This window comes from Galeopterus variegatus, unplaced genomic scaffold, assembly GCF_000696425.1.
Source record: "Galeopterus variegatus unplaced genomic scaffold, G_variegatus-3.0.2 Scaffold42, whole genome shotgun sequence".
Classification (NCBI taxonomy): Eukaryota; Metazoa; Chordata; class Mammalia; order Dermoptera; family Cynocephalidae; genus Galeopterus; species Galeopterus variegatus.
In genome coordinates this window covers 1236526-1308614 of record NW_007726153.1, presented here as the reverse complement: position 1 = coordinate 1308614, position 72089 = coordinate 1236526, and the positions used below count along the sequence as shown (strand labels likewise).

The 72089-nt window shown below is 36.8% G+C and overlaps 2 protein-coding genes across 2 annotated transcripts in view; one reads left to right on the top strand and one right to left on the bottom strand.

The window, feature by feature from the left end:
• Positions 1 to 28153: 28153 nt before the first annotated feature.
• On the bottom strand, positions 28154 to 56394 carry GPR180 (G protein-coupled receptor 180). The gene is made up of 9 exons (XM_008571542.1): positions 55925 to 56394; positions 53247 to 53405; positions 46419 to 46619; positions 39605 to 39785; positions 39413 to 39462; positions 36202 to 36359; positions 33560 to 33751; positions 31063 to 31140; positions 28154 to 30020 (listed from the first exon to the last, which is right to left on the bottom strand). Exons 1-9 carry the CDS (start codon positions 56067 to 56069, stop codon positions 29862 to 29864), a joined length of 1323 nt encoding a protein of 440 aa, XP_008569764.1. The 5' UTR covers positions 56070 to 56394; the 3' UTR covers positions 28154 to 29861.
• Positions 56395 to 59653: 3259 nt separating this feature from the next.
• The window catches only part of TGDS (TDP-glucose 4,6-dehydratase), a 22022-nt gene continuing 9586 nt past the window's right edge, over positions 59654 to 72089 (top strand). Inside the window, exons 1-4 of the mRNA XM_008571535.1 lie at positions 59654 to 59859; positions 62073 to 62139; positions 63769 to 63837; positions 65047 to 65137. Of these exons, the coding sequence (XP_008569757.1) occupies positions 59774 to 59859; positions 62073 to 62139; positions 63769 to 63837; positions 65047 to 65137 (313 nt within the window). The 5' untranslated portion in view covers positions 59654 to 59773. The remainder of the gene's footprint in view (positions 59860 to 62072; positions 62140 to 63768; positions 63838 to 65046; positions 65138 to 72089) is intronic.

Here is a 72089-nt window from a genome sequence, read left to right as displayed (position 1 = left end):
TGCAACAACAGGATGGATCTTAAAAACCTGACTGAAAAGATTACATTCATTATGACACCATGTATACAAAAGCTCAAAACCAGAAAAACAAACAATATGTTATGTAAGTGTATTATTATGTATATGTAAAATATTACATGATAAAAAGATTTTAAGTGCTTTCAGTCACAACTTCAGGAGTCCAAAAAGAAAAAAATGAAAAATAAAAATACATAAACTCTTGCATTTCCTGCAAATCTGTTTATGGATTATTTTCTTTGAAATAAAAAAACCCTCTCATTTTCTGTTAGCTATTTACTATATTTTTAAAAAGTGATTATGGAAAATTTGGAATATACAACAATAGACAGAATAGTATAGTAAATCCTCATGTACCTTCCACTCAACCCTAACAATCCTTAACCAATGGATGATCCTTCCCCATATACAGGTGAAGGTAGTAGATCCTTCCTCTATCTACCACCTTCATCTGTGTGTACTAAGTTGAAGCAACTATCCATGCATCATTATCATTTCACAGTGATATTGATAGGATTGATATCACAGTTATATTCATCCATTTATATAACAGTGTATACCTTTAAAAATGACTGTTAAGGAACCCACAATACCATTATTACACTTTTTAAAAGCCACAATTAATTCCTTAATATCATAAAATAGCTAGAATTCAAATTGCCAGTTGTCTCTTTTACATCAAAAGTTGTTTTTATAGTTCTTTAAAAGCAAGATTCAAATAAGGGCCACATCTTTTTGTCTGGTTGATATGTCTATTAAGACTGTTTTTGTGGGGGGGGTTTCTGTTGTTTTGTTTTTCTATAATCTTCTTCCATATCTTATTTCCTTTGCAATTTTTCATTGTTGAAGAAACTACAAAGGTAGTTTTCTCCTGTAGAGTTTCTCACATTCTGCATTTTGCTGATTGTGTCCTGTGCTAAGTTTATCCTGTTCCTCTGTCCTCTCTCTTTCTAGTAAATTGATCCTTCGATCTAGAGACTTGATCAAATTCAGGCTGTATTCTTTGACGAGCCCACTTTGCAGGTGGTTGTATTCTTCTGTCAGGAGGCATACAACCCTTTGTTCTTTTTGTGATGTTAGCAGGCATTGGTGCCCAATGCCTAGACCCATTTGTTCTTTGGAGTTGCAAAATGGTGACAGTCTATCATCCCATCCCTTCTTCATTCATTAGCTGCAATACCTGTAAAAGAGAAACATCCCCTCAACTAGTAGTACAGTTATATAGGGGAGGCAGGGTAAATGATTCCTTTTCCTCTTTATCAGTTTTCAAAATGATTTGGTTTCCATCAATGGCAACCAATTTTTTTGTATCATTATGAACCAATGTATTTAACCGCGTTGGATGCATTTCAATCCATTGCAGACACTATTCTTATTTTATTTTATTGTTTATTTATTTATTATGATTATTTTACATTCTAAGATGTTGTGTGGAGCAACTGTGGGGAAGATGAGAGGGGAAAGGAAGGGGTGAGGGTGGAAGGATGGGAAAGGAGGGAGGGGGGCACGGTCGAGGCCTGTGGCATCCCCCTCTTCCAACAGGTGAGCCCAGTGGGCTTCTGGTGGCAGTTTGGTCATGGCTAGGCTGGATGCAGACTTCAGGGAAGCATAGCCAAGGCCATTGGCCACCCCCTGGGAACCAGGGGCTCTTCCAGCAGCCACTTGGTGGTTGTCACTGGGCCAGGTGCAGATATCAGGTGGCATGGCTGAGGGCCTCTGCCCTCTCTCGAGAAGCTTGGGGGCTTCTGCTCCTTCTAGGTTTTATAGGTGTTCTTTGGTGGTGTTAGACCTTTACTGGTTAATATCAGATCTTTGTCTCTGATCTATGGGTATTTTGTTTTTGCTTTCAGTTCTGTGTTGGATTATTTGCTATTGCCACCACTTAAACTCTGCACTGGAACTAATTTGTTATCCTTTGGTTATTTCTAAAATGGAAGAACTTCCTGTGGCGACCAGCACTTGAGCCCTGTGGTTGAGCTAAATTGTTGCTTTGCTGCTGATTCCCTGGGGAAGGCTTTTTGTGCAGCACTGGTTTTAATTGTTGGCCTTGTAAGCACTTTGGGGTCTTGTGAGATCCAGTACACCTGGGTTGTGTGGAAATTCTGGTCTGGGCTTGAGTCTTTTCAGCAAACTGCACTCCCCGCAGTTCTATATTCCTGATCAGTCAACACTGAATGATTCTGTGCTGATTGGAGGGCAGATCAGCTGTCCATGTGTGCCCCAGTGTTCCCCCAGTGGGACAGTCTCCCCCACCCCCATACTCCAAACACTTCCCATGAGATGGGCCATGCACTTGTCCCTTGCAATGACTCACTGGCCTTTGAGTGGCTCCTTTTTTCTGTTATCTGTTGCCCCTCGCTCCTATGTGAATACAAGGGAACGCTGTTAGTGGTCTTGCTGGCCTGGGGTCCACCGAGGTCCTCTTTGCCCCTGCTGCCTCTAAGTAATTTCATAGGAAGGGCACAGCAGCAGCTTATGCCAGCTCTTGCTCCATGTGCTCACCAGAGCCAGCCTTGAAGTGGTCGGGGCTTAAAATGGTCAGAGCGGTCCCTTGTTTCTCTCATTGTGGCTTCTCCTGCCTTCATGAACACCCTAGTTCTCTCCTCATCTTCCCCTGAGCTCTAGCAGACCCAGCTAGGTAGTCGTTACTTTTTAATAGTTGTAAATTGGTTGATTGTGGGAGAGGGTGACACTGGGGACCATCTACCTGCCAATCTTGATAGGAAATCCAAGAAATATTTTTAAACTCAGCAAAATGTTTTCTTTGGGGATTTAGGGGTTTGTCTTGTTAAACAGCAGTAAAATTTCATAAGAACAAATGTTCCCCCCAAATTGCTCAGACTCCTAAGTAAATACTACCTTACATTCATAGAAGTGTCAAACTATTTTCACATGTTTTCATGCTTTATCGTTACAAACAATCCTTGTCTTAATAGGAAGGGGATTTTGGTTTCCTCCTAAGATAAAAGAATGTAATATTTGTTCTCTCTTTGCACCTACTTTTCTTACTCCAATTCAGCATTCCATTCAATCTCCGCGATGTCATATATCTCATAAAAGAGCCTGGTGATGGCTTGCAATGGCATCATCATATAAAAAGTTAGGCCCAACCTTTCAGTTCCTCATTGATAAGATAAAGATCTTCTCAACCCTACCTAGCAGGGTAGTAGGGAGTTAGTATTAAATGCTTGAAGGGTGCCTGCCTAAGTAGGCTCTTCTCACGTTTCCCTTCAGAAAAGATATAGGAATTTAAATAACTTGTCCAAAGTTACACCATTAATTGATAGAGCTGAAGTGATCCTTCAACTATAAAAGGCCAATGCCCATTCATATTCTTTCTACTAAGATAAAATGCTGTGATTTGAAAATATGTGAACCATACACATGCCTAGCTCTCTACATACTCATCCTTTATCTTATTTGTATATGTATACATGGGTCTACATGTATGAATGTATGTACATAAACATATATATACACATACATGCACATGCACATACACAAATAAGATAAAGGATGAGCATGCAGAGAGCTAGACAAATATATTATTCACAGTATATTATTATACTCAATACATATGTGTGGCTGACACAGTTTCTTCAGATAATGAGTTCTATGTATTTATTACAGGTTTTAACAACTTGTTTTTGAAATATATGCCTAACTTTGATCATAAATTTAAGGACCTAGTTTATCAGTCTTGAACATTGTTTAATTCTCAGCTTGTGCTCAAGAAATATTAAATTATGGCCATAATGTTACAGGAAACAAAGTGAATAATTCAAAATCAAAAGTCATATCAAAGGAAAAATGAAACTGGTTATTTATGGAAAATTAAGCCAACAGTCATTCTGATTTCAACTCTTCCAACCAAAACAGACTGTTGGAAAAAGAACAATGTTCTAAGTAGATTACACACCACAGGAAATGTACTGGTTTCCACAATCTTTACTTATATAGATGTCTAATAGAGCAAAATCTGGCCCCTGTGGTGTACATTCCTGAGGCAGGGTGTGGTAACTCAGTTCCAGCATTTTAACCATAACTTTAACTTTTTTACAATTCTAATGTCTACTGGGTACATTTTTAGGCAGACCTAATAGTTTTTGTAATACATTATATATACCTCACATGAGGACTTATTTGTCACAGTCTGGCAAAAAAAAAAAAATGGTGCTAAATTTTGTGTCTCTTGGTAGATGCAAGGAGAGTGAAGTAGACTGTATACTTTTGAGACAGCAGTCCACAAATGTGAAATCCAATGGGTGAATACAAAAGAAAATGAAATGACACATATCTGAAAAGTAGCTGCTGTACTTATGAGCTAATCACACCTCAAAGCATAACATTGTTTTTTTTTAAAAAAAAAAAAAAACAGAAGCAATAAAATCCTATTATGGATTAATCTTGTGCCAAATTTTGTTTTTTCATCAAATCTATTTTGAGCAAGAAAATACAAAAATGCAAATGAAGGGCCTGATCCCCCAGATCTTGTGAACATGTAAGGGCTGATACACTTCAAAGATTTTTTTTAACTCATAAATTAAAATCATCATACAACACAGCAAAACATACTTATTTGTAAACCTTTTAATTTTATATTCCATGTAAAGTTTCAGCCTAATAAAAGTCTTTGGGAGAGAGGGCTTTAAAAATCCTACAATTAGATGTTTACTAAATAAATACTGATCTAATTTGAGTTCTTATATATGCTCTGTATTCTTAGATGGCAAATGAGAATTCAGTTGTCTCACATGGCGAACAAAAACTAAACAGCAACAGTAAAACCCTGTTTGAAAAGAGTCAGTGCCAAAAATATGCAGCCCGGTCCTCTTCAGATATACACACCACTTGAACACAAAGGGTGAGCGAGTTCGTGGAAGGGTTGTTTGTGCAGTATTCCCCTGTGTGCTTTCTCCATCAGGGATGAAATATTCATTAGTAGACCTAAACAAACTCTTCAGAACATTTTTATCTCAAAGTGAGAAAATGCTATTTAAACAGGCTGCTAATGAAGCCATCCACCATCTTGTTTGATGTTGTTCTTGTAGTTAAAGAGTGCTCTAAAAGGCTTCAGGCAGCACCTACTCTCAGTTGGCAACTGTTTTAACCTTTGTGGGGTGATTGTGTAGTTGCAACACAGACTCTTCCTATAAAATACCAACCCACATGCTGTAAATGTAAAATAGGACAATATTCGCGGACATCAACTATCTAGTATCAGGTATCACATAAACTACATTTTATTGCATGAGGTCACACACTGTAGAAGTATATAATAACATATCATTATGAGGATGCTGCTTCTTAGAATTCAAAGCATAAGAAAGACTGCGTTTCTGTCCCAAAGCCAGAGAACCCAGAAAGTATTGGGAAATAAATGTATGCTGTTGATGAAATATGTAAAATAAGTAGTTTGTGCATATAACTTTCAGAGGAATATCTCACACTGCTTATAAGCAAATATACAATGGGAAATAATTTTATATTATTTCAATGTATGTGTGTGTATACATACATATTACACAAAACTATAAGTAAAGTTAAAGTACACAAAAGGGAATTTTTACATTAAGATTGTAATGATGCAAAGAAATTTTAAGATGCTCTTGTCATTTATGCAATACTATTTTTGTTCAATAGGATGAGTACAGTTATTGGGAAGATGATTTTCTAGTATTTGTGCTGACATGGAATGTGTGCCAAAGCCAGTAGGCACTATGTACAAAGTCACCAAATACAGTATTCTCTACCCAGGTGATACACAGGCATTTCAAACTCAATACCTTGAAAACAAAACTCAAATATCACCCCAATAAAATTGCCCCTCTTCATGTATTTTCTGTTTCAATTCATAATATACTATCTATGATAGGCAGAATTCTAAGATGCCTCTCAGTGATCCACACCCTTGAGTGTGATCAGGACCTATGAATATGATGGGATTGCACTCTGGTGATTATGTTACAAATGTGGCAAAGGTGAAAGGATTTTGCAGATGTAATTAAAGTCTCTAATTGGTTGACATTGAATTAATCAAAAGGGAGATGAACCTGGGTGGGCCTGATCTAATCAGGTGAGCCCTTTAAAGAGGGTTGGAGAGATTCTCCTGATGGCCTGAAGAAGTAGACTACTACATTGAGAGATAACCTGTGAGAGGGCCACCTGGGAGTAACTGGGAGCAGCCCCTGGGAGCTAAGAGCAGTGTGGCTACGGCTAGCAAAAGAATAGGGACCTCAATCTTAGAACTACGAGGAACTGAATTCTGCCAACACCCACATTCACTTGGAAGAAGACTTCGGGCTCCAGAAAGAAAGAAATATGGTCTAGCTGACACCTTTGTTGAAGCCTTGTAAGACCCTGGGCAGAGGACCCAGTTAAACTGTGCTTGGACTCGTGAGCCATGGAGATTGACATAATCAATATATGTTGTTTTAAGCTGCTAAATTTATGGAATTTTGTTAAACAGCATACAAAACTAATATATCATCTACTCAGTTTCTTAAAGCAAGGCAGAGATCTTGGAAGTCATCCTTACCCATTCTTTGACCATGACTATTCATGGTCAATTTCAATTCCTAAATATTGTTACTACTCCGCTTATTGTTTTCTGTCAGTTCTGCACTAATTCTCACCTGGATTGCTGTAGTAAGTTCTGTGACTGTAGACTCTCACTTCAACAACCCATACTTGAACCGGAGGCCAGTATTTGCTTACCACAAGACTAATCATGATACCCTCTTCCTAAGATACTTTATGATCAAATTTGTATTCCTTAGTCTGATATTCAAAGTGCCTTTTGATCTGGCCACTGCCCACCTTGCTCGCCTCATTTTCTGACACTCTCTAACTTGTACCCTGCTCCCCAGGCTTACCAAATGACTTATGTTTCCCCACACATTCTCACTGAAACCCCTGTGCTGTGCGCGGGCCATTGCTTTGCTTGGAATGCACTTCTTTCCTTGGACCATCTGGTGAACTTCCTCACTCATTCTTCAAGATTCTGATCTCTTCGCCTCACCCTTCCTCTCCCTGTCCACCATCTCCAAACCTGCAGTTGCTTTCCCCTGCAGTCTTTCCATCAAACCTTGTGCAGGATATCCTTGGTACTTTGATTCCACACCTATCCTTTATCTGCAAGGGCTTCCTGAGGACAGAGCCTCCATCTCTTTTCTCATTCCTGTATAGGCCCACCCCTAACACACTGCTTGGCACCTAGTCAGCAGTGAGTAAAACTTCACGAATAAGAGGAGACGTAGTAGGAACTCACTAACATAGTCAAATATTGTTTATGGGGCTGGCCAGTTAGCTCAGTTGGTTAGAGCTCAGTGTAAAAACACCAAGGTCGAGGGTTCAGATCCCCGTACCAGCCAGCACCCAAAAAAAAAAAAAAAAAAAAAATTTATTTATGAAATTTTTACATACGCTCAGCATTGTGCAACATGCTATGTAAAATTTAAAAGGCACAATGAATTAAGATCATAAACTAATACCACTGGCATAAGACAAACCATAAAAACACCATAGCAGGAAGGAAACTAAAACACAAACTAAAAGCAGGACTATCGTTAAATATGTACTATGAATAAATGAGTGCACTAGAAAGGAAGGAAATTAATTTGGGCATGAAATAGAAATCCAGAGCTCCTGGATAAGCACAGAACCTCACCCACAGAGGGGAGAGGCCTTTATCATGGAAACCTATCCTTTCTCTCTTCTTTTTGGTCATGTAAAACCCACTGAGTGCCTACCACATGCCAGATGGAGCGCTGATAAAGCAGGTTCACCCCAGTTTAGCAGAACTTTTAGTGAAGATGCATTTTTGTTATTTTACCTTCTCCTTTGATGAAAAAGGCTGCTTGTCTTTACAAAGCTTTAAGACATAATTGAGCATTGTTTATAACAATGAAAAATCAGGGAAAATCCAAATGGCTAATCCAAATGTCTAACTCAAATACTTAGGAATTCATTAAATAAGTTGTGGTATGTTTGCACATGGAATATTATTCAGGTATTTTAACTGGTCCTGAAAATTAATATATCCTGAACATAATAAAATAATATTATAGTATTATCCTGTTTAATGTGTGTGTGATATTTATGTTATATTTAACCGTAAAGGGAAAAAATGTGTAAGAATAGACACAAATTTATTAACAGTAGTGTCTGGCTGGTGGACGTAGGTTTTTTTGTGTCTGTTTTTGTTTTGGTAATATTCTTTTCTTGATTGTATTTTTAAATTTTCCTCCATTAAATTCTTCTAATTTTTCTATGTATTTGTTTTGCAATGGAATATATAAAAAAAGTAATTTCTAATTTTAAAAAAATGAATGTTTTTCTCCATAACTGTATGTGGCCATTAGGAGATCGTGTTCCTGTAGACAAACTTACTTAGATAAGTGGTTATCATTCAACAAATATTTATTGAGTGCCTATTATGTGCTAGGCCTGCTGCTAAATTGTAAGAATATATTGGTGATAAAATACAGCTCCTACCCTCAAGGAGCTCACAGTGTAGAGAGGAGGAAGAACATTGGAAATTTCATTGAACTATGGTAAAGCATGGATTGTAGAGAGCCTGGGAGAGGTGAGCCAGAGAGGCTTTCCAGAGGAGCCAACATTTAAGTTGAGCCCTGAAGATCAAAAGTCAGGGTATTCTTATTTAAAAAAACAAAAACAAAAAACCCCAAAGCAAACACCTTCCTTCCTCCCACAGTTGGTGAGAGCCAAGATGAATGAGGATATATATGTGCTGTAGGGTTTTCCTTTCACTGACGCCGTTAACTTTGCTCAGACATCCTGAGTTCACAGGCTCAGGGCTGTGAGGGCTGTCAGTTCTTTCCTGGGCTTCCAGTCAGCACTACCAACATCGAACCTGTAAGGCTTCTGTGACTAACATTTGGCAGGTGAGAGCATGTTCAATCACTAAATGCTTTTAAAAGTCTAACCTAAGTCACTCTTACTGTAGTTTTGAATTGTTGCCTATAATTCTGTCATCTGTGAAATATAAAAGAGCTATTTCCTCCATATAGTTCCACTTTTAATCACATTTTTTTTGTGTGTGTGTCTTTTTCCGTGTCCGGAAATGGATCGCAACCCCCAGTGTCGCCCCCGTACCGGACCGGGACCGGCAACGGGATCGCAACCCTCGGTGTTGCCCCCGCACCTCGCTCAGCCAGTGAGCGGGAACCGGTCTGTATGTGGGATCCGAACCCTCGGCGGGAGCGCCTCCGCGCTTCCCAAGTGGCACACTAGCACAGTGCGCCACCGGGCCGGCCCAATCACATTTTTGTTTTTAAGAAACCCCTTTGGCCTTTTCTTTAATTCTTGTAACTATCCCTCCTTTCACATTTCCTCAGTTTTAGCTAATTTCTTCAGCACTGTTCAATATATCCATAGTCCTCTCAAAATACTAACATCCAATTGAAATTAACTTTTCAATAGAGGTTTAGCCTAGCTACACTAAGTAAAACAAAATAATGCATTTCTAGCTCTTCCGTGTAATCTTTCCATTTAATATATTAGATATATATTATTTAATGTATTAGTCTTGTAGAATGAAATTTACTCTATTACTTAGTCATATTCAACTGCAGCCCAGTGTGCGTTTTGCCTCTATACCTTGTGTCTGGTTAGCTATGCCCCCTCTTACGTGAAACAACTTTGTTAGCTACCTTCATAGCTGTGATCACAATGGCAACTTCTAAAAATATTTTCAGGTAAAATTTACACAGAGTGAAATGCATGGATCTTGAGTGTATAATTTGGTGAATTTTGATAAATGTATACATCCATGCAACCACATTCAGTCAAGATAAGAACATTTTTAGTACCCCAGAAATTTCCCTTGTCTCCCCTTCTAATCAATTCTCACTATTCATATTTGTATCACCATAGATTAGTTTTGCCTCTTCTAAATTTCATATAAATGTAAGCATACACTTTCACATGGAATATGACTTTTTTTCTTCAAATGATGTCTTTGTGATTCATTCATGTTGTTTTATATATATATATATATATATATATCAGTAGTTCATACATTTTTGTTGCTGAGTAATATTCCATTATATTAATATACCACAGTTTTGTTTACTTATCCTCCTGTTTATGGATATTTAGGTTGCTCACAGGTTTTGACTATTATTAAAGTTGCTATAAACACTTATTCAAGACAAGAGTTTTCATGGATATGTGGGCTTTTTTCTCTTAGGTAAAGACATAGGAATGAAATTGCTACATCCTTGGATCCATGTATGTTTAACCCTATAAAAAATTGCCAGTACATTTTCCAAAGTGGTTGTATCATTCTACACTCTTGACAATAATGTATTTGACTTCATGTTGCCATTTGGAAACTGCCAGTTTTATTCAAGTCAGCCATACTAGTGGGAGTAAAGTGACATTTGGTTTTGATTTATATTTTCTTAGTAACTAATGATGTTGAATATCTTTTCATGTGCCTATTGGTCATTCATGTGTCTTTTTTTATGAAGCATCAGTTCAAGATTTCTGCCCCTTTTCATAAATTGGGTTGTGTTTTAAAATCCTTTTGTGGATATACGTATTGTGAATATTTTCTACTAGTCTGTGGCTTGCCATTCATTTTCTTCATGGTGTCTTTTGAAAGCAGAAGTTTTAAGTTTGATGAAGCCTATTTTGTCAACTATCTCTGATGCTTAGTGTTTTTTGTGCCTTAAATTATTTGCCTACCCCAAGGTCACAAGGTTTTCTTCTAGAAGCTTTGTAGTTTGAAATTTTATGTTGTATAGCTATTATTCTTCTCAAATTAAAATTTTTTTTTAAGTTGGGGGTCAAAGTTTTATCATTTTTCCATACAGTTGTCTAGTCATTCTAGTACCATTTGTTGCAAAGACTTTCCTTTTCCCATTTAATTGTCTTGGCTCCTTTGTTATCGAGCAATTGACTATATAAATGTTAACCAGTTTCGGGACTCTATATTCTGTTCCATTGATCTATTTGTCTATCCTTACACCAAATCCACATCATCTTCATGTGGTACCATAGCTTTAGAGTAAGTATTAAAATCAAGTCATGTGAGTCTAATTTTGTTCTCATTTTTCAATATTTTTTTGGCTACATCTTTCAAATTATATACTGTTTAATACTAATAAACATAATCTTTGAAAAAACTCAATTTATTAAACATATAATTTCAAGACAGTTGTTTTGGCCAACAATAACCAACATAATCCCTCTTTGTCTAAACGGTCTTGTCAAGTCTACTTAAACAGATTGGCAATCTTATATCCAATGTTGACATTTGTACATAAAATCAATCTTTCAGGGATGTGTGTGAATAAAATAACCTTTAACTCATATTTTAAAATCTCATTTCAAACATTTCTGAAGAAAAAAATTCTGATGATAGAGCTATATGCTATGCTACATACTATTCCTGAAGGGAGCGTTTTATAACCATCACTAATGACATACCTATTTTTGATCCCAAGATCAACACTGTTTTATGGAAACAGCGTTATATATTTGCAAAGGGATAAAAAATGCTAAAAAATTACACTTCTCATGAATGGGATAAATAAATACCCAACTTTAAAACATAGTAACAAAATGTAAGGCAAGAGTCTTATTGTCTTTAACAAACCTCAGGCAGAGTATAATATTTAATGAAAATGAGTAATAATGTGCTTTTTGAGAAAGAAGTTATGCCACCAATAAAAATCAGCCATAGAGTGATCTAGGAAACTTGATTGCCCTTCCTCCCCCCTCTCCACAAGTGCAGCACAAACAGAGAGTAAGATTCCCCTCTACTCCTCTTCCAAAGGGTCCTTGAATGTTCTGGCAAGTATCTTCTGCAAACATGAGAGGCTCAGGATGTCTATCTTCTATGCCGTACAAAATATTTCACTAGAAGTCTGTTTTAATCAAAAGAAGGGAGTAGAGTATAGCAACTAATAAGCTTTTGAGTCTGACATACTCTCAATTCTGTCACTTAACTGTGTAATATTGGGTAAGTTGGTTAAACTATTTGAACTCATTTCTTCTCAAGGTTATTGAGAGGATTACATTAAACAATGTGTACTTGCCACACTGCCTTGAACTCTGTAAGTGATGAGTAAGTTGTCACTGCTAGTTTCTTTTTTAGATTTTTCCCAAAGTAGGTAAACACAACACAAATATGCCAACAAAGGCACATAATTTACAAATTCAGGACACTTAAAATTACCCAATAATCATAATCTTCATCATGTCCTTGAATGCTGGGAGTATGCATGAGTGGAACAGGCATATTAGACTGGGACTCAAGGGCCCGCATTCTGGTCTTGGTTCTGCTTCTATGTGGCCATGTGATTTTTAGCAAATTATCTACCCCTGGAAGCTCTAGATTCCTTATCAGTAAAGTGAAGATATTGTTTTAGGAGAATCCTAAGAATCCTTTTCAGATCTAGGATTTTATGATTTGACAGTGTAATGTAATTGCCACTCTGCTCTGATCTAACTAGATGAATGTTCAGGACAAAATGTTTCACTTCCCCTAACTGCCCTCTAGCACCTAGGGAAGGGGCTGGGGCTGTGTCAGCGTAGGTGCTGGAGTCGTTTAACCTATTGGAAAGCTTTTGCAGAACTCTTACTAGCATAAGAAGTCACACTTGATGTGGCAGAAACAAACATCTAACAGGTCATTTGAATGTGACTTGCATTGGTAGGAAGACATGGCCTCTGACACTTCTCGAGTTGATCTCTTACCATAATATCTTTATCACTTGGACTAAATAAGTCTCCTGACAAATTATCATATGAAAGCTTTCTTCATTAATCTCAATTATAATGTCTATGACTTAATTGCTTGCATTGTGTAGAACAATCTGAATATTAACGTTCAAGTCCTGGATATATTGGACTAGAAAGTCCCATCTTTCTGTATTCTCAGTTGAAGAAAATAATGCCTGTGTTTCACCAATTCTAAGATGCACATATTTTTCAAATTTTAAAATCTCTGAAATTGAACATCTGACGGCCAATGTGTTTGGAAGGCATTGTGTCATAATTTGATTAGCAGCACTTTCCTTAGTAAAATTAATGGTTAGTCTTAAAAGCAATGGAATCTTAGATTCAATTAAATGTAGTAAAATCCTGCCCACCTAATACAAGAGTTTGTAAAGTTTAGATGAAATAAACTATCTTTTAAAAGTCTTGTCAATTATAAAGAGAAGAGAAAGGACTAAATGTTGTCTAAAGTTCTTAGCATAAATGACCTTAGAAGTCCTATATGAATGCAAGATCTTACTATTAAATTGATTTCCCTATGCAACATGAGAAAATGTGCCGATGTAAACTAGGATAAAACTATACTAGCTGCTGTGATTTCCTTATTGGCCAAAGAAATCAAATGCTGAAATACATAGGTTCTTTTTATCAACCTTTCCCAAACTGTATTTTATTCTCAGAGATAAATTAATATTGAAAGCCAAAATCCATTAAACTTAAAATCAGTTATAATTTAAATCAATAAATGTATATAAATATATATGTATTTATATGCTTATAAGATAGAAGCAGCAAATGTAGTAAAACTTAAGTATGCAAGCACATATGAGGGTCCTTCAAAAAGTTCATAAAAAGGTTTGATTATCTTGTAAATGTATTTTTCTATGAACTTTTTGAAATACCCTAGTATCTCCTCATCTAATAAGCCATCTTTGCAAACTATTGACTCAGTCTAATGATGTTGTCACAGTTAAAACATTTCTGGTACTCATTTATGTACTTCTTAAAAGATTAATGACTAGACATTAATCTTTGTTTTTTATAAATTAAAGTTCTTTTGCAACTATTTTTTTCTCATTATAAAGAGTAATACATGATATTTGTAGAGAAATTGGAAAAAGCAGAAAAGGATAAATAAGAAAATTTAAATTCTACCACCATGAAATAATCATTATTGAAGATTAATTGGAATTGGAGGGTATTGGCACATATAAAGTTTATATCCTTTTTTTAAAACTATGGTCATTCTATCATGACTATTTTCATATCAGTAAATATTCTTCCAAAACATCTTTGCAGGTAGATTGGAAAGATTTGGAAAAAGAAAATGTTGGATCCCTACCTGCCTTTTTACACAGTGGCTCTTGACTCTGGTTGTAAATCACAAGTAATCTGCAGAAATTTAAAAAAAAAAAAAAAAATACAATGGCCAGATTCCACGCTCAGAGATTATCAATGAATTAGTTTGGAATGAAATATAGGCACAATTTTTTTTTCTCAAGTGATTCTAATGTGTAGCCCTGGATGAGAACTATAGTTTCACATGAAAATAAATTTCAAGTAGATTAAAGATTTCATTAAAAAAAAATTAAAACCATGGGGTTAGTGAATAAAAACATAAATGTAGATGTAATCTTGGGGTACTGAAGAACACCAAAGGCAGAAACCCCAAAGGAAAATATTCATATATCTGAATAAATGAAAACTTTAAATTTCTGAATGTCTAAAGAAATTATATATAAAACTGAAAAGCAAATCTCAAAGTAGGAAAAACATTTCCAATATGCAATATAGGCAAAGCTCTTAGAAAGGATAAAGAAGACAAAAGCTAATGGAAAAGGTCAAATATAGGCAAATCACCCAGAAAAAAAAAAGTTATTATATATATGGAGATGAAAAGCATTTCATTTTTAAATGAAAATAAGATGAGCTGAGCTTCAGAATATATTACTCCTTTCCTGACTCCTCCCCTACCCCCACCCTTGCCACACATAACTCAGGTGCTATACAGCCGTGTTTACATTCATGCCCTGAAGCTTTGCCTCATTAAAAAAAAATCAAACTCAAAGCAAATATATTAAAACTAAAACATGAATACATAAAGAGGAAAGTCACACTGACACATAAAGATCTCATAAAATCAGATGCAAAAGAACGTAGCACCACTTTATTACTGCTTGAGTCCAGCTCTGCACAGGTCCAACTCGCAATAAAAAAAGTCTTTTCAATCTGCTCTAGTGACTTTACCCTTATTAGAATGCATACTCATTATTTCGTGATTACTCCTCTATATAAAACATACCATTTCGTGCCTTGGTTTCCACACCCCTTGTACAGTATTCGTATTTTATCTCTAAAGATTGTAATAAATTACTTCAAACACAATAACCCATTTAAGAATGGATTTTATAGGCAAAAAGGCACACCTTTAGTGATGTGATTGCAACCATCAGATGCTCCAATTCTCCCCAAGCATGTATTACACAGTGTGAACACAAATGGTGCCGCACCGTGAAGAGGCTATTACAGCCTGAATGAGTCAACTCAACCCAGTGTGTACTTCCTAGTTTCAGGATGTATCCATAGGAACCCTTTGAAATGTTTTGTTTTATTAATTTGGCTCCTTTCTGGTTTTCACTAGAGCCAAGGCTTTCAAGATAATGCAGTTTGGACATGTCACAGCTGTTAAAACTCAGCACAAGCTTGAGCTGACTAGTGGTGTATCATCAAGAATCAGAAACACCAAAACAACATTATGATAAAGAGTAGAAATATGAAAAATAAGGAGACGACAAAGGGCAGGAAATATGCCTTACGGACTTAAAGCAGAGCCCTGGGGGGAAACATCTGGTTTGGAGCAAAAAGTAATTCTTTTAGCACAGTGAAGGGATCTTGCTGGATAGCGCGAGGAGTGGCCAGATCTGAGAGACGGGTTTCCGGAAGCTGAAGCCAAGCAGGGAAATGTTACTCTCTGGAAAGCAATTTATATTTTAAAAAGTGAAAAATCTATGACCTTGAAATCTATATAGGAGCAATAATCTGCAATTTTTGCTATGTGTTTAAAACCTTACCTTACTATGTCAGCAATGTTTTCCATCTTGAATTCTCAGGTTAACTTTATGAACCACCCTACATGCTTTGAGGAACAATCGAAAATGGAGTTTACAGAGGTTTGGAAGGATTGTTAGTTTGGAAACATTAAGTGTTAACAACTATTAAATATCATTTATTTCCACAAAACCTGAAATCTTTACAAAATAAAATAAAGAATATCATAGTTTACTAATTTGACAAGAAACATAAGCAACAGCAAGTTGCAGTGTATCCAGGAAAAAAACTGCTTTCCACTTAAAAAAATCTCTGTCTATCCTCTCTGCAAAGAAAGGCTTTTACAAACACAGATTTCTGGGTATGTTTTAAAAACTAATCTGAAAGATCTATAAGCCTCACAGGCTAGGCAAGAGATTTAAAAGTTTATTTTGTGTGGGAGTAGGTTGGAATGAAGTCATGTGTGAATTAGAATCTTGAACATATTCCATTTGATGTAGGAGGTGCTCAGTTTCCCTGTGCTCTGGTTACAGGACACACTCCTGAGTTTCAAGCCATTGCCTGTCTCAGTTGCCTCCTCTATGCCCTCCCCAGAGGAAAGTTACTGTTGATAGACCTATTTTCAGCAGCAACACAGGGAAAATGAGACTAAAAAGGGCTGGCTTATGCAAATCAAGTGCCTGGGCATGCTCAGTAGAGAAGGGTTATATAACCCTGGTAGCTGAACGACCTTCCACTTGGGGTGCTAAAGAGCACAGAATATTCTCAAATGTGTTTGGAGAATGTGATAGATTTGACCAATGAGCATGTTCCAAGAAGAGACCAACTGAACATGTGTGAGACAGTGTTACATAACCGGGAACCACCCCCTTAATTGAATACTCATTAGATAGTGAAACTATAAAAGCCAAATCCCAGCAGAAGGCAGGGTTGTTGCTCAGTTTCTTGGGGCTGACCTGCACTTTGCTGGCTGAGGTGTGTATGCTTTCTTTTGTATCAAACTTACTATCAGAAAGTGGTTGTTCACTTTCTTGAGCCAGCTTGTACTCTGCACTAAACTTTGAGTGCATTTTTTTTTTTTTACTTTTGTATTAAACTTGATATGGGCCCTGCTCAGTCTCTGGAGTTATGCCACACTCTTTCTGTGAAATCTGTATCCCTTATTCATTACATTAAATCTGTTCTCACTTTCTACCATGACTCTGCTCTTGAATTCTTTCCTGTGGTAGAGTCAAGATCCTGGTAAGAGGACCGGGTGCATTGAGGTTGACTATCAGGTCCCCCAGACCCTTTCTCCAAGATCATAATCACACCTACTTTCTGTTCTAACCACATATGTACGATTATTTAAAACAAACATTTCATCTCATGGATATTTAAATATTATCTTCATGAATGGACAGATTGGGAAGAACCTCTGGTTCAATCAAAATTTTATGCACAATCTTCAGGTCTATAAATACTGAGCATTGCACTGGGTAGGCACAAGTATCACACAATGCTGACAACAACTTCATGAGTTACTAATATTAGACTCTCAGACTGGCCACTTCTCACTCTATCCTGTAAGACCCCTTCTCTGGGCTAAAAGAATTACTATTTGCTCTGAACCAGTTTACAGATGAGAAAATCATTGAAAAAGGCACAGCCAGGATTTGAAATCAGGTCTGTCTTGCTACAAAGTTTATGCTTTTTCAGTATATCAATAATACTTTTTAGTTATGAAAGATTTCAGTACCTTTATATCTAACCAGCCATATTCTAAAGCATCTAGTGGCAATAAACCTGAAAATAAGTGATGTATAAAGCAAAAATTCAAAATAATATAGCTGATTTTAAATATCCTTTTCAGAACAAACACATATGAGTTTTGTCTTTAAACAGACATTCTCAAGAAAGGAGTGAATCTGAACATTCTCATTCTCCAAACTCCTAAAGTGTATACTTTATTAAGTAACCCAGACTTTTTTTTTTTAAATCTCCTCAGTTTGGAATGGTAAAACTTTCAAAAATGTATTGAATGATGGTTCAACATAGGAAACCTATTAATACTATTCACCGTATTAATAGAACAAACTTTGAGCAATAAATTACTATTTTTTTAATAAATTACCCAGCCTAAGGTATTTTGTTGCAGCAGCTTGAACAGACTAAGACACATGGATATAACTTTTCCCATCACTTTATTTTTAAGTTACCTATATAATTATATTTGAAGTGAGTTTTTTGCAGATAGCATACAGTTGGGTCATTTAAAAAAAATCTATTCTGATAATCTCTGTCTTCTAATTGGCATGTTTAGAACAATTACATTTAATGTAACTATTAATGTGTTTGGATTTAGGTCTATCAATTTATTATTTGTTTTCTGTGTTTGTTTTGTTTTGTTTGACTGGTAAGGGGATTACAACCCTCAGCATGGTGTTGTCTGCACCACGCTCAGCCAGTGAGCGCACTATCCCCATATAGGATCTGAACCCGTGGCCTCTGCACTACCAGTGCTGCACTCTCCCGAGTGAGCCACGGGGCTGGCCCTTGTTTTGTTTTTAATTACTGTTTCCTTTTTCTTCTCTTCTTTTGGGTTACTTGATCTTCTTTTTTTTTATTATTCCATTTTAATTTTCCTATTGTATTTTTGACAATATCTGTTTGTATAGCTTTTGTTTATTTTTTCAGTTGTTGCGCTAGGGATTACAATACATATACTTAACTTTTCAATGTCTACTTGGGATCCCTACATGTGAAATGTTGAAATCTTACCACCATATATATTTATAAAAACTATTTAACACTGTTCTGGAGATACCAGGAATAAGAGGCAAAAATGAGAGGCATAAAACAGAGAAGACAAAAATGACCAATATATATAATAAAAGAAAACATTAAAATATCCAGGGGTACAATATCTATATGAAGTTTTTAAAAGGTGATTGATAAACATATACTTACATTAAAGAAATAGAAAGGTATTTCATACCAGTTTCTTTGATCACTATGGCAATAACCATAGTTTCAGACAATTAATGATATGCTGGGCTGAGGAGCCAATGAGAGAAGCTAACATCTGTGGGTTTAACACCCAACATGTTAAGGCAGTCAGATCTCCCTAAATTGATATAAAAATTTAATTCATTTCACTAAAAATACTAAACAAGATTTTTTCTTTTGAAACATCAGAAAAACTGATCCAAATTTCATATGAAAAAATGAACAAGAATAATAGGAAGAACCGTGAAAAAGAACACCAACAGGAAATTATCCCTACTAAAGAGTAAGGCATATTTTAAAATTACAGGGCCAAGCCCATGGTGCACTCAGGAGAGTGCGGTGCTGGGAGTGCAGCAGCACTCCCATCGCGGGTTCGGATCCTATATAGGGATGACCGGTGCGCTCACAGCACTCACTGGCTGAGCACGGTGCGGCCGGTCTCAAAAAGGACAAAAAAAAAAAAATTTAAAATTACAATAACTGAAACAGTGTGGTACTAGATCATAAATCAACAGTTCATTGAACAGCCTTAGAAGTCCAGAAATTGATTAACAAATTAATAAAGAAAAGGTGAACTACATAATATGTAATGTTGTAATAGTGGGCAATCATCTGAAAAAAAATTAAGTTGGCTTCCTAGTTTATATTTTACAGCAAAATAAATTCCATGTGGATCAAAAATTTAAACATAAAAGCACCATAAAACTACTATTAAAAAATGGGGGATTTAAACATAATCTCAAAGAGATAAGACTTTTCTACCTGTAAGACAGGTAGCACATAGAGTTCCAACAGAAAAAAAAGACTGATAATTCCACGTGTGTGTGTGTGTGTGTGTGTGTGTGTAGTCTTTAAGGAAAAATATACCATTAACAAAGTAAAAGGAAAAATGACAAACTGGGAAACAAATTTTAAACTCATCACAAATGACCAATTCCTTTTATAAAAAACTTCAGCAAATCAATAAGGAAAAGATAATCAACCCAATAGGAAAATGGGCACAGATATGAACTGACAGATCATAAAACAGTAAAGAAAATTACTATTACACATATAAATAATAATAAGAGAAATATAAATTAAAACTGTAATGAGTTAAAAGTTATTATTAGATTGGCACCTAATATTGTGCAATGGTATTTGCGATGACTTCTGACACCAAATACCTGAAGTTAAGCCAAACTTCACCAGATTAGGGCCACAATTCTCCACATGACTGCCCTTATTTCAGACATGAGCAGCAAATGTGGCACTTCTAGGGCCATCCTCACTTATGACCAACTGCCTACAAGTCAGTGGTTCCACACACCCCCGAGTTTGTAGAATTCACTAGCATAACTCACAGAACTCAGGAAAGCACTGTACATGTGATTTTAGTTTATTATAGCAAAAGGATACAAATCAGAACAGCTGAAAGAAGACATAGGATGAGGTTTAGGAGGACCCCAAACACAAAGTTTCCATATTCTAAGGGACGAGTTCCTTCTACACATTGAGGTATGAGACACACAGAGTATTGGCAACCAGGGAAGCTCACGCGAGCTTCACTATCCAGAGTTTCTGTTGGGGTTTTACTACGACGGCATGACTGACTGAATCATTGGCCAGAAGGCTTATCTCAATCTCCATCCCCTCCTCCTTCCCCAGAGGTTGGGCTGGTATCATGTGTCTCAAAGCCCCAACCTTCTAATCAGACGGTTAGTCTTTCTGGTGTGACCAGCCCCCATCCTGAGTCATCTTGTTAGCATAACTATCAGGACCCACCACGAATAACAAAGACACTTCTGTCATTTAGAAAATTGCGTAGATTTAGATCTGGTGGGGGTGGAAGTGGGGGCATACTGAGAGGAGGGGAGGAAGTCCAGACGAAATCTTGCTTACATAGTTTTAATTCCAGCCTGGTCTGTAATAGCGTATTAGTCCATTTCTGTTGCTTATAACGAAATACCTGGAACTGGGTGATTTATAAAGAAAAATGAAATTTATTGCTTACAGTTTCTGAGGCTGAGAGTCCAAAGTGCATCTGTTGGTGACAACAGTGACCCAGGGGTCTCACATTGCAAAATGGAGGAAGCAGAGAGAGCAGAGAGAAAGACAGACTCTCCTCTTTTAAAGCCCTCAGAACCATGCCCCCGACCACCATTCCTAATCCATTCACTACTGCATGGTCCTACGATCCAATCACCTCTTCAAGGCTCCACCTTTCAGTTACCATAATATGATTTCCCACCCTCTTAACAGTCACAGTGGGGGCTAAGTTTCTAATACATAAAACTTGGGGGACACAATTCAAGCTTCAATGAGTTTGGAGGGGATTAATTCAATCCAGTACAAATAACAAAAGACTAGAAACCAATAATGTCCAGTAACAGAGAACTGATAAAAAAAGAAATTAACGAACACCTGAATAATGGAGTTCTGTGCAATTGATGAAAAGAATGGGGTGACTCTGTAGGTAGGGCTACAGAATCAACTGCTGAATGTGCAAAACAATCTGTATGGTATGCTGTAATTTGTGTTTCATACACAGACATACTTTGTTTTATTGTGCTTTGCTTGATTGCACTTTACAGATATTGCATTTTTACAACTTCAAGATTTGTGCCAATCCTGTGTCAAGCAGGTCTATTGGCACCTTTTGCAACAGCATGTGCTCACTTCATGTCTCTGCATCACATTTTGGTAGTTCTCACAATATTTCAAACTTTTTCATTATTATTATCTGTTATCATGACCTGTGATTAGTGATCTTTGGTGTTATTACTGTAATTGTTTTGGGGTGCCATGAACCATGCCCATATAAGATGGCAAATAATTGATAAATGTTGTGTGTTCTGACTACTCCATCCATCAGCTGTTCTTCATCTCTTTCCCTCTCCTCAGCCTTCACTATTCTCTAAGACATGACAATATTGAAAACAGTCCAGTTAAGAATTCTACAATGGCCTCTAAGTGTTCAAGTGAAAGGAACAGTTGCAGGTCTCTCATTTTACATCAAAAGCTAGAAATGATTAAGCTTAGTGAGAAGAGATTTTGAAAGCCAAGACAGACCAAAAGATAGGCCTCTTACACCAAACAGTTGGCCAAGTTGTGAATACAAATGAAAAGTTCTTGAAGGAAATTAAAAGTGCTACTTAAATGAACACATGAATAATATGAAAGCCTAATTGCTGAGATGGAGAAAGTTTTAGTGGTGTGGATAGATCAAACCAGCCACGACATTCTCTCAAGCCAAAGCCTAATTCAGAGCGAGGCCCTAACTCTCTTTCATTCTGGGAAGGCTAAGAGAGGAAGCCGCAGAAGAAAAGTTTGAAGCTAGCAGAGGTTGGTTCATGAAGTTTAAGGAAAGAAGACATCTCCATAACATAAAAGTGCCAGGTAAAGCAGCAAGTGCTGATGTAGAAGCTGCAGCAAGTTATCCAGAAGGTCTAGCTAAGAAAATTGATGAAGGTGGCCACACCAAGCAACATTTTCAGTGTAGATGAAACAGCTGTATATTGGAAGAAGATGCCATATAGGACTTTCATAGCTAGAGAGAAGTCAATGGCTAGCTTCAAAGCTACAAAGGAGAGCCTGACTCTCGTTAGGGACTCATGCAGCTGGTGACTTTCAGTTGAAGCCAATGCTCATTTACCATTCTGAAAATCTTAGGGCCCTTAAGAATTGTGCTAAATCTACTGTTTCTACTCTATGTATGGAACAAGGAAGCCTGGATGACAGCACATCTGTTTACAGCATGGTTTACCAAATATTTTAAATCCTCTGTTGAGATCTACTGATCAGACAAAAAGATTTCTTTCAAAATGCTACTCTCGTTGACAATGCACCTGGTTACCTACAAGCTCTGATGGAGATGTAAGAAGGATTAATGTTCTTTTCATGCCTGCTAACACAACAACCATGCTGCAGTCCATGGATGAAAGAGTAATTTTAACTTTCAAGTCTTATTATTTAAGATCTACATTTTTAAAAGTCTATAGCTGCCATAGATAGTGACTCCTCTGATGGATCTGGGCAAAGTAAATTGAAAACCTTCTGGAAAGGATTCATCATTCTTGATACCATTAAGAACATTTGTGATTCATGAGAGATCAAAATACCAACATTAACAGGAGGTTGGAAGAAGTTGATTCCAACTCTCATGGATGAGTTTGAGGGGTTCAAGCCTTCAGTGGAGGAAGTAACTGCAAAAGCGGTGGAAATAGCAAGAAAACTAGAATTAGAAGTGAGGCCTAAAGATCTGGCCGATAAAACTTTAACAGATGGGGAGTGGCTTCTTATGAATGGGCAAAGAAAGTGGTTTCTTGAGATGAAAGCTATTCCTGGTGAAGATGCTATGAACATTGTTGAAATGACAACAAAGGATTTAGAATATTATATACACTTAGTTGATGAAGCAGCAGCAGGATTTGAGAGGACTGACTCCAATTTTGAAAATTCTACTGTGGGTAAAATGCCATCAAACAGCACTGCATGCTACAGAGAAATCTTTCGTGAAAGGAAGAGTCAATCAATGCATCAAGCTTCATTTTTATCTTATTTTAAGAAATTGCCACAGTCACCACAACCTTCTACATCTATCAGCCTGATCAGTCAGCAGCCATCAACTTCGAGGCAAGACCCTCCACCAGCAAAAAGATCACAACTCACTAAAGGCTCAGATGATCATTAGCATTTTTTTAGCAATAAAGTATTTTCTAAGTAAGGTATGTACATTGTTTTTTTAGACATAATGCAATTGGCCACTTAATAGACTACAGTATAACATAACCATAACTTTTATATGCACAAGGAAACCAAAAAATTTGTAACTTACTTTATTGTGGTGGTCTGGAACTGAACCTACAATATTTCTGAGGTATGCCATGGCTGTGGGTTAAATGTGTCCCCCAAAAGTTCATGTATCAGAAACTTAATCTCCATTGTTAAGAGGGTGGGAAATCCTATTATAATAATGAAAGGTGGAACCTTTAAGAGGTAATTAGAATGTGAGAACTATGTCCTTTGAATTGATTGATTCATTCATGAGTAATGGGCATGGTTCTGATGGCTTTAAAAGGAGAGCAAGTGAGGAGATTAGCTCTTTTGTTCAGCCTATTCTTGCCATGTGATATCCTGGGTCACTGTAGAGAGTCACCACCAAGAACAAGGCCCTCATCAGATGTGTTCCCTGGACCTTGGACTTCCCAGCCTCCAAAACTGTAAGAAATAAATTTCATTTCTTTATAAATCACCCAGTTTCAGGTATTATAAGCGACAGAAATGAACTAATACAGACAGTATATGTATGTTTATACAAGGGTACTTCAAAAAGTTCACGGAAAGATCCATATTATCTTTCAATTCTATTTTTCTGCAAACTTTCTGAAGTACCCTTAAATATGTATGGGGCCATCTTTAGAGAGATAAGCAAGAAACTGGTAAAAGAGGTTAGATCCAAGGAAGGGGAATGAGTGACTGAAATACGGACTCTCCCCAACTTCAACACTCTGATTTTTGTACAATATGGATATATGAACATTACCTGTTTAACAAGAATAAAAATTACAATGTATCTGCACATTTCTCTGAGGATACTGAACATAACTTATAACTTAATCTTTTCTTGATTACTAAGGGCTATTGTAATGAATTATATTAAACAATAAAGCTCTAAGAGTCTATACATAGGGTTTTTTTTTACCCATAATAAATGACCCCAGGCTGCTGTGATTTGAGTGATATTGTCATTTTTAGTTTCCTGTCTTCTCCCAGCTGCTTCTGACTGCTGTCAACATTCCTACCACTAGTTGGCTCAAACTTCTCTCTTAGATTGGGGCATCTAGTTATAGTGGGCTAAGAAACCAGACACATGGTCCAATTACAGTGCTATATAAAATAAAAGGAAATTGCCTCTGTGACAACTTGAAGAATCTTCTCGTAATTGGTGAATTTTAGATTTTATAACAATTACTTGACTACTCAAGATTTTTACTTCCAAATTCCATATAATTGGACAAAGAACAGGCAAAGCATTACTGAAGTCACTATGGTCAGTTCTATTATTTAATTAATGCTACATTGCTAAGTACATATCTGGAGCTTTTTCAAAATTGCTTTTATTCATTCACTCAAAAATACTTTTGAGCATCTAGTATGCACCAGGGAATGTTCTAGGTGCTAGGCATACAGCAATGAACAATACAGACAATGGCCAAACTCCCTTAGAATTTATATTTTAATTGAAGAGAGAGACAACAAAGATACAACAGTACAACAAAGAAAGAAGGGGCTGATGTGATAGAGCAGTGAGGATGGGGGAGCAGGATGGTGTGCTGGTCAGGGGCTGATCAGAAAAGAGCGGGAACCACACACACACACACACACAACACACCCCTTTAATATTTAAAATAAGGGACTTAACTGTAGGGATCATAGGAGGCTGTTTCTTTTGTGTCTGGCAGTTGGAAAGGGAAGATGGGGATGAAATGGGGGAAGCAAGGAAGCTGCTAGGATGAGTAAAACCCACAGGGACTCTCTTAGTCTGTTTTTTGCTGCCATACCAGAATACTTGAGACTGCTAATTTATACTAAACAGAAATTTATTTGGCTCATAGTTCTGGAGGTTAGGAAATTCAAAATCAAGGGGCTGGCAATCTGGCGAGGGCTTTCATGCTGTGTCATAACATGGAAGAAGGCAGCACATGATGAGAGAGGGCGTGCGAGAGAGCAAGAGAAGGTGGAACTTGCTTTTATAATAAACCCACTCTTGCAATAAGGACACTAATACATTCATAGGGGCAGAGCCCTCATGACCTAATCGCCTCTTAAATGTTCCACCTCTCAACATGTTTCCAACACATGATCTTTGAGGGACACATTTAAACCACAGCAGAGACTAAGTGGAATTTGTGAGGGTGGACTGGAACCCATGCCAATCTCTCGCTGCCTTCAATCCTCCAACCTGAATGAGAAGATTGTTTTGCAGAAGCTGGCACCCTCTTTCACAGAGTAAAACACACATCTGGCCCAGGAGTCAGAGAGGCTGAAGGAGGCAATCCAGCAGGAGCTGATGTTCCTGTGGGTCTGGGTGATAGCCCCAGAGGCTAAGACGACGAGCCAACAGGTAAGCAATAACATGGTGAGCTGCAACAGTGCCTTGTGGCTCGCTTGGACCTTCCAATTGTAAAAAGAATCTGAATCTGGCTTCTACTTTACTTTCACCTTCCAAACCTTGTATTAAGCATTTCTTGTGGCCCACCTGTCCTGGAATTATGCAGAGGGGGATTCTGGGGAACATACCTCCAGCTTGACTAAAGTGGCACCATATAAATCCTTTGCACAAAGTCTGAGGTCTTTGAAAAACATTTCAGCTGAGAACCTGAAGGACGTCAACCATGTAACTATGCCATGATTTGGAAGAGAATATCCCAGGCAGAGGAAATGGCTAGTGCCAAGGCTCTAGGATGGTGATATAAGCTAGATATTTTTTGATTTTAAAAAAAAGAGGGCAATGAGGCTGGAGTATGGTGGGAGGGAGAGGTACAAAATATGGTTGGAGAGATAAAAGCAGGGACCAGATCACACGGTACCTTGCAGAACATGGTAATGAATGGGTTTTTTCTAAGTGCAATGGGAGGCAAATAGGGATTTTTTAGCATGGCAGTAGTAGTTTGACTTGATTTAGTTTGACCTGATTTATATATCAGGGTACTTCAAAAGTTCATGGAAAAATAGAATTAAAAGATAATATGAATCTTTCCATGAACTTTTTAAAGGATCATCAAATTTAACTTTATATTTTGAGAATTTAGACTTAGCAAAAAGTTTTAAGAATAGCCCATGAATTCCTGTATGCCCATCATCCAGATGATTTCCTTTTCCAAGAGATTGTTTTGTGGGGAATGGCCACAGTGGGCAGAACGGCTTCTTTCCACACCTCCAGGCCTCATGGCACTCCTACAGCACAGCATGCACAATGCCGTTGGAGCTGTGAAGGCTGCCCATGTGTGGAAGCAGTAATACTACATAACAGCTACAGCGCTTCCACGCTAGTTGTCAGATCTCCTAGAAAAACCGATCTACTTATTTTAGTCTCAATTCACAAGGTCACATTTGTAAGAAAAAATGTTATCATTGGCCTCCGAGTGGCTATTTCTAATGATACTATCAATTCTCAAAAAAAAAAATCACCAACTGAATAAAATCACAAAAACAAAAGCAAGAAACTCAATGATTTGACACCACAAAAGCTATTTAAGAGAATGTTTCAGAAAAAATTCCAGATTTCCAAAGAATTTCCAGAGAACGTACAGTCTGCTGAAGGAAGCATGTTGAAGGGGCTCGTGCTCATGTTGATATATAGGTTCTTGTCTCATTACTTTAGAGCTGATGTTAGACTTGTGTATCTTCTATTTTCATCAGACTTGGCTTACTTTACTTGAAACCATGAAAAATTACCCTAAAGCAAGTTCTTCTGTCTGAATTACTCTCCCTGCTAGCAATTCTTTCTGGTTGAAAGCCAGATTCAAATACTGAAGTGTGCTAGGTTTTACAGATACTCAAGTTCACTTCTGATCTCAGCACAATGCCAGGTTTAATGTTCATATCAAGAGCTAGAATTAACTATGGATAGCCATTTATTCTCACTAAAAATATACACACCTAATATGTGCTCATTAAATCATGAGGGTAAACTAGAAAAACTAAATAGCCAGGTGACTTTAGAGGAATCATTTATTCTCTCTTATACTCAGTTAAACGGGAGCTTGGCTATTGTAGTAGGGCTCAGTGATAACAAGGGGAAAGTGCCTGATGCAGAGTAGGCACTCACATTATCATACATGTCAGTGAAAACAAACACCTTCATATTTTCTTAAGAGAAGAAATGTTTTTGAAAAAAAGAGCTTTGAACAGACTATTTATCCTCTGTAAGAAAAAATGTAAAAATAGACTTTAAAAAGAGCATTATCTGACAGAAGTGGAAAAGTTTATCTTTAATTCAAGTTTGCGATATAAACTTATCTTTCTGTAATCTGTAGTGACGAATCTCCATGTACATTCAGAAAGGGAAAAAGGGGATACTGTGTCATGACTTATGAACTATAAATTCTGTCCCTGATTATTAATCAAGGACAGTTTTATAAATTTATTAATAAATGTTTTCCTTCACTTAACAATGGCCCTTGAATAACAAAATCAATTATCAGCAATTTCAACCATAAATTAAAAAGTAATGTAAAAAAACCTTAAAATTTTATAAATGAAAGCATAGTAATAAACTTCATAGATATTGGTTAGTTACTATGTTCTTTCTGTAAAATAACACAAAGATTATTCCCTTCCCATTGCTGCAAGATCACAAAATTTATGAAAAAGGCTTCACTTTTTTACTGAGCATAATTATCTGCACCTCAGTTAAACACAACAGATAATAACTGGGGTTATTACTCAGACATGGTAAAAGAGAAAGGTTATGACCCCTCAGCAGATCATGTAAACCTAAAACATACCTTAGACTTTCTAGTCTTAACCTGTAGCTCTCATTTATTAAATAATTTATAAAGAAATATTAGAGAGATCATTTAACGAGCAGGCTGAACTCTTACTTTGCCATTTTGCTAGTCACAAACATATATTTTGCTTTTAAATGGAGCAGAATACTATTCACTTCCAATGAGACTAGGTAAAAGGGAAAAACAAAGACATGGACACAGATATTTTTAAGTTACACTACCTTACTTTAACTATTTAATTAAAAAGTTTAATTACCAGATCAGTGCTTAAAAATGTAATAAGTAGACAGATATTTTTTAAATAAGCCAGAGGTAAAAATGAAAAGGCCTAAACAACCTGACAAATAGCAACAGAATAATTTCCATCAGTGACTATAATGGGAATTCTCATTTTAAACAGCTGTTGACAACCATTTAGCAATTCTTTAAACAGGCACTTGATAAGAGTATTTTTTAGCTAACACACTCAATAATGGGGCATCATGCACATGCAAAAGTATGGCTTTATTACAAAGGATTCAAGATGGCAACTACTTAGAATCCAGTGCCAACACGGATTATAACAAATCCAGTGAGTATTTTGTTTTTCAATTATTCATAGAAAATTTAATCCTGATTAAGTATCCTTGGGCAAGAATTCATGGGTAGTTGATGACTGAAACCAACATTTATGTGAAATGCTTCTGTTAATTTAATCTGTGTATATGGCTTAATTATGATTGGGGGTTCAATGTAAGAGAAATGAATTATATCGGGATTAAAACTTTAGTACCATATCACATAGTACCTTTTCCTTTTTTCTTTTTAGACATATAAACCTGCTTTTCCCTTTACCTAAGTGTTCAGATTTTAAAATCCTTTGCCTTACAACCCATGCGATGTGTCTAAATTTTATTTTTCATAAACTATTTGGCAAAAACCCTTCGCTAATCAAGCTAAAACCTGAACTGGAGCCAAAAATGATAGGAAAAATTAGAGAATAATCTCCCACCCACAAATAAACAAAAGCTTATTTACTTAACTGCGAATATATTTTATATTCATTTCCTGAAGTAATTTCGTTTTCAAGTCCTTTAAACTCCAATATGAAATGCATTTTCCTTAAAAAAAGCAGCAGTTTTTAAAATCAGTGCATTACACTGATTTCATAACCAGACTAGTTTAGATATGTATAAACAAGTAATCATTTAACTGATTACTTTTTATAAGACTACCAAACCTGAGTTAGCTATTGATATAAAATGAGGCATTTTAAGTGGTGAATTAAATATCTTACCAAAATATCATATAATTCTTTTTCACATTTATTTCTGTATGGTAATTGCTTCAATCACCTTATAACAACACTCTTTCTTGAAAGTTTATTGTTTAAGTATATTTCAAAACATTCCATTTATTACCTTTTCTCAGTTTTGGTACTGCTTAAATGCAGTTATATAAATAACACACTCTGCTTTCACTGTTCAATTTTTCATATCAAACGTATGAAAAAGAAAGTCACTATATTTGGATCGTTATTGCACTTTTAACCAATTCACTTTTCCTTTCAACAAAAATCAAGCATCAAAAATGAAGTCGACTTTTGTGTCCAGATGATATGGTCAGTGGTAGCGTTACTGAGGAAAGTGAAGAAACTTCCCAGTATAGACTGTGGGATAGAAAGAGTCTGTAGAGAATAACCATGGAAACAGACTGGCAAAGGATAACACCTATTGTAATAACCTGAAAAGAAAAGAAAGGAAATGCTTTTACTGCATGCAGAAACAGAGAAATTATATTCAATTTATCATGAACCTATCTATATATGCTTTTTATATAAATATAGTATTCTATCCTTCATCTTTACCAGGGTATATTTTATCAAATAAATTTTCAACAGGAAAATACAACTAATGTTCAGAACTGTTAATTGCTCAAGGGTTAAATTCCTTTAACAGTTTATAGATGCCAAGGAAACAAAAAATAATTTGCTAAGCCATTCTCTCCTAAGGGTGTGCACATTATAGACAGGAGTTTCAGTAAGAAATAAGAAAAATCAGGTTCCTGGCTAATTGAGTAACAGGAACAAAGCATGCCCCTACCCAAACCTAAAGAGTACTCTAAAAGGCCTTTCAAAAATTCTCAAGTCACTTCTCTAGTTTGGAGACTACCTTCCTATCTATTTACCCTTTGTAAATATCTCAGGCTCAATAAACATTTGTGTGTTCAAGCACATACAGCATTGCTTGTAAAGAAGCTCCTGGCAGAATTCCACTTTGAAATGATGGAGCCATTCATCTAAGAAGGTAGGTATCAACAAAATCAAAATGTAGCATACTTGAGCATGGCACTCCAGTCTGTAGTCTGTTAAAGCAACTAGACTGATTTCTATAAATCTATATCTTGATTTTTACCACTATGTAGGAAAAAACTTAAACATTTTTTCTTAACAAAGATGTGTTATGAATTCTATAATTTAAAAATAAGAATGTACATTCGTATTTGCATGTAGATAAAACAGTGTTCCAAAACAAGCTAAAATAAGTACAACAAATGCTATGTCTATCATTTTGCTTATAAGCTAAATTTTCAAAAAATTATTTTGTTTTAAAGTTCTAATTTATATACTCACTGGTTTAATATTTTGTTTCATAGTTTTATTTTAAAGAACCCAAGAAACATCTGAATGGATAAATAGTCCCCTTCCACTTTAATATTTTCTCAATAAAGAGTATATTTTCATTAAAAAAAAACTATTTTGATTTTGATCATGTATATTACTTACCTTATCTCTTTGATAGTCACTAAATATGATAGAAATGCATGCAAGACCTGGATGACATAAAAACCACAAGATACAGCCCTGAAAAAAATTAATAATAAATCAAGTAAGTATAGTATGTCTTTGTTTTCAAAGTGTCCCAGATAAAAAACGTTACTAGCATATTAGATTCTGATCTCAACTGGCCTTTAAAGTCCAGCTTCCAATAAAATGTAGAAATAAATTTGCTATTTCTATGTCATTAAGATTTTGTTTTTAACCAAGTGAGTATTTTCTGGAGTATTTATAATCTTATACTTGTAAATCTGTTACATACATATACTTGACATACTACAAATATATTAATAAAGGTCAAATGTGTAAAATTTCTTTAAAAAGAAAAAAAGAAGAATGCACATTGATATTTGCATGTAGACAGACAAAGAAATTCTGTAAGAATGTAAAAGAACTGATTAATAGAGATTACTTATTTAAAGGAGGAAAATTGGGCAGGTAAGAATGGGAAATTGTTTACGTTATACTTTCCAAACATCTTTTTCTATTTTTCCTTGAACCATGGCAATGTATTCTCTTTTCCAAAATGAAATTTGAAATAAAAAAATAAGTTAATAATTAGCAGCTGTTGAGATGCTTGGTACACTGAAGATATAGGGGGAAAAACAAGATGTAGAAAAATGTGTTTAATATGTTGCTATTTGTATAAAAATGGAGAAAAATATATATAGGAATATTAAAAATTCTCTAGGGCCGGCCCGGTGGCGCACTGGAGAGTGCGCCGCTTGGGAGTGTGGCGGCGCTCCCGCCGAGGGTTCGGATCCCACATATACAGACCGGTTCCCGCTCACTGGCTGAGCGCGGTGCGGGCGCAACACCGAGGGTTGCGATCCCGTTGCCGGTCCCCGGTACCAGCGCAACACCGAGGGTTGCGATCCCGTTACCGGTCAGTAAAAAAAGACAAAAAGGAAAAAAAAAATCTCTAGAAGTATAAATTAGCAACATATGTAAAAGTGGTGATAACTGAGTAGAGGGGAAAGAGGTAAGAAATAATTTTTACTACTCTTTAAATACTTTTGAATGACTGACCCTATTCAAAAAGTTAAAATTAAAACATATGAAAGTAATTGTTTTTAAGTTCAAGAAAAAAAGGTTGGTCCTGTTTTAAACATAAAACAAAGGAGGAAAACTTAATGCTTAAACACCTTAAATATATACTAACTTAAACACATAATCAAACAAGAAGCACTCCTGTCCCAGTGAAAAGTTCAAAAGCAAAATAGCATTTTCTTGCCTATTTGGTACTCAGAGGCCAGAAACTGGTTCCTAGGGCTGCAACAGCAGTTTTGCAGTGCTCAACTCTAGGAATACGGAAGGCATCTGGCCCTCCTTCCACAGCTGCCTTGGAATGGTCAGACACTCTGTAGACTAGAGTGGGCTGACTGAACAGCCTATCAGAATATTGGTTTGAGTTGCCAAGATGAAGGAATATGGATTTTTTTCAGTCTGACTGAAAAATGGAAACTTCTAGATGAGAATACAGATTGCATTTCTCAGCAGTTATTAATTAAGAACTGTTATTCTCAGAGTTGTACAGTATTTTATAGCAAACTGTGAGGAGCTATCCTTCAGAATAAGCAGACAGAGCCAGGAGGCTGAGTCCATGTTATGTTCCAGCCAACTTCACTCCATCCATATGAGACCATATTCACTCTATTTCTCCTTTCTATGTCCTTATGCTAGTGAGATCTCAAAGTACGTTTGATTTTTCTCAGTACCCATGTAGTAAAAGATCAGGAGAGGGGTCGGAGCAGTAACATTACTGTCATCCCTGACTCTGAATTTATATACTACTGATAAACAATCATTTTTTTACACTTATTCACACATAAGTACTTAATGGTAAAAAATATGACATACCTTTTAAAAAAAAATTTTTGGCACTGGCCAGTACAGGGATTGAACCCCAACCTACCATTAATATAGTGAAAAAATAATGTGTCTACAGTAACTAAGCAGCACAGTAGCATCACCAGAATACCAGTATCAGCTGTTAAACAACAGCAACAACAAACAACTGGAGGCTTTCAGTCTTCTCCTAGGATACTGCATTTTGATTAAAAGATACATTGCTACTGAAGGGAACTGGGAAGGTCTTTTTTTCCCTTGGGGACCATGAATAAACTGTGCATCATGCACCTGCATTTTGACTTCAACTCATCACATGAAGTCAGGTATGGAATTTTCCACTTGTGGCGTCTTGTAGGAACTCAAAAAGTTTCTGATTTTGGAGCGTTTTGCATTTTTGGGTTTGGGATACTCAACCTGTACCTACATCACATAAGTTGTGAAGATTAAATGAGTTGAAGTATACAAAGGACTTATAGTAGTGCCTGGTCCATAATAAGAATTTAATAAATGTTAGCATGTGGTTGTTTACTAACTTCCCAAAGAAACCAGAACAAAGTTGATAATCAGAAGAAGCTATTACTTGGCAAACCCATACTTTGGCAAATGTGATGTAGAACTCCCTTTTGAGTGTACTTCTCTCCATTGTGATAATCTGATAGAGTCCACAGCTTAATGACAATGCTAGGCAAATTCTTAAAACGATCAGAAGGATCCCTGCTAAGTTGTGGTGTGAATGGTAGCTACGATGACTGGTATCTTCAAACTGCTCCCAAAGTAGCAAAATACTCTGCAAAAACAATATTACATTTAGAGGAAAAAAACACATGCCTACTTACAATAAAGCACTTTTTTCAACTCTTTTATAAACATCCCCTTAAATATTATATAAACATTCCTGAGAGTTTCTAAGATTTTTCAGACTATAGAGGTTGTCAATAAATAAGGGCACAGTCTTTTCCTCACTTTAATAACATAAGATAGAGAAAAAGAATTTTTATCAAGACTATACTCAAAATATTTTTTAAAAAATGCTATTGCTATCATGATTCAAATAAGACATCACTAAGGATAAAAATAAACTGAAAAGGTTAACAGAACAAACTTTCTTCTAAGTCCATCTCCTTACTTAAACACATCATTAGAAATCAAACTGTTCTGCACTCATGCTCACTATCTCAGGGTAACTTTTAAATATCTAAGTATGTTTTATAACCCAGAAATCAACAAGTCAGAATTGCTGATTTTAGACTTTACTCTTTTTTCACGGTAACCTCCCTGTTTAAAGAACGAATTTCTTATATTTGCTTTAAGCATGCATGGCACTGCTATTCATCCTTGTTTGTTTGTTGACCTTTCCTCCCATATTGTTAACAGTGAAAAGCTCAGCAAGTTCCTCATTAAACTGTTCTGTTTGTTGCTATTCAGTAGAAATCAGTGTCTATGCTCCCCATCTTTATTAAAAATCAATCACTTAAATTATTACAATGTTTTTGGCATCACACATCTGTAGCCCTCTGCACTTCCATCATTTGTCAACTCAGCCCTCAGAACTGAGTTTTCAGTAACTTCTAAGACTTTTGGAAGAAATCAAAACTCAATATTAAATCCAATTCTTAGGTTTTTATGGGGTTTACCAGCAACCTTTTCCTTTCCTGATTCTCATATCTTCTACATTAATTTTACTTCTGCTACCATTCTTGCTAGGCAAACTCCATTGTCACCCTGCACCTGTGAAATTTCCTTCCTGGGCTCAATATCTGCTCTGTTACTCAAAGTATTGTTCCTTTATTCCACCAAATTATACCCATCTGATTCCTTAATCCATATTTCTAAATTTAACCTTTGCAACATAGAAGTGCTATTATATTATAAAACTATCATTTCCCATGATGTACATTTTTACACACTTAAACTCCCCTATTTTTGTATACATATGCTAATATATGATCTGTATAATATATGTACATATTTACGTACTCTTTGGTTGACTGTCTCATCTGCCTTGTCTGTCTAGATTGATGTTGAAGATCAGGGCTATGTCTAACGTATTCCTCATAAATGCTCACTTAAGCTCTAGTGTAGTGTCATAATCTCAGTTCTCAATCTGTGTTTTTCTATGGTAATAAATTAAAATTACAAAAAAATGGTAATAAAAAATAAATCTTTAAAAGAGCTATTAATTGAAAAATGAGAATTTGACCTGATATTAATACTACTCTCTGTATGTCCTAGATTAAAAACATTAAGTTAGTAGAACCTTGCCCTGATTTTAATCATTTCTAATTCAATTCTTTCTCATCAGCTCTCTTTCCTGGCACTGCCTCCTTTCTAAATATCACCACCTGTGATATGGTCTCTTTCTGAAATCAATCATGTAAACTCCATACTCATACTTCACTCAGAACCTATGTACTAAGTAAATACTAGGAGAACAAAGATAAATAAAGCACTGGCCCCACCCTTCATTAATAAATTTAAAAATTTATTTAATGCATTAAAACTTACATTTATAATGTCCTTTACAGAGCCCTGGTGCATATTTCATTTTCATCTATAGCTACTGCTGGTCACAAACTCAATATAAATTTTTATATTTATACCTTTCTTCTTCTTTTTTTAAGACAAGTTGTTTATTTGGGATCTTTCTTCTTAATTTTCATAAATCCATTGCACATTGGCATATGGATATCCTAGAATACTGTTAATACTACCGCTATAGAGGAGAAGAAAAAAAAGGCATAGAGGACCTTCCTAAAAGACCAGATTTGTTTTTATATTTGTTTTCAAAAACAAGATCCTATCCTTTTTTCTCTCTTTTGCCTTTTAATTAATCTCAGATAATCACTTAAAATTCTTTTACATATAAAGTAGCCAATCCTAAAGATCCTTGCCAATGGATAAATTTCAAATTCACTAAATCTCTCATTCAAGGTTGAGTACTTACCACATGCTAGAAAATATGAAATAAAGCTATCATTGAGTAGGAAATGAGAATCTAACCTAACATTAAGCATACTGCACTTTAGCTGGTAGGAAGCTCAAATTCAGGTAAATCACAATTAAATTCTGCAATCTACATATACTTGCACTAAGATTATTTGATCTATCACTCTTTAAATTCATACCTCAAATGACACAAATTCCTCAGGGATCCCAGGTTTTGATTTTGGAATGAAATATGTTCAAGTCTACATTTCTAAATATTGCTAAGCAGAAACATTGAGCATCAACACTCACCTGCGTTATGACAATGAATACTGCAATGCCAGTGGATGCAGGTGTAGAATCCCACTGGAGAGGTCTGCTTTGAGACTTCTTCATTCTGACAATTGTCCAACCCATGCATAGACTCAGAAGTAGGTATAACATCTGAATTTGGGAAGCAATGTCAAAAACTAATGGAAAATAAAAGCCAAAGTCAACCAAGTTTTTACAATACAAATAACTGGATACTTTTTGCATTGAGATAAGAACACCATTTTTTTGGGCCACAAAAAAGATAGGCATTTTCAAAGAGAAGCTGAGGAAATTCAATCTAAGAGATATACATGTATAATAATTCTGAAGAATTAAAAATGCCATAAAATTTGTAAACATTTATAAAAATAGTTAAAACAATGTCAATACTCCTATTTTAAAATACATATATGACCACATCCTATCTCTATTAAGTCCAACCTTAAATTTCTTGATGTTTCTCGTTTTTCTTAGCTTTTCTAACTACATAATCCTGTTCACTATAATTCACTGCTTACTGAAAGAAATAAATTTTAAATATAATTTGTGCAATGTGGAGAATACTAGTACCTTCATTTCTGTGTTGTTAACTTTTTTTTTTTTGATGGTTGAACTATAATTTGAAGAGTATTTTCTAAAGCTATTGATAAGAAACAAGATGACAATAAAATGCACAGCCACTGTAACACCCAATTATGTTGGCTTTAGTTTCAGGGTCCTGAAGACAAATGAAAAGTCCCATGCTTTAGTGTGATGTGCCACCAGGCGGCCATCACTTGCACTGCAAGGGAAGCCTCCTACTCTAAAAAGGATGCAAAACTGCCGCATCCAGTTCAGCACTATAAGAAAACAACAAAAATCTATAATTTCTTCAAGTTCCATGCCTATTTATTTCATAAACTAGTATTTATATTTTTTTAAAAATTTATCACTTTTTCAAAGTGTATTTTGATGCAGATTTTGGAATAAACTTGTGATCACAATGTAACAAGATAAAACTTTTTTCAAATTGCTACCCATAACCTTGATGTTTAGAACTTTTACTTCTTTAATATAAGGATATTCTTGTAGAAACAGATAAAACTAGCTATAGTATGTAATGCTGATACTTATTTGTTTGTTTATTGATACCTGAATTTTATTTCACTTCAACTTTCCAATTAGGCAGACTATGAAATGAGGCCAAGAGTTGAAATCATCTTCTTTAGAACAAAGACTGGAACCCAAACCTGTTTTGAGTTAAATTTCACGCTATGTCCCACCCTTTTTAGAATCTCTTTATCTCTTAGTTTGTGCATTATCTACACATGATACCAGCCCACTGATTATATAGGTATTATAGGTATTTACAAATATATATAGCTGATGACATCCTTAAGGAGTGGATTCTGAAATGATCCCCATTAAGCAAATGGGGATGTTGGGGAGGTCCTGATATACTGCTTATGTTTAAAAGTTGCAAGCCAAAAACCTATTAATGACACACCTTTTCAGATATATTTTGACAGACTTGCTCTTGCTCTGCCATCCAAATTAAAACTGGCTACTCTACGTCTCTGCTTATATATTTGTGATACTGAATTCTGATAATGAACTGTCACTACATTCAAACAATATAAAATATCATGGCCTTTCACATCAAGCACACTTTTCTTTCACCACAGATTTTAAATGTCTGTGATGCCAATTAATTTTATTAAACATTTCATAAATACGTATTCAGTTACTTAGATAAAGAAGTTGGCGAAAGGAATATTCCTACATAAGTTGCTAAGTACCAAAAACAAATACTTGTGGGGAAAAATCTCCTAGTTTTCTGGCTCATTTCTTTATGGACTAAGTTACGTACAGATCAGTATAACACTGTAACTGGACAGGTAGAACACTGCTCATTTGTTGTTGAAAAATAACTAATCATAGATAAAATACACAGATCACACAAAACTTCATTCTGTCTTGAATTTTAACCACTTGATTAACCAAACCTTTTGTTAGAACGAAGAAAAATTAGCAACATCAATTTCTGGCAGTTTTTAAAAAAACTTTTTTTTTTTTTACCCTTCTGTGAAAATGCCAGATAGCCTAACACTGTTATATACATAGTAGACACCCACAAAAATTCAACAGTCTTTAGTTTTAGTAATAGCTTTGCCACTAATCAGCTCTGTATGCTTTGTCTCTTTGTACCTCAATTTCCTCATCTAAAATGCATAAGCTAAATTATTTCTAAGGTTCTATCCAGCTTTAAAATTCTATGATTCTATTTCACATCCAAAAGTCATCTAAGAGAAAAGAGAGGGTGAAGCCAGGGCTCTAGATAATGTTGAAAAAGGATCATCTCCTCTTGTTTATATACCCATGTCCTCTTCACAAGGAAAATAAAAGGTTCTTGGAAGTTTTAGGATCTTAAAACAGGCAGCAAGGTCAGAATAAGTGTATCCTCAGATGATTAACAGAGATTCCCACAAGAGACCCTGCTTGAGAGTGAGGAGACTAGAAGAGAAATATGGAAATATAAGTAAACCCTAAAATGGTTTCATGTTCAGAATCTGCTTTTTAGAGCAAATCTTAAATAATTTTCCAGGATTAAGAATGGCACATGATGTCCCTCTGAAGTTCTCTTTAAAATGTCACGATTATAGGACCTTTTAAATATTTTTTTCCTAATATGCTTAATTGAAAAATTACTTCATAATAGTTCTCGTAAATAAAAGAACAAAGATGTGAGGTCAGCTCAATGACAGGTGTACCTTATAGCTTTGGGTCAGAAACAGAGAAGAAGAATCAGTGTAACAGAAAATGGAATTACAGTAGGGAAAAAAACTTCAGCTTTGGGATCACAAAATTTGGGTCTGAGTCTGGGCTCTACCATTCAATAGCTGACTGACATTTGGAAATGTGCTTCATGTCACTAAGTCCAGAATCTTTATCTGCAAAATAAGGCTAAACTACCTACTTTTTTATTGAGGATAAAATGAAAAAATGTATATAAACATGCTCTAAAAACACTGAAGAGCTACACACATTACCTATTATTAAGAAGAAACTAAATAGGATGTATGGGAACTAAATCTACAACACTGTTTTCAGTCAAGCTAAACAACCTTGGACAGAAAAACTGTACTATAACAAAAAATAATTTAAAGAAATGAAAAACAAACAAGCAGACTGCAAGTTTATATTTTTTAAAAGTGCTCATAAAGATACTCACATTCTGCCAAACTTCCCATAAAAGGTACTCCTATTCCATCTTTGGAGTAACTGAGGAATTGAAATAAAGAGTATTAGTTTAAATTACAAATGTGAAAAAAATTGTTTATAACCAAAGCAAACATAATTTTGGTGGATTAATTAGGATTAATTAGATGTAATGATGAACACAGTTTTAGTGGTTTTGAGTTACCTGGAGAAATGAATGTAATTAGCTAAGGCTGAACCAGCTTGTAACAGCAATGCAGTTGTCAGAACCTTTAAAATCATGTGCATGGGTCCTCCTTTCTTAATAGCCTGCCACAATGATTGAGCATAAACGCAAGCAATCACAAAGTACACTAGGACTAGGAGGAAAAAGAACTCATGTAACCCTGTGAAGAGAAGAAAGGGAGTTTGCTTCAGTAAAACAAAGCCAGTTATAGTGTTGGATTGCTTTCGAATCTTTCTGTCAATATATTTCTAAAACTTGTTTTTTTTTTTTTTTTCCTTTTTGTCTTTTTTTTCATGACCGGCAACGGATCGCAACCCTCAGTGTCGTGCCTGTACCGGACCAGGACCGGCAATGGGATCGCAACCCTTGGTGTTGCGCCCGCACCTCGCTCAGCCAGTGAGCAGCCGGTCTGTATGTGGGATCCGAATCCTCGGCGGGAGCGCCGCCGTGCTCCCTGCTACAGTGCGCCACCGGGCCGGCCCTAAAACTTGTTTTTTAATTGGAGTCATAGCATTAATTTTTGTGAGAGAAAAAAAGGGAAATTGTAAAAACTTAAATAATTTTCTACTTTGGGACAAAGTTTTAATTATAGGAAGGCAGATTAAACCAAACTAGTTAAAGTCAATCTATAAAAAAGCATAGTCATCAGAGCAACTCAAAGACACACCAAAAATTGAGTTTTGTTTGAAAACAGTAAATGCAAACAATGATTTCAGCATTCAGTTGAATATACTTTTTACTCCCAAAGTGGATTTCTTTTGTAAGAAGTTTAGAAATGGATTTATTCAGTCAACAATAATTTATCATGCCCTGACAATGCTTCTTAAAGTATGGTCCTAGGGTGAGCAGCATTACTAGGAGACTTGTCCTAAATGCAAATTCCTGGGCCTAACCTCAGAAAGTCTGCAAGTGGAGCCCCACAATCTATGTTTTAGTAAGCCCCATGGGTGGTTCTGATACAGCTAACACATGAGAAGCACAACTATGAAATGTTCTATTACCTTGAATTTCCATCTGGACAAAGCCTCAAAATGCCTGTGATGTCCAGAACCCCCTTCTGAGGTAACTTTCTGCACCTCTTGTCAAAAAGGAAATCCTGTGGAGATCATGTCACTCGACAGTTGACTGAAACTATAATACCTAACCAAATGGCTACTAATCCAAGTGGCCAACAATATAACTTGGTTCTCAAAGGTAAGTTAGGCTAATCATATTCTCTCTCGGGAATTCAAACTACAAAACATGGTAACAAGTAGGCCATAGAAATTAAAGTTGAAAGGAGCTGATGTTGGGACAGGCCTGAGTTGTCAAATTAGGCCATGATAAAATCAAATGTTTGAGTGAGCAGAAATTAAAAGTGAGCTTGTTGGCAAAGATAAGAACATAGTAAGAATGTGCAGATTTTATATAAAAAATGGTGCCAACCATTATAGCAGACACTAGTTCCTACTAGCAGCTTTTCAGTATAGTCTTCATGTAACCTCATTATAAACATTACTTCTTCTGCATTAATTTGGGATCTTTTGACTAAGTTATTTTTCAGAAATTTCAGAAAAAACTTATAATAAACCAGAAGGCTATCTTTCAGTTTAATGGCTTTGAGTTTACTTGGAGTATCATGACAGTAACTGTTAATAGAGCTGTGTCTATTGAGTTTGTGGATGAACAATCTAAATCGCAATCACGTCCATTCCAATTGAACCCGCTCAGTTTCCCATTTGGGATAAACTCCAATTAACAGGCAGAGATGGGGAATATTTCTATTATATGGAAAATAATTTTGTAAAAGCACTCCAGAAGACACAAATTGTAGGAAAAACAGTCAATAAATAGTTCAACCTCAATCGTGTTTTTGGCATGGTTAGGAGAAAAAAAAAAGCAGCAAGAAGCATTTCAGCCACTGGGTGTCTCTCCTGCTCTATGTACCTAAATGTAGATAGTTTTCTAGTGCAGGTGAAAACGCATGTTTAGTTAGACTTTAAGAAGAGATCATCAAATAACAGAAGGAGCACATTTTCTTTTTAAACTCCTTACACAGAGAAGTATTCCAGCTTTAGAAATAATGGTACCATAATCCTAGGATTACTGAAGTACTGCAACAAGACAGAAAACACAAATGGTGAACATATTATTAACAACTGTGGGGCCAGCCCGGTGGCGCACTGGATAGTGCGCCGCTTGGGAAGCGCGGCGGCGCTCCCGCCCAAGGGTTCAGATCCCACATACAGACCGGTTCCTGCTCACTGGCTGAGCGAGGCGTGGGAGCAACACCAAGGGTTGTGATCCCGTTGCCGGTCCCCGGTCCGGTGCGGGGGCAACACTGAGGGTTGCGATCCGTTGCCGGACACGGAAAAAGACAAAAGACAAAAGACAAAAAAAAAAAAAAACAACTGTGGGTCAGTAAAATTCCTTGTTATCCTGTTTTTCTATCCTTAGTTTTTCTATTTCTTTCTTAGTATTAAAGAATTAAACATGGCATTCTATTTAAAGTTTTATTTATTTATAATATTTTACAGAATATCCATTCTGATAAAGTTTCAGTCTCCATTAGGTTACAAATCCATCATAAAAATAAAATCCTCAGACTATTTACTGAGGAATCAGAATAATGTAGGAGAAAGGGATTTTTGAAAGTAAGACATATATCACCAGCAAAAAATGTTTTAGGATTATTCAAGGTTAAATTTATCTTCCAGAAAAAACTAACATTATAACCAACAAAGAAAATTATCTCAGCGAGATACTATATAAAATGAATTAAACTAGGACATCTGTCTTACACGTTGGTTCACTGAATTTTAAATAAATGATCTTACCTCAAAACCTGTCCACAGTATAATTTAAAGATAAAATGCTGTTTCTGTACTCAGTGTTCTTTTAAATAAATCACCTCTAGCAGTCTCCCTGTTTTTTTTTCTCTTTAGCTACCAATTTTACTTTTGTTCTGCCACCAGCCTTCTCAAGAAGAAAGCAATCTGTGTTTGTTCACTTTAAAATTAAAATCTAATCTGAAGACTGGCAGATACTAAGTGTTAAATCTTCCTCAAAACAATGTATACTAAAGAAAAAATACTCGTAAAAGAGCATGCAACAGGTGGTAAACGCTTCTGTAGATTTTAAGGCAAGCTTAAAGGAAGAAGCACTGGCAAAATTAAGTAGAAGAAAACTCAGAGGACAGCTTCAATAAATTCAGCCCCAGCTAAGTGACGAGAGACAGGAGAGGAGAAGAGGGTAAGAAAAGGGGAAAGAGTCCTTGGGTCACGGGGCAGCACCTGGTATAGACAGTCCTGCCTGTCTCAGAGCCCCAATGTCCACCCACCCTCAAGTGTCCCAAGATATATCCTGATTAGTCTAAACCAATCAGAAATTCCAATACCCTTGCCAGTAGGAGGTAAAGATAATCCATACGACAGATTTGTCTACCCTTGTCTTCTTTCTGACATCTTAACTTAGATCTCTTTCATGATGCTGTATGGCAAGGGTATGTGACCCAGTTCTGGCCAATAAAATGTGATGGGGAGCTTCTGGGAAAGATTTCTTTGCTCTTAAAAGAGACATACTGATCTTTGCGATTATCTAGACTTGATGCCCAGAACTGCTGCAGCTTACTTTGAACTTGAAGAAGCTAGCCTGAGGACAAAGCAGGATAGAGAGATGATAAATAAACCATCCTAGAGAAGCCTCAAACTTCTGTGTGTGAGATAATTCATTTCTTTATTGTCTATACCACTTGCATTAGGGTTTTCTGTTACTTTGAGCCAAAAATATTCCAACATGTTACCAGGGCTAAATAGAAGATCCAACCCATTATCTTTTGGGACATGGAGAAAAAAAGGGACTACAGAAAAGAATGAGATGGCAGACGTGGCAGAGCCTGTAATATTATTTCAATGAAAAACAGTCTATATGCCTTTAGGTAACAATGCTTTCAGGATTCTGGGTACTACTTCTTTTGGTCTCTAACAAGAGCACAAATACAGTTAAAGATTCTAACGTTTTTAAGAAGGAGTTTTATTTTATTCTATCTTAAAGCATTATATTCCTATTTAGTACTTTGTCAAGTGGCAACAACCTTGCCTTTGTTTTTTTAATCTAGAGCAACTCTGTAAAATAGAAGATTACCCAAAGTCTGGTAGATATAAAACGCATAATTGGTTTGAAAGAAAACAAATTATAAAATTTAATCAGAATAAAATGTAACATTAATTTCGGCTATTTGCAGTAGGTTATTCTAATTTAAACCTCTCAACTATATGGCAACAGTTAGGTCTCAGTAAGAGGCATAGTAAATCAATTTTCCCTACTCAGAGCAGATAATTAGACGAACTAGCAAAAGTTTCTAAAATGAACTAATTGAAGATTATTCACTGGAAACAAATTCCATACCTGAGGGTACGGAATAGGAAGAATCCCTCTTATGGCTACTTTAAAACCAACACATTACTAAAACAATGTGGAATATGGACTTTTAGATCACTGGTTTCACACTGGTTTAGAATCAGCTTCAGAGCTTTAACTACCAATGCCTGGCTTCCACTCCAAATCAAATTTATTTGAGTCTCCAGAGACAGACATCTGGATTTTATTAAAGCTCTCCCAATTTATACACAGTGATGAGGTGAGAATTACTGATTAAAGTTCAACTACTCACAAAGGCTTTAAGGCATTTTAATCTTAATTCTTTAGAAATTAAGCAAGCCACATGTTATTCATATATGAATAACAAGCCACATATATTCAACAATGTTGAATACTTTTGGGTACTTCTGGAACTTTAAATAATCAATCTTCACAGGTTCTAGCCTTGCACAGAATCTCACACTTAATGAATATACATATTTTAGGGCTGATGGTTCGTATCCCCATACTCACCAGCCACACACACAAAAAATAAGAAAACATTATAGTGATATTTTGCTCCTAATCTAAATATTTTTGGTGACACGATCGATGTAACTTTCTCCATTTTACTACCAGAAAGACAGCTTTTAGACATAAGAGTAAGCATCCAAACCAAAAATCAGTCACAAAATTAGGAAGAGGAAGGTCAGAAGGAGTTAGGATAGTGTGAATCCTAAAGAAAAGCCAGCCAGAAGTCAGGATGTTGAGGAAAACACTAGACCAAATGGACAATGTTCAGGACAACATAGGGTGAGTATGACTGGCATTTAGTGGCCCAAGCATTCCACAGGGTACAAATGTGATCACTTTATGGCCTGCAGTCAAAGTTCACATGCCAAATTGGGGATGAGGAAAGAAACTAGAAATGGGAGCCTGGATAAGGAGGCAAGTAACAGATATCAGGATCCAGAAGACTCTCTTGGATCCACACAATAAAACAATCTCTGAGCCAAAGACCTACTGCCTGGAAGGCAAGGGGAGAAAGGGCTAGTAGATCTGGACTCCACTAGAGGCAGCAGGATTTGTGCATACAGTGATTGCAGCAGAGCATTACCAGTCCTAAAAATAAATTTCATATGAAATAATGAAGTCTTATGGTTAAAAACCATCCATTCAGTGCTATCAGTAGACCTTCTGGATTTCATCAACACCTTTTCAAAATATGGAAAATAAATGTCAACATCTTTTATAAAGATAAAAGAGATGGCAAGACTAAATTAACAGTCAATAATGATCTATACTGATCCAAGGTATCTTTAGTGAAATTCAACCTTTAAGTTCATCTGTATTCAAAAACAATTTGAATAGCTTATACTAATTTATTTCCTTCACAGAAAGAACTTTTACTTTATAACGTTTAGCACCCCACTGTCACCATGTATAAATTTTTTCAAACCAAAAAAAATATTAAGAAAATGTTTATCCTATTATGCATTAAGTTATTTGTGGTGTACTGTCTATAACACAATGCTCAAGTTGCTTTTCCAGCTGTGGCAAATTTATGCTTTGAACTAAACAATGCATTTAGTCTGATGTGGTATCACTCCTGTCCCACTTCCACCTGCTCCCCTTTATGGCCAATGAGATGCAATGGAATTAAATTTTTCTCTAAGCAGATTGACTTTTTCAAATGGGCGATAAACTCTTGAAGAAGTAACCCTTTTCTTTGGCAGATGATGGCCTACAGATCTTATTACAACATGTTAATTTACAAATCTGTTATACTTTATAGCAGGCGTACCGTGATCACAAGAAGTCATTCATTTCTATTGGCTAGGAATCTCTCTTCAGTAGAGCAGGTCCTAGTCACCTAAAATTTTCATCAAATATTTTATAGGAATAAATCTGATTCTGGAAAGCATTATAGACTATGATCACTCCCAAATGACTGCAAGCTCCAGAGAGGGCAATCCCTTAATTTGTTCCAACAACCAAATGAAGGGAAAGACACACGAAGTATAGTAGTTCAGTTTCTAATCTCAGTCATTGAGTTACCAATTTAGATTGCTCTAGTTACTAACATTTTTCTGTTTATAAAAATAATGCTAGGCAATCATATAAACAACAAAAATATTTAGAAGGTATAGAGAAAACTAAAACCTACACAACTTTACCACCTATAATATGGAAACAACCTCTGTTAATACTTTCATACTTCTGCTTTATTCCCTGCATTTTTAAATACATTGAAATCATGCAATATAAAATTTAGTGTTCTAGTTTTTTAACTTAATATAGCTATCAAAATGTTATAAGAAGATTCATTTAAACATTTTCCTACACTGGACACATAGGTTGCTTTTAATTTTTAATATTCTAAAAACACTACATGAACATATTTGTGCATAAATCTTTTTCTATAGTTAGGATATATTTAAATACATATTCTTACCAGATTCTCCAGCACTAAAATGATCAAACGGATTCCCTTCAGCATCTGGGTTTAGTAACACCATTTCAAATGGGATATCTTCCACCTGAGAATTCTCCCTCTCATCGCTGCATGTATACTTGTCTGCATAAAACACATGCCACGTTTGTGGAGACGGAATCTGGGACACTGTCAGATTATGTTCAGTCTGGTTCACGGGCACTTTAAAGAGAAAGAAGATAGCACCTTTCAAAGCAAAACTCTCAAATGCGTTCATTATTTTAGTTATATAATCAATTTGAGGTTAGAATCCTTTTGTTTAGTTAGTTTTTACTGCCTCAGAAATCCACGCTCTGGTGTAGTATTGGAATAAGGCCTGTAAATCATAAAGCAGATAAAAATGATGCATCTTAACTAAAGGAATAACTAGAAAGGCACTATAAAACACCACAAATAAGTAGAATGGTTTCACTCATGTTTGAATTTTAATTTTAAATACAAAGTTTCCAAGTGGGTTAGTGATATTTAAAAATCTTTTTTATTGTGAAAAAACACACACAACACAAAATTTATCCTTTTAACCATTTTTAAGTGTGCAGTCTGAGGCATTAACCACATTCATAATGCTGTGCAACAATCACAGAGACATTTTTGAAAATTACTGAGTTAAATCGAAAATGGAGCATTCAACTTAGAAAATCATTATATCTAAAAACTATGGCTGACAAATACTTTCAAAAGAGTTTCCAAAATCTTTTGCTGATTATTCTTTTAAGAAGGTACTAAATGTAGAAAAATAGAAGTTACAGGAATATAAAAGTTATCAAACTGTGTCCATGGAAAGTAGTATGATAGAGCAGGGAGGGGGGACTCATGAACATTAGCATCATACAGATATGTATTTGAATCCTGGCTTCAATACTTACCTGCTATGTGACCTTGGGCAAGTTACACAAAGCAATAACACTCACTTTCTTCATCTGTAAAATGAAGGTAATACCTACAGCACAGAGCTGATGAAAAGGACTAAGTTATACGAGTCACCTAGCATGGTATCTGTCACAGAATAGTTGATAAATAAATGTTAATATTCCTTTCCTTTCTTTAAACCAAGGTGGTTATACTAGTAAGTGGTTCTTAATTCAAGGTAATCCTGCTGCCCTCTAGGGCATTTGAAAATGTGTGGAGACAGTTTTATAGTCACAATAACTATGAAGATACTTGGAGGGGTCTGCACTAAACCTCATCCAATACCAGGTAAAGTCACACTGCAAAGAACTATTCCTCCTAAAATGCCAGTAGCACCTTCTTTTGAGAAATACAAAATGATGACTAAGCTCCCTTCCATATTTAAAACTATGATCCTGATCTAAGAGGCACTGCACTAATTCTGTCACAAAGCTGTAGGAGTCAGTCTCTCAAAGTCTAGGTATAACAAAAAGAGTAGTAGAGTTAGAAGAGCAAGTCTTGGCCTTGTGACTCAACAAATAAATTACAACCTCTCTAAATCTGTTTCTTCAATAGTAAAATGAAGACATCCGCTGATATGAATTGAACTGTGTCCCCCAAGTTTTGTGTACTAGAAGCTTGATCCCACTGTGACTGTGAAGTGGGTGGGAAATCCTGTTATGGCAATTGAAAAGTGGGGCCTTGAAGAGGTGATTAGATTCTGAGGACCATGCCATAGTGAATGGATTAATAATGGTGGTTATGGGCGTTGTTCTGAAGGCTTTAAAAGGAGACCATGCGAGAGTATCTCTCTCTGCTTCTACCATCTTGCAATGTGATACCCTGTGTCACTGAAGCCACCGTCAAGGAAGACCCTCACCAGATGCATTCCCCGGACTTTGGACTTCCCAGCCTCTGAAACTGTAAGCAATAAATTTTGTTTTCTTATAAATTACCCAGCTCCAGATATTTTGTTATATGCCACAGAAACTGACTAATACACCTGCCCTGTCTAGCTCAGAGTTCCTGTAAGGCAAAAACAGGATGGTACATGAAAATCCTATGTAAAGAGTATGATACTATACAAAGCAGTGTATTCTTAAACGTAATTTATGATGGGCCCAATTTCTATCTTTACTCTTAGAAGATATATGCTAAAGTATGGAGGGGCAAACTGTTCATGATACCCACAGCTTATTTTCATAAGGTTCAATTAAAAAAAAAAGTCAATGGATGGCCAGTTAGCTCAGTTGGTTAGAGTGTGGTGTTATAACACCAAGATCAAGGATTCAAATCCCCACACAGGCCAGCCACCAAAAAAAAAAAAGGACATGCATTCAAATGTAAAAAACAGTAAATTTATTAATTTAATAATATAAATAAATTTTAAATAAATTAATTAAATAGTAATTAATATTAATTAATTACTGAATCTGAGCAGAAGATATACAGATGCTGGTTGTATTATACTTACTACTTTTCTGTATGTTTGAAAATTTTCCTAGGAGATTCAAATTTTGAGGACTTGAACTTTACAAATGGGAATTTCACTCATTAGTAGTTAAATGGAACAAGAGGATTTGATTAACAATACCATGGCATTGTTTTTTTGACTACTGTAAGTTAGCTAACATTTCTACTAATTTTTTTTTTTTTGTCTTTTTTGTCTTTTTCCGTGTCCGGCAACGGATCGCAACCCTCAGTGTTGCCCCCGTACCGGACCGGGGACCAGCAACGGGATTGCAACCCTCGGTGCTGCTCCCGCGCCTCGCTCAGCCAGTGAGCGGGAACCGGTCTGTATGTGGGATCCGAACCCTCGGGAGGGAGCGCCGCCGCGCTTCCCAAGCGGCGCACTTATCCAGTGCGCCACCGGGCCGGCCCTCTACTAATTTTTTTTTAACCATACAGCTTCTGGAAAAATGTAGTAAAGACTAGTTTAAATATTTGAAAACCTCTAATAAGGACTTAATATACAATCAATAAATCGTTCAGGAAAAAGGCTGTTTAAACATGCAGTTTGCAATTACATAATCTGGACCTCATTTTTTAAAGGCTCTGCCATGTTGCTGTGTTATCACTTGCACTTTTTCTCTCAGACAAAACATTGTAAAAATTAACCATTATATTTTCACTAATATACTTTTCGATGTTTCATTTTAAATTATGTGGATTTATATCAAATAAAACAAAACTGTACCTCATAAAGTGATACCAGCTTTTAGTTTTTGTCTTGTTTTTTTCAGCAAGCCTCTTGACAAAACTGTGTGTTCACTGTTTTTGAAACAAAAGACTATAGCATGACATGCATATTCTATGCTGGTATAATTAGTATCTCAAATATTAACAAAACTTGAATTCCAGAGAATACGGTTGAGTGGCTGATTGCTCAATTGTATTATAAAAAGAAATGAATACTGTTAACCAAAATACACAGAATAATTAAATACTTACTCCTTTAAATGGTTTATAAAGTATATCAAATGTACAAAAGAAATCATGCATAAGATGTAAAAAGGCAATATTGAAATGCTTCATATTATATTTAACTCCTGTAATCTGACAGCAAATTACTATGAACTCCTTGTAAAAATTTTTCAGATAGAAACATATAAACTTATTTTCAGTGCTTTTAAGTGTCTTGTTTCCTTACTTTAAAACCTACAAAGAAGTTTTTAGCATTAAAAAAAAATCTGATGTTTTATGACATTAGAGAGGATTGAAAAATCACTTCTCAAACATTAACTTGGGAGAGTCAAGCAACATTCAACACAAAGAGATTTTTCACTAGTCTTTTCATAGTGCATAGCAGCAGTAAGGTTTTACATAGGAGCTGGGCATAGTTAATGAGTTCATTACCAAATAGGTGAAAGGTTTTTAATTCTTAAAAATCTCATTAATAGCCAGTAAATGCACTTCTCACAAGGAATTATCTCTAAATATGTGGTACTATTACAGTGTCATGATTTTAAGAATATGAGTATGCTTTTTGTTTCAATGCACCTAAGCTCCTGAATAACATACTATAATTATGACAACTAATATATAAAAGTTGGAAACAGTAGATTTTCTTATGACTTGGATTTTGTTTTTGGAAAAAGAATTGATGAAATATATAGAAAATTTTATACTATCAGTACTTAATTCATTTCAGGCCCCAAAATTTAACAAAACAATCTTCATTCCTCTAGAATTCCTGTTTTCTGATATTTTCCGTTCCATAATTTCAAAGAATACCTCTGGACTCAACAGAAAAGGGAAGAGGAAGGGAAAACAGAAAAAGAAACAACAGCGAGAGGTTTCATTAAATTATATTCCCATATATATATGTAACTCCATTCTAAAGAATTATGACTAGAATTGCAGCATTTTAGGACTGTCAGGGACCTTAGAGAAACCTAGTCCAACTTCCTTCTTGTACAGATAAGTAAAGTAAGGCTAAACAATAAGGTCTTGTTACAAGTCACTAGCAGTGATTCTCAGTGTAGTGGTCTTCCCATTGTACCACATTGTCTCCCCGTATACAGAAGTTCTGGAATGCAGAAATATGACTGATACAGAAATGGTATTTTTGCAAGTGTATATAGTAAATGGTATAATAATGACCATGTGATACAAGAAGACAAATTGATACTCCTATAGCTCAAAGCTTTAAACTGCCTGGTAAGTTTTTATTGGAAGTGCCAAATACAAAAAACAACGTACCAATCAAAAGACTTCTCAAGCCCTAAGCTCTATGACTATTCATCCTACAAATACTTAGTAAATACTTAACTAAGCACTAGGGTATCATAAATTCTCCTTCTCCAGCACCATGTAATTAGCATTCATGGTTCTTACCACAATTGCAATTTCACATTTATTCACATTGATCTGATTCATTCCTGTCCCCATCCCTAGCTTTAAGTACTGAGAGAGTGTCAATCTTTTGGTCACTCATATATTACCAGTGCCTAGCACAGTACACGAAACAATAGAAGTGTTCAGTGAATGAATGAGTGAATGAACAGACCAAAAGAACCCTACTGCTCCATTGATTGATTTTATAACAAATAAACAAAATGTAAAGAGGTAACTATGATAAGCGTTGTGCTGGAAAGCAAGAGGCTATACAAACTTAGGTGCTATATCTTAGTGGAGGAAGGAGCAGAAGAGAAAAGCCTGTGTTAAGGCCCAGTGTGGCACTGAAATAAATGAGGTGGGAGGGGAGCAATGCTGTGAGATGAAGCTGAAGAGGTAAGCAGCAGCCAGTCTATGGTGGCTTTGCTGATGAGATTAAAGAGGCCTGTCTTTGCCCGAAGAGCAGTGGGAAACCACTCAAGTATTTTAATGGTATGGTGAGGAAGTGAATGTAACATCACCAAATCTGCTATTTAGAAAGATCACTCTGGCTACAGAAGAAGGACCAGAATGGCTGTAGAGTGGCCAGACAGGAGGCTATGGCAATAGTACAGGCAATAGATTACGGCAGCTTGGAATAATATGGTAGAGAGGAAGAAAAGTAGATGAATTCAAGAGATATTTAGAAGTAAAACCTCAGGACTTACTGATAGATTGGAAGAGGGTAGAAAGGTCAAAGAGGGGAGTTTTAGAAGACTCACTGGTTTCTTGCTTATTTACTGGATGGATGGTGGTGCCAGTTCCTTAAACAGGAAACACTGGAAGAGAACCAGGTTTGGATGGGAAAGATGGGGAATTCAGTTTGGACATTTTAAGAACGGGGAATTGAAAGACATGAACTTTTATAGATGAGCAACTTGGCATAGAAGGAAAAAGATAACTGATGATCACTTGCACGAATTTCTCAGATAAGTTCTGAAATTCACAGTTGAGGTAAATAACTTTATGTAAATGTCTCTTTCATATCTGAATCCAATCATTCAGACTTCTTCAGCATACTGTCAATGTCATCTCACAAATTTAGATAAAACATCCCCACAATGAGAAGCAAGAAGTGGAGACCTATACTCTTCTCACTATTCTAGCTAGCTGCCTTATGAGGGAACCAGACAGCTGCTAAGATTAGGAAGACTGGATGGCTAGAAATGAGAGTGTTTTATTTGAGTAGGCTAAAAGAAGAGCCTACCATGTTCTACCTATGTATGAGTTTCTGAATAATAGGGGGGAAACGGGCGAGAGGGTTAATTCCTATTTTTCCTCATGGATGCTTCAAATTCTTAACGTCTCCTACAACCAATTCACTTCCAAGGGGTAAATGGGTAGGATGGCACATGCTCTTCATTTCTATATTAAAAAAGATTTGCACTCACTCAGCATGGCTAACACCATTGGATAGTGTTGATGAGAATGGATGACATCAAGGATTCAAGCTGTATTAGGATTTTTAAAAAGTAAAGCCTCTCTAGAAGCAAACCCAGAGATTTACAAATGATGCAGTGCTGATACATCCCAAAGACATAGTCACTATACAATTAAGTCTCATGTTCTAGTGACATGTTGTAAAGCAGTATCACTTGGGGTAAATTATACAATTAACTGAGATAATACATGTTTAGTGTTTAGCTTAGTGCTGGCAGATAATTGGCATTCAACAAATATTATTATCTACTCTACACTGCCACTGCGTTAAAATCTCTCTCTCATATAGGCATGAATTATGGAAACTGTAAAGAGTCCAAATGAAGAAAAGGATTCTTTTATAAATTATCTGGATATATTTTTTTTAATTTTGAATAATAAAGGGGGGAAAGGCATTCTATCTTTTGAACAAGGAAAAGGTTAGTTTCCTTAAAATTCAGTTTAAAATGTGCTAGAAAAAGTGTCAACACAGTGTGATGTACACTGTCATGAAACACCTTGGTATGTACATACTATTCTATATTTCAACATTAAGGAGAAAAAAACTCCAATATCTAATGATCAAAGAAAAAAGAATATACTCACATGTCAGCTGAGCTTTGGATAATTTTTCACTACAAGTATAACCATGACTGCTTTCCTGAAGCTCTAGCCATTCCTGGGCTTGGAACAGGTAGAGTTTAGCTTCTTTTCCAACAGCTGCTGCTATGTTGTTGATTCTGACACACAGAAGAGCACGGTCACCTTGACATTAAAACAAAAATTATCAACTGGTTCGAACTTGTATGGAACTGAGATGGTAGGACAACTCAACACCTCTACTTATCAAAATGGGAATTTAAAAAACACAATTTTTCTAAAATCTCACTTAACTAGGTAAATCACATTACAATGAGCATTACATTCAGATGCAAATCTAGAGATTATTTAAATTAGTATGTGGTGTTTCCTTATAATTCAGAGGATAACTGATAACATTTCACTGAATAAACAGCAACATTTGTGGTATTAGGACATTTGCTGTAATAGACTTTTTGCCTAAATTTACAACCACTCCAAATGTCTTTTACATTTGTTCATAAACAAAACAGAAGTTTCCTGCCAAAGTTTCTTTTTTTTAAAAAGATAACATAGCTGTTAATATTTAATTATACCTTTAATATTAAAAATAAGCAGAGCTAACAGCAAGAAAGTTTAAATAAATTTGATTTACAGTAGACATTTTACACCTGAAGCAAAATTTGACATCTGTGATTTTTACAATAGAACTTGCAGAACAATATATGCTGTGAGATTAACACAGAGTAAGCCTGGTGGCACACACCCAGACATTTAAGACCAGAACAAAAATAGCAAAAAGGAGTTGATTCTAACGAAAGGACTCTGGGTGAGGAGGGGTGAAGCAGGAGACTGTTTTTCATTTTTCACCTTAAGGTATTCGATTCTCTTGAAGTTTTTTTTTTTTTTTTTTTTTTTTTTTTACTTTTGTTACTATATTATTACTTTGATAAAACATTTTAAATACATTTAAATGTATAGTATATATCAAAGAATGTCTAAGTCTTTACATAAACTGATTACATTAGAAATTATCAACAGTCTTATAAGTGACTCTAAGGCCCTATTAACACCTTAAATTGCATTGAGTTAGTTATTTCAGTATACTTTTATTATTTTTTTACTAAATTAGAATTCAGTGAAAATTGGTAATAACTAAATATATATATATATATATATATATATATATATATTAGAGAGAGAAAATTGGAACACCCTGTTCCCAATCTGTTTTGGATTTAGTACATGTTTAGTACGTCTGGATTTAGTACATGTTTCTCCTCTATGATCACCAGGTAATCATCATGAACTATCAGTTATCTGAAGTCTCTCTGCTGGTCATTAGTAATAAGCCCTGTCATACCTTCCACACATCCCCAATTTTCCACCATTGTTCAGATTGCATCATTTATTATAGTGACATTACCATCATTGTCAATACTAAAAGTATGGTTAGAGTCAGTTGATTAAGAAACTTAAAATGTGACAAAAAATAATAAAGTTGTTTCTAGGGTTTCTTCTTCATTCATCCAAGGTATAGTCCATACTGGATTTTGGAAAGCTGGGTTGCATTCCTTTTCTCAGCTATCTTAAAAACTTCAAATTAAAAAAAAAAACAAAACAAAACCCAAAACAAAAACAAACCAAAAATACGTTCCCTTCCCTGTATAACATCAATTTTGTAATTTCCTTATACTTTAAATTCCCTTCCCACATGAAAATAGCTTCTAGTTTCTATTATCTTCTCCTAAGAATCCTTTCTAGGTCAATATTCTGATCTTCATAGTCACATCTTTTAAGGCTTAAGCCTGTATAAAGCAAAGATTCTAACCTCATCAAGGCATATCATTATTTGAAATACATTACTAGTCAAATTTAGAGTGCCAAAAGGACGTACCAAGAAAAACACTTAAATTTTGAGGGTGCAAATGAATGTGGCAAAAATTAGAATGAATTGCAAATTCATTAATTGCAGTAATAATCATTGATTTCTGAGGGAGACCAGAAGGTAAGAATCAAATGCAGCTATAACTTCAGAAGGGCCGGAAAGAATACAAATGACAAAACTTCCAGGACACAATTTACACGCATTTCCGTCAACTCAATTCTAGGCCTCATGGTCCACATTAAATCGACTGCACTCGTGGCCAACTCTTCCGGCAATAATGACTACCGGATTATCAGATGTTTTACTCGGTTTCCAAAACCCCTGTGCTGCAATTAGGTTTTATTAAAGTGGTCTTAAAAACAAAAACTAGAAAATCTAAGTTCTGGGCTTAAATGCACACGTAACTACAGTGCCTTAGTGTATATAATGTGGCTGAAAAAGGAGTGAGCAAACGATACTTCTTCGGGGGAAGGGTCTGGAAAGATGCAGACCGGTCATTGGGGTATTCATTTGCATGGGGTGGGGGAAGGAAAGGGGCGTTCAGGAGCAGAACACAGTCACTAATGGCCAGAGGTTGCTGCCCAGCAATGGTGGAATCAGCAATAAACACATCGCACGACACCGGGCGGGGGAGGGCTGCGGTGACGCTGGAGGTCCAGGTGAGGCTGCTGAAGTCGCCGGCCTCGCCCAACGGGGCGGGGTGGGGCTGGGCGCCGCCGGTTCCAGGTGCCTCCGGGGAGGGAGGTTGGAGCGCCCCGCGGCCCGGCCGGCGGGATGGGCCCACGAGTCCTCAACCCTCTCCCCGCCCCGGACCTACCGTGGAACTGGAAGTGGCCGATGCTCTGGCCCTGAGCGTCTCGGGCCGCGGCGCTGCTGAAACTGCCCCGTAGGGTCTTACCCTGGCTGCCCTGCGGCCACCAACAACACGTGAGGGCCACCGCCAGTAACCGCAGCCCCCCCATCCCCGCCTCCAGCTCTGCACCGACGCCCGGGGCCCTCACCGCCTGCGGCTGCCAGCCCCACGTCGGCAGCAGGAGCGAGTGGAGGCGGCCGGCGCCGCGGTCCGTCTCCTCCGAGAGACGACAACCAATGAGGCGGGCCCCTCCGCCACGAGCCAAGAGTGTTCACCAATCAGAGGCCGAGGTGGGCGGGACGTGTAGCTCCGCGCGTCCCGTCACTCCCCTGCCATGACTAGTTCCCGCCTTTTTGTGTGGGGAATCGGGAGGATGTTGCTTCAGGTTACGTAAAAATTATCGCTCTCTTAGTTTCCCTGCGCGACGTGCCACTGCGCATGCGCGGACAAGCTGCTCGGGTCCTTAGGGCTTGGACAGGCCTGTGGAGTTAGGAAAGAGCCAAGAAAGACAATACAGGATCATTTCTGGTCAAGAGGGGAAAACTCCCTTAAAGCAAGACCCATGTTCTTCAGCTTTTCCTCTCGGTGCCTATATAACTTACTGGACATGTCCATCTTTATTATTATTATTTTGCAGCTGACAGGTGCAGGGATGGAACCCCGGACCTTGATGTTATCAGCACCAGGCTCTAATCAACTGAGCCAGCCCGACATGTCCACTTTAATGTCTCAAAAACACTTAACTCTACACGTCCAAAGATTAATGCATGACTTGTCACCTCCAACCGATTTTTCCCTCCTGGGTTCCCTGTCTTCTTGAATTACATCCACCCAGCAGACCAGACACCTGGGAATGATAGCGCCCCCGCCCCCCACCCCGCTTATGCCCTCACATCCAATCAGTTCAATGACATGTCATTAGCTCTTCTTCCGGTGATTCAGGCCAAGGGAGCAGCAGACACAATCATATTCAGGCCACGATGAGTCACCATTTGGCCTAGGCAGTTGACATGCCTCCAGTCATTTCTCTCTAATGGCTACAGTCCGTCTCTATCCTAGAGCCACAGAAAGCTTTAGGAAATGCAATTGGACTGCATCACTTTCCTTCAAAAGCTCCCCATTGGCTGTAGTGCACAACCCAAACTCTTTAGAATATGGCTCTCAAGCCTCTCAAATTTCCATCTCTCAACTTCTAATCTCCATCCTTACCACTATCTGTTCACTGACCACTCCAAGTTTTCACCTGTTGGCCTGCATCGCTTGCAGATTCCTCTGGCTGGAATACTTCTACTTATTCTACCATTCAACCTCCACATCACCTTCTTTTTCCTACTTTACTCCTCTTTCCCAAGGCACTTTAAGAAACCTTTCTCAACCCCCCAAACCTGTATTATATGCCCCTGGAACCAGAATCCCTTCCTTCCCTACCAGGGCACTTACCACACTGTATTGTAAATGTGTGTTAATTTTTCTGAATCCCCCACTGTATTTTAAGCTCCAGGTCGTCAGAGACTGTGCCTTTCTTGAAAGCAGGATCTCAAAAGTATTTCATGAATAAATGTATATTAATTATTTTCATTCAGCAACAAGCTTTTACAACAGATAAGCAATTTTTTACAACAGACCTCACAATTTAGCAAAAGAAATCTTGGAGGAACACCTCCAATCATATACCCAGCATTTTCAGTATCTCTGGCTGACCAGGAATAAACTGGAAGTATTAATATTTGGGGACTTGAAAAATTGTACTGGTTCTTTTTTATTACGGAAGTAATTCATGCAGCTTAGAAGAAAGTTCATAGTCAAGAATATCTGAAGTAAAAATTAAAGTTGCCATTTCCTCCTTTCTCTGCCCATAACCGATACCCAAAGTTAACTTCTGTTAATAGTTTAGGATGGATCCTTTCAGACAAGCCCTTACAAATATGTGTATTTGTAAACCAAGGACAGGAATAAAATTGGTCTTGAAGAAAAACCAGAATATGGGCCTTGAATGCTGTGAGACCTACTATCTCTTGTCTTCTGTCTTTGATCGACTTTGTTTTTCCTCTCTCACTGAAGACAGACTTTTCAGTTCCTCAGTTCAATTGAAAGAATATGGCCACCGAGTTCCAAATTTGTAGGTCCTTAGAGTTCAAGAAGAGCAACGAGACTATCCTAGAATCTTAGTCCAATTCTAAATCCTAAGGAGAGGCTTCAATTGGCCTAAGGTGAGTCAGATACCCATTCTGTGGCCTGCCTGGCATGGATCAACTTGGAGAGATAAAGGATGGAGAATCTGGTCAGAAAAAACCATAAGTATCTACTATAAGATATTCTGCTCCTCATTCCATGTAGGCACATTCTTTTTAAAGGTTAATAGTCCATTATATTTATGAAGTTAGATGATATTATAGACATTTAGCTTATGTCCAGTTTTTCATTATTATAAGCAATACAGCAATGCACGGTTATCAATATTATACATCATTGAATTTGGGGGTCATAAAGTATGTACATTTGAAATTTTCATATATATTACCACCTTGCCCTCCCAAAAGGTTGTAACAACAGATGATGGTTCCACATATATTGGGTATTCCCATTCTTCTTAGGCTTTGCCAAAACATTACGTGAAAAGTATATATATTTATTAATTTATTCGGCAACATTTACTGATCGTTTATTCTGAGCCAGGCCCAGTCCTAGGGACTTGGGATTATTGTATAACAGGAAACAAAACAAAGCCCCTGCCCTAATGTGGCAGTGACAATGGACACTAACATCAAGGTAAATGTCGATTGTTCTGTGAAGAAAAGAAGGGTAAGATGGTTCGGCAGGGATGGGGTAGAGTTTTTTGCTATTCCGATTGGGGCGTTCAAGGAAGAAATCTCTAACAGGATGACATTCAAGCTCAGAACTGAAGAAGTAAGAATAAAAACGAGGCCGACATCTGGAGAAAGGGCATCCAGGCCCTGGGGAAGTAGCAAGCCTGGCGAATTCAAGGAAAAGCAAGGAGGACCGGGAGCCTAGGGAAGAATGAGCAAGGGGAGAATAGGATAAGATTCAAGGGCAGGATCTAGGGAACATCTCTATCACGACTGCAAGCAAGCTGCGCTGTCTGCAATAATAACAACAACAACAGTAAAAGATCTTTGCAATTGAAATCTCCCATCTCCACACTACGAGAAGAGAACGGCCCGGAGTTCTCAGCTCCACTGATGCGTAACCTCTGGAGAGGACTGCAGTACAAGAATGAAAACTTGTGTAACTCAGACCTGTGTATCTAAATAAAGCCTCATCCATGCTCGTGACACCTGCCCGGAAAGCCTTCCAGACCGACTGCCCCGCTGACCCTCTTCGCAGACGCCCAGGTATTGGCGGATAGGAGCTGCGCCTGCGCGATGGCGCCGCGCGGCCCCGCCCAGCCCGCCAGTGGGCGGGGAAAACCGGCCGCGTCGCCACTCTCCGGAAGCTGCCGCTGCCGCCCGGTAAACGTGTCGGGGAAGCCAGGAGCGTCGCAAAAAGTCGCAGTGCAACTCTCCTACGGTCTTCAGAGCCGGCGCTTTACGGTGCTAGGTACTGTCGAGCTGGGAGATGTCGGCGGCGGGCAGGGCAGAACCTTTGGGTCCTCCCAGCAGCTTTGCGAAACGGGTCCTGGTGAGCCCGCCAGTGGGCGGGGAAACCCGGCCGCGTCGCCACTCTCCGGAAGCTGCCGCTGCCGCCCGGTAAACGTGTCGGGGAAGCCAGGAGCGTCGCAAAAAGTCGCAGTGCAACTCTCCTACGGTCTTCAGAGCCGGCGCTTTACGGTGCTAGGTACTGTCGAGCTGGGAGATGTCGGCGGCGGGCAGGGCAGAACCTTTGGGTCCTCCCAGCAGCTTTGCGAAACGGGTCCTGGTGACCGGGGGTGCTGGTTTCATGTAGGTAACGGCGCCGCTGGCCGAGCAGTGGCTCCCCAGAAACTCCAATCTTTTCCTGCGGCTCTGTTTGCCCTTGGCAATTTGGGTCCAGCTTTGGGGGGGTCTGATATGGGGGAGGGGACTCATGCACGATCGGGATCATCCTACCTCCTTCTCTCTCCCTGGCCCGCAAAGACTTGGCTTCTTTGAAACTGCGACTTCTTTAAAACGCTTCCTTCCCAAAGCGAGAGTGCTGTGATCCACCTCCTACCTGGGGAGATGCTGACCACCTGTCACTCCTGTGAGTTTGCACACATTACAGTAAGAGGCTTCCTGACTGCTTCCCACCCCAGTGATGCGCACCTTTACGTACAGTCGCCCCCAAAACGATTTGGAGATTATGACAGGGCATTCATTCATTCAGCAAACTATAAAATCTTGTTAGTGCCTCGACCTGAGCTGGCAGTTCGATGCCTCTTTCTCTCTCACGCCCACACTGGATCACCAGGTCCTCTCTACTTGCAAAATGTAGTTTTAAGAAGACCACGTCTCACCACTCCCCCCTGCCACCCTAGCCCGTGCTACCGTCTTCTTTTGCCTAGACGACTCCTGTAGCCTTCTGATGGGTCATGCTGCTTCCACTCTTGGTCCCTTCAAGTCTGTTCCTCACGCAGGAATCAGTGCTTCTTAGGTAAATCCGATCATGTTAGCGCGTAGAATTTTACTCCATTGGTTGCTGTCAGACTTGGAATAAAGTACAAACTCTTTACCATATGTAGAAGACTCAAGTGTCCAAGCCGTACTTTTCCAACCTGACCCCCCCTTGCTTTTCTTCCCTGCCACACTTACCCTCTTCCAGTTCTTGGAACACACCAGGCTAGTGCCTCCTCCTGTCGTGAGACCTTGCTCTTGCTTCCGCTTTGCTTAGGCTGTTTCACCGCTCAGTTCAGGCTTTTACTTAGATAGCTCAGAGGCCTCACCTGACCACCCTGTCTAAAATAGCCCCTCTCCCAACTAACACACCTATCCCTACCTGATATTATTTTGCGTAGTTGTGTTTACTTGTGTGTTGCCTGCGTCCCCACTCTAGAATGTAAACTCCATGAGGGCAGAGACTGTTGTTCAGGGCACTTGGAAGAATGTCTGGCCCACTTTATGAAAGTTTTCAGTAATTATTAAATGGATGAATGCAAGAGTAATAAACAGAAAACTCTCCTACCCTCAAGGAACTCAGTGTCTACAGGAAGGAGAGGGAACGTGGGGTCTTGTTTATTGCCCATTAGCACATTCAGTCACCCTTTCTAAATGAGTCACTTGGCGGAGGGTTCAGGCAGGAAAGGTCACTTAATCAGAAGAGGAACGTGGACATGAATGCGTGGTGCTTGTGTGACAGCACTAGTCCAGCAAGGGCGTCCTGGAAGTGCTGTGAAAGGGCTGCCAAGTACAAACTGAGTTCATAGTTTGGTTGAGGGCTGCTATTAGTCCTGGGAATGCAACATTTTAAGTGTGTTTGATAAAATCAGGTAGATCATCTCCCTGAGATATGCCTCTTGTTCCACTTTGGGGTCTTCTGAAGCCCACGAGCCACTTTGGTTTATTAGCCTGGGAAACCTGCGTTCAGACTAGGACCTTCTTGAGGGTTCTGGTTTACACATCAAATTCTTGTACCAAGAGATAGCAATTGCAGAAGTTATTATAAACATAGGAATTGGGTTTTTGCATAATTATATTTGCAGTTCCTGAAAGGCACATAGGTTACTGTTTCAGTACAGTTGCGCTGACTGGCACCCATTATTTTTACTATCCTGTTTTAATTTCACACTCAAAGCGTGCATGGAGAGCATCATTTGGTTAAACTGATTTTTTTCTTTATACCCGGAACCAGTAAATTCTCTCTTCTTCATAGTGTAAAGGGAGTGTAAGACGTTGTTTATAGATACTGTTGAGGAGTTTAGCGACAAGTGTGTGTGTGTTTGTGTGTATTCAGTGTAGTTATATTTCTGTTATCTTGGAAAAATTTAAAGTTGTCTTTGAATATTCTCCTAATACTTGACAGCTTAGGAAGACATTCAAGAATTTAGGGAGGTTCATTGGAATTTGGATCATTAATTACTGTCTTGTGATTTCCCCCATGCTTTGCCCCTTTTCTAGCATGTTAAATAATAAAATTTGTTATGCTTTTTCTTAAAAAAAAAATTGTTTTTTTCACTAACAAGATACACATTTTTTTATAGTGCATCACATTTGATTGTCTCTTTAGTAGAAGATTATCCAAACTATATGATCATAAATCTAGACAAGGTGAGTTTTATAAAAAGGAGCTTCATGCACTGAAATTACATTTCAATTTAGCCACATTTTTGAAAAGTACTAGAATACTGTTATGCTGATAGTTTAGTTTTTTATTTAGATCTTTAATTTATCTTTTTATTTAGTCATTTTAGCAACTTAGGGGTCTATATAGTCATATGCTCATGCTGTGTTTTATCTTATATAAAATCTTCTGAAACTTTCTTTTTTTATTCTAGTCCATAAAGTGAAGATTTTAAGTGCAATATTTTTACCAAAAGAAAACCTTCATCCTTTCTAAATTCAGTACTTAGTGTAATCTTGTGATTACTAATCTTTTTTGATATTAGAATACTTTATTTGATTTAATTATTTACCTATTTGATTTTATAACTGTCACTTCCTGGAAAATTATGTTTTATTTTTAAAATTAAAATGTAATTAAATTGATTTACTTTTGAGGACATTGCAGTAGTAATTGGAGTCTCCCTGCAGAACCTGAAAGCCATGGGTGTTAATCACTGGGTTTTTTAGTTTAAAAAGAAGATGCAAATGGTTAACTTAATTTTATAAAACATAATAGTAAAAATGTACAGACAAAGAATAACCCTTAACTCTTATGAATTTTGTCTGCCTTACTACTATGGACAGGATTTTTTTTTTTCTCTCATCTGTATGCCAATTTACTAACGTTACCTCAGAAGCAGTGTAATGAGTTATAATATGTATAACACAGGTGTAATTATTTTCAGTCACTAATTCTTTTTCTGTAAAGACGGTAAACTTTTCTAGTGACCAGTGGCTGGAGGCAAATTTGGGCAGAAGATTTTTTTTTCTTTGGCTGGCCAGGATGAGGATCTGACCCCTTGACCTTGGTGTTATAGGAACATTTTTTTTTTTTTTTTTTCCTTTTTGTCTTTTTTCGTGACCAGCAACAGATCGCAACCCTCAGTGTCGCGCCCGTACCGGACTGGGACCGGCCACGGGATCGCAACCCTCGGTGTTGCTCCCGCCCCTCACTCAGCTAGTGAGCAGCTGGTCTGTATGTGGGATCCGAACCCTCGGTGGGAGCGCCACCGCGCTTCCCAAGCGGCGCACTATAGCAGTGCGCCACCGGGCCGGCCCATAGGAACCTTTTTGTCTTTTTTTGTGACCGGCAACGGATCACAACCCTCAGTGTTGCACCTGTACCGGACCGGGACCGGCCACGGGATCGGCCACGGGATCGCAACCCTCGGTGTTGCTCCCGCCCCTCACTCAGCTAGTGAGCAGCTGGTCTGTATGTGGGATCCGAACCCTCGGTGGGAGCGCCACCGCGCTTCCCAAGCGGCGCACTATAGCAGTGCGCCACCGGGCCGGCCCATAGGAACATTTTTTAAAGTAGATGTTTATAAAAAGGTTTTTGGGTTTTGCTTTGTTTTTGTATTTTGAAAAGGTAAAATCACTTTTTTGTTTTTTACTTTTGAGATGTCAAACTTAAATGTGTAAAATCACAGGAAACACACTTTAAGAAGACATAGTCTTGTATTACAATCATTAACATGTGTAGTCTTTAAAAAATTGATATTTTATAGGAAAAGCTAAAGCTAATATTATTACTTTTTGTGTTGTCCCCCCTCCCCACCACACTCTTATTTTAAGCTGGATTACTGTGCAAGCCTGAAGAATCTTGAAACCATTTCTAGCAAACAAAACTACAAATTTATACAGGTATGGAAGTGTTCTTATAATTATTGTACTGTGCATCTTTAGTCATGCAGAGATTCTATTATCTTTATACTTTACAGACTTGTGTAATATGAGCTTGGAAGGCACACATAAAGACGTTTTAAAAGATCAGGTAGTTAATTTCTAGCATGTGCTCTTGAGAATACCACTTTTAGATTGACAGTACATAAAAAGCTACATGTGATTTTTGGTACCTCAGCAGATCTATAAGTAACTGATTGAGTTTACATGGTTTGTAGTTTTAGGTCCTCACTACTTTTAATAAGGCCTTCCTGGGATTTGAAGTGGTGATTGGTTTAACATGGAGTGTGACTCTGAAAGGGCAGCCAGAAGCCCACCACGTACAGGATGGTCTTTCCTCATGGTGGTTGATTGGCTCTGGAAGGCTGCTGCTTACTAATGACCCTTAGATGAGTCCAAAGTATAAACCGCAGGGCCAGTTCATTAATTTGCAAAGGGAAACATTCCTATCAAATGAAACTATTTTTTTTTATGATTTATGGGATTTTTTTTTTTTAGAAAAAGTGATTCTATAAACTTTTAAACCACAAAACTTAATATACTAAGCAATAATTTTGTAACTCTGTTCTTCTATATGAAAGTATTTTCTTCAGTCATCAAAGAATTGTTGAGAATACATATTTTTAGAAGAATTATAAACATCAAAAGTATCATAATTTTACTTAGTTGTGGTAAAATACGTTTTCAAAATGTCATTCCAGTTGTTACACTTAATCTAATATATTTCAATAATGGTTATCTGGAAGGTTTTTTTAAAATGCTAAAAAAAAGAAAAGTTCTCCTTTATTATAGTGACCTTAGATTGGCAAGTATGTTAACAAAAAACTAACACAGTACTTAGTAGTAATTGGCGCTCAAGAAAAATATTGTTTTACACTTATTTGCAGAAATATGAGGGTACTTTGAAAAGTTCATGGAAAGATTGGTATTATCTTCCAATTTTATTTTTCCAAGAACTTTTGGAAGTACCCTTGTGTTTTGAATTGAATATCTTATATCCCAAGATGCTGGAGAAATACACCATTACTATACTTGCTTGACGACTTGGTTGAATTTTCAAGATATTTTCTATTAAACCGAGAGGTGGAGGGGGTACTATAGTAAAAGTGGTTATTATGAATGAGAGTGCTCAATGAAACCTAGCTCTCTCACGTTTGCTTTTTCATACAGGGTGACATATGTCATTCTCACTTTGTGAAACTGCTTTTTGAAAAAGAGAAAATAGATATAGTACTACATTTTGCTGCACAAACACATGTAGGTAAGCATTGTTTTATATTAAGTTATAATTGGCAGTTTTTTGGTTTGTTTTTTTTTCACAGTGGCTAACTAGCCTAAACCCAAAGTCTAGTAATAGTGTTGAATAAGCAGGGACTTAATACGTGTCTTTGAAAAAGGATATACCATTCTGTACCAGAAAAACAAAGCCCATGGTCACTAAGTCATCAATATAGTTGGCACTTTTTAATCGCTTTTGTTAGTGTAGATTGAAATATACCCTTGAAGTCTATCTTAAAACTTTGAGTTTAACCCAGTTCAGGATAGTGATTACTTCTGAAGGGGAAGAATGGGGAGATGGCTTTCAACTTTATGTTGTTTTTCTTAAGTTGGGTGGTGGCTACACAGATGAATATTATCTTTCCAGACCATTTTGTGTAGTTGAGATATTTTTTAGTAATTTGCTTAACATTTTTATTGCAGAATATACCATATATTCAAAAGAATTTAGAAGTACAGTTAAATAAATGATAATATAAGCGCCCTTGTAACCATCACCTAAACAAAAACATCACCTAAACAAAATGTTGTCGAATCCTATTTAGTAGTAGTGCTACTACTGCCTATTGCTTTATTCAAAGTTATAATTTCCTTTGCTTTTCTCTATGGTTTTGCTGTGTATATATTTATCCCTAAACAATATAGGTTAGTTTTGGCTGTTTCAAAATTTTACAAAAATGTATATATAAAACTGATGTAGCTGTTCTTGTTTTGCTTTTTCAAAATCCATGTAGATTCATCCATGTAATCAGGTATAAGTATGGTTTGTTTTTCAGTGTTGTATAATATTTCAATCTAAAAGTATACCATGGTTTACTTACATATTTTACTCTTGATGGATATTTGGGTTGTTTATACTTTTGGGTGATTTTGTGCAGTACTACCACGAACATTCTTACACATCGATCATGGTACACGTAAGTACACATTACTCTTGGATATATAACTATGGTCATAAGATCTGCATACTTCAACACTGAGAGTTCAAACTACTTTCCAAAGTGATTATACCAAATTCCACTCCTCCAGAAGTGTGTGGCTTTCTGTTGCTCCACATCTCACCAAAGCTTCGTTTGTCAGACTTTTCCATTTTTGCCAATCTCAGTGCTGTGTAGTGGTCTGTCATTATATTTTTAATTTGTATTTTTCCTGATTATTAATGAGATTGAGTACACTTCATATGTTTTTGGTAATTTGGATCTCTTCTTTTGTGAAATGCTATTGAAAACTTTTGCTCATTTTTTTAATTGGATTGTTTACTTTTTTCTCATTAAAAGAGGAATTTCAATGAGAAAAATGAGAATAGGAGGTTTTTTATGTATTCTGGACACTAGTTCTTAATATTATTTTTATTACGAATGTTTTCTCCCATTCTGTGCCTTATCTTCTCCCTTTTTTTTTTATTTTTATTTTTTTTATTTTTTATTTTTGTCTTTTGTCTTTTTTTCCGTGTCCAGCAACGGATCGCAACCCTCAGTGTTGCCCCCGTACCGGACCGGGGACCGGCAACGGGATCGCAACCCTTGGTGTTGCTCCCGCGCCTCGCTCAGCCAGTGAGCGGGAACCGGTCTGTATGTGGGATCCGAACCCTCGGGCGGGAGCGCCGCCGCGCTTCCCAAGCAGCGCACTATCCAGTGCGCCACCGGGCCGGCCCATCTTCTCCCTTTTTGATAGTGTGTTTTAATGAACAGATGTTCTTAATTTTAATATAGTTGAATTTATGTCTTTTCATTTATGGTTATTGCTTTTTAGGTCTTAAGAAATTCTCCCCTATCCCAAGGTTATGAAGATATATTTTCCTATGTTATCTTCTAGAAACTTCATAATTTCGCCTAATATACTTAGATTTGTAATCCATCTGAAATTGATTTTTATATACAGTGTGAGGTAGGGGACCAATTTCATTTTTTTCTATATGAATATCAATTGTTCCTGCATAATTTATTGAAAAGGTCATCAGTTTCTACTGCTCTGTCAAGTATCCTTATATGTATGGATCTTTCTCTACTCTCATTTGTCTATTTGTCTGTTCTTCTGCTGCTTATACACTATATTGACAAATACAGTGATTTCATATCCATTAGGTTAAGTTGGTTAATCATGTTCTTTAAATCTCCTGTATAATTCCAGTGAATTGAATCTTTTATCCTTATAAAGTGATGTTTCTTCCTTGTTGATATGTACTGCCTGGAAGTCCATTTTGTTTGACATTAATACAGCTGTGTCACCTTACTTTTGGTTGGTATTTTCATGATATATCTTTTTCCATCCTTTTATATCCAACTTTTCTCTAACTTTATTGTTTAGCTGCATATCTTATAAACATGTATTTTAATTTTGTTTTTTAAAAATCTGTTCTGACTACCCTTGATATTTATCCTCAGCATTTAGTTCATTAATATGTTTGGATTTATTTCTACCATTTTGTTGTGTGCTTTCTACTTTTCTCACTTGTTCTGTTTTCTTGCTTGCTTTTTTAAAATTTTTTAAAAATTCTATCTTCTGTTTTTTTAATTTTTTTAAATTCTTGCTTTTTTAAGGACTTGACTGAGGAATTTTCCTTATTCTTTTTTTCTTCCTTTGCTAGTTGGAAGTTATATATTCTATTTGTATTCTGTGGGTATGCTAGAAATTACACAAGTGGATTAGCTTATAAAAGTGTAAAGTCCATCAAAACTTTTACCTTCTTTGCAGCGAATAGACTTTAACTCCATTTATCTATTCCCAACTCTGTTTTTATGTAGAGTTTTAAGTCTATCTTGTTTTATTTTGTTCTTCAATTTCACTGGAAATCATTACTATTTTATATAGTCAATATTCATTTATATTAGGGATTTACAAAATGATATTCTGACTCTGTCATCTATTTTTTTATACCTGGAGTATTTTATAAAAGCAAGTCTTCCTTATAAATTATTGGTTTTTTTTGTTTTTTGTTTTTTCCTTTTTGTCTTTTTTTGTTTCCGGCAACGGATCGCAACCCTCAGTGTCGCGCCCGTACCGGACCGGGACCGGCAACGGGATCGCAACCCTCGGTGTTGCCCCCGCACCTCGCTCAGCCAGTGAGCGGGAACCGGTCTGTATGTGGGATCAGAACCCTCGGCGGGAGCGCCGCTGCACTCCCAAGCGGCGCACTGTAGCACTGCACCACCAGGCCGGCCCCTTATAAATTATTGTTACCTTGAGATTTAATTGCAGAAAAGCTAGGTTAAATGCTTGATTCTTTTTATTTATTCACTAGATCTTATTGTGAGTTCGTTTCCTAGTATCCTCCTTTTTTAAGTGTCATTATGAATTCATAGATTGTAATACATTTTTTTTTGTTTTGATCAATTGCAATTTTTTTTTCTTATTTATGTTCAAATTGTCCCACTATTAGCCACTGAGAGCCTCTTTTAGTTGCTTCCTGAGTCCTTTTTGACATAACCTTAGTAGACTTTGATAGCCGTCATATTCTTTGGTGTGGCAGGATGTTCTGGGCTTATCTTTTCTGTTTATCCCCAGGATCTGGAATCAGCCCTTTCTTAAGAAGCCTTAGTTCCTTTCAGTGGGAAATGTTTTTAGGAGGCCACAGTCTGGACACCAGGAGTGCTCATTGCTACTGATTGGACATTGTTTCTAGGCTTTCTCAGTGGATAGAACTAGGGAATTTTTATTTATTCATCTATTTACCTAAGCTTAAATATACCATGATTAGAATGCTTGTCTTCTCCAAAGCGCATGTGCAATATTCATCCCCAGTGTGGCAATAGGGGCCTTTAGGAGGTGATTGGATTGTGAGGGCCCTGCCTTCATGAATGGGTTAATTCATCAATGGGTTAATGGATTAATGGGTTATCATGGGTGTGGAGTTGTGGCTTTATTAGGAGAGCATGTGAAAATGCTCTTTCCTCTCCTTGCCATGTAATTGTTGCCATGGGACTCTATAGGGACTTTTCATCAAGAAGAAGGTCCTGGGGCCGGCCCGGTGGCACACTGGATAGTGCGCCGCTTGGGAAACGCGGCGGCGCTCCCACCCGAGGGTTCGGATCCCACATACAGACCGGTTCCCGCTCACTGGCTGAGCGAGGCGCGGGAGCAACACCAAGGGTTGCAATCCCGTTGCTGGTCCCCGGCCCGGTACGGGGGCAACACTGAGGGTTGCGATCCGTTGCCGGACACGGAAAAAAGACAAAAGACAAAAAAAAAAAAAAAAAGAAGGTCCTCGCCACATGCACCCCTTGGACCTTGGACTTCCCAGCCTCCAAAACTGTAAGAAATAAATTTTATTTCTTTATGTATTACCCAGTTTCACGTATTCTGTTCTAAGCGACAGAAAACAGACTAATTCAAGTTCATACTGAGATGTCCAATTCAAATTTAGAGTTTATGTTTAACCTTATCAGTCTTAAATTTGTATCTTCTTTCCCTCACTCTGAACACCTTGGTTGACAACAGCATCATCATAATTACTCATTTACTTTATCCTATAACATACACAATAGTATAAGAATAACAATACCAACATTATCTCTAACAATATAATTGAAAATACTTTTAAGAATTGCAGAGGGATTTTTGTCCTTTAACAGCTTCCCATTAGGTATTTGGCCAAATTGTTTTGTTTTAAAGTGACTTGAAATAATTCCTCTAAATGGCTATGTAACCAAGTATGTACATAGTTAGATTCATTTATCTCATTTTACTTTTGGATTTTAGGAATCGCTTCTTTTTCTTTTTGACTTAATTTTGTTTTTTAGTTATGTACATTATGTACATAGTTTCAAAGCCAAATCTACCAAACAAGGCATATTTAAAGAAGTCTAGTTTCCACTGTGTTCTCCTTTCTCCTACAGATAACCTGATATGCTTTAGTTTTACAATTTATGCTGTCTTTTAAAAATATATGTATATCCTACTTTCCTTCTTACAGAAATGATAGCGTACAATGCACACCTTTCTCCATCTTGCTTTTATTTATGTAACAGTTTATCTAAGAGATCATTCTATAACAGAATATGGAGATATTCCTCATTCCTTTTTATTTTTATAGTACTCCATTGTGTAGATATACCAATGTATATCTACATGTATTTCCTACTTTTTGCTGTTTTAAATGGTGCTGCAGTGGATGGCTTCGTGCTTGTGTCTTTTTGTATATGTATTTGTCAATTGATGTTCGGGAGAAATTCCTAGCAGTTGGATTTCTGGGTGTATTAGTATGCTAGATGTGCCATAACAAAATACCACAGAATGGGTTGCTTAAAAAACAGCAATGTATTTCTCACAGTTCTGGAGGCTAGAAGTACAATGCCAAGGTTTTGGCAGGGTTGGTTTCTCCTGAGACCTCTCTGCTGGGCTTCTGGTGGCCACCTTCTTGTTGTGCCTTCATATGGCCTTTTTTCTGCGCAAACGCCTCTTTTGTCTCATTTTGTATCCAAATTTTCTCCTCTTCTAAGGACACTGGTCAGGTTGAATTAGGGCCCATCCTAAAGGCCTCATTTTAACTTAATCACCTCTTTAAGGGCCCTGTCTCTAAATATACAGTAGTCCCTCCATCCTCAGTTTTGCTTTCTGCAGTTTCAGTGACCCATGGTCAACTGCAGTCTGAAAACAGGTGCGTGCAGTACAATAAGATATTTTGGGAGTGAGGGAGATACTGCATTCACACAACTTTTATTATAATATATTATTACAATTTTTCTATTTTATTATTAGTTATTGTTGTTAATCTCTTACTGTGCCTAATTTATAAATTAAACTTTATTATAGATATGTATGTATAGGAAAAAAATAGAGTTCAGTACTATCCGTAGTTTCAGGCATTCACTGGGGGGTCTTGGAACATATCCCCCGTGAATAAGGGGACTGTTGTAGTCACATTCTGAGGTACTTGGGAGGGGTTAGGCTTCAACATGAATTTTGAGGGAATACAGTTCAGCCCATAACTCTTGAGTTTGGGGTTAGAGGGTTAATGCATATATAATTTGGCTAGGTATTGCCAAATTTCTTTCGTTAGGGGTTGTAAATACTGTGCATTCTCATTCCCAGTGTACAAAGTATCTTTTTCACCATAGCTTTGCTAACAGAATGTGTTGTCAAATTTTTGTATTTTTGCCAATCTGATAAGTAAGCAGCAGTTATCTTTGAGTTTTTAATTTGGACTTTTCTAATCAGAAGTGAGGTTGAGCATCATAAGCTTAAGGATCATTTGTATTTCTTTGTCCAAACTATTTGTTTATGTCTTCTACTCATTTTCCTATAGAGTCGTTCTTTTAAATTTATTTTTATAAGTTCATTATAATTGAAGATATTAACCCTTTGTCTCTTATAAGTTTAAATATTTTTCCCAGTTGTCATTTGTCTTCTTACTTTGTTTTTAGTTTTAGGGTTTTTCTTTTAAACATGTAAGAATTTATATCTATATATATCTATATATCTATATATCTATATCTATATCTATATATCTATATATATCTATATATCTATATCTATATCTATATCTATATCTATATATATATGTTATAATTTATTTTTAAATTGTTTGTTTGAATCAGGATCCTAAAAAGATCCCCACATTTTGATTGATATGTCTTCTGAGTCTCTGGGGGGTTTTTGGTTTGTTTGTTTGTTTTTATTCCAACATAGTTGATTGTACATATCTGTGGGGCCATGTAAGAATTTTTATGTAGTCAATTGTATCAGTCTGTTCATTTATTGCTTCTGGATTGTGAGTCATAGTTATAGAGGTTCTATTCTTTTAAAGTGAATTTATTTTTAAATAATTTATCCAGTATTTATTGCTTTCACCAATAACAGATTGATCTCAAAAGCCTTACTCTGTAATAGAAACTGGAAGTTTCAAAAATTTTTTTAAATTTAAGAATATTTTAAATTTAGATGTATCAGTTCTTAATTTTTTATAATAAAAAAAGTGTTTCCTGCAAATTTAGTGC

Bases quoted from the DNA above. Each gene is read 5' to 3' on its own strand.
- GPR180 (XM_008571542.1), bottom strand. From the start codon at position 56,069: ATGGGGGGGCTGCGGTTACTGGCGGTGGCCCTCACGTGTTGTTGGTGG. The intron at 39,463-39,604 runs GTAACTCAAAAC...TCAATTCCTCAG, and splicing joins AATTACATTCATTTCTCCAG to TTACTCCAAAGATGGAATAG. The intron at 30,021-31,062 runs GTAAGTAATATA...TTTTCTTTTCAG, and splicing joins GTGACTATCAAAGAGATAAG to GTTATTACAATAGGTGTTAT.